Raw genomic sequence first — 70,453 nt, forward strand, 5'->3', positions numbered from 1 at the left:
ATCACATGATCATCTTGTGCTCCCCCTTGATCACACACCTCCTCTTGATGAACCTGTTCATCATCTTGAGTTGGGGGATGCACCATTGTTGAGGAAGAGGGTTGATCTTGCTCCTTTTGTTCCTGTGGCCGTACTTCTCCAATCGCCATGGTGCGTATTGCGGTCGTTGGAACGTCTTCTTCATCTACATCATTAAGATCAACAACTTGCTCTCTTGGAGAGCTATTAGTTTCATCAAATACAACGTCGCTAGAGACTTCAACCAAACCCGATGATTTGTTCAAGACCCTATACGCCTTTGTATTTGAGTCATAACCTAACAAAAATCCTTCTACAGCTTTGGGAGCAAACTTAGAATTTCTACCTTTCTTTACTAGAATATAACATTTGCTCCCAAATACACGAAAGTAAGACACATTGGGTTTGTTACCGGTTAGAAGCTCATATGAAGTCTTCTTGAGGAGGCGATGAAGGTACACCCGGTTTATGGCGTGACAAGCCGTGTTCACGGCTTCCGACCAAAATCGCTCGGGCGTCTTGAATTCTCCAAGCATTGTCCTCGCCATGTCAATGAGCGTCCTGTTCTTCCTCTCTACCACACCGTTTTGCTGTGGTGTGTAGGGAGCGGAGAACTCGTGCTTGATCCCTTCCTCCTCAAGGTACTCCTCCACTTGAAGGTTCTTGAACTCGGACCCGTTGTCGCTCCTTATCTTCTTCACCTTGAGCTCAAACTCATTTTGAGCTCTCCTTAGGAAGCGCTTGAGGGCCCCTTGGGTTTCAGATTTATCCTGCAAGAAGAATACCCAAGTGAAGCGGGAAAAATCATCAACTATAACAAGACCATACTTACTTCCTCCTATGCTTAGATAGGCGACGGGTTCGAAGAGGTCCATATGAAGCAACTCCAGAGGTCTTGATGTGGTCATCATATTTTTGGTATGATGAGAGCTTCCCACCTGTTTACCTGCTTGACAAGCTACACAAGGTCTATCTTTTTCGAAATGCACATTTGTTAGACCTATTACGTGTTCTCCCTTTAGAAGTTTGTGAAGGTTCTTCATCCCTACATGTGCTAAGCGGCGATGCCACAGCCAGCCCATGCTAGTTTTAGCAATTAAGCATGCATCTAGACCGGCCTCCTCTTTTGCAAAATCAACTAAATAGAGTTTGCCGTCTAATACACCCTTAAAAGCTAATGAACCATCACTCTTTCTAAAGACAGACACATCTACATTTGTGAATAAGCAGTTATATCCCATATTACAAAGCTGACTCACAGACAAAAAGTTATATCCAACCGACTCAACTAAAAACACATTGGAAATGGAGTGCTCGGATGAAATAGCTATTTTTCCTAACCCTTTCACCTTGCCTTGATTCCCGTCACCAAATATGATTGAGTCTTGGGAATCTTTGTTCTTGACGTAGGAGGTGAACATCTTCTTCTCCCCCGTCATGTGGTTTGTGCATCCGCTGTCGATAATCCAGCTTGATCCCCCGAATGCATAAACCTGCAAAGCAAATTTAGGCTTGAGTCTTAGGTACCCAACTCTTGTTGGGTCCTACAAGGTTAGTGACAATATCTTTAGGGACCCAAATGCAAGTTTTATCTCCCTTGCATTTTGCCCCTAATTTCGTAGCAATCACCTTTCTATCCTTTCTACAAATTGCAAAGGAAGCATTGCAAGCATGATAAATTGTAGAAGGTTCATTAATTTTCCTAGGAACATTAGCAACATTTCTCCTAGGCACATGATGAATGACATTTCTCCTAGGCATATCTCTACCATGCACATAGGAAGAACTTGAAGCAAACATGGCATTTGAATCATAAGCATTATGACTCCTATCATAATGAACATTTCTAGAATATCTCTTATCACCATAAATGAAAGCATGATTCTTGTGACTACTATTAGTCATAGGAGCCTTCCCTTTCTCCTTGGTGAGAATGGGAGCCTTATGACTTGTTAAGTTCTTGGCTTCTCTCTTAAAGCCAAGCCCATCCTTAATTGAGGGGTGTCTACCAATAGTGTAGGCATCCCTTGCAAATTTTAGTTTGTCAAATTCACTATTGCTAGTCTTAAGTTGGGCATTAAGACTAGCCACTTCATCAGTTAACTTTGCAATAGAAACTAGGTGTTCACTACAAGCATCAACATTAAAATCTTTACACCTATTGCAAATCACAACATGTTCTACACAAGAGTTAGATTTATTTGCTACTTCTAGTTTAGCATCTAAATCATCATTAACACTTTTTAAACTAGAAATTGTCTCATGGCAAGTAGATAGTTCACAAGAAAGCATTTCATTCCGTTTAACTTCTAAAGCAAGAGATTTTTGTGCCTCTACAAATTTATCATGTTCTTCATACAAAAGATCCTCTTGCTTTTCTAACAATCTATTCTTATCATTCAAAGCATCAATTAATTCATTAATCTTATCAATTTTAGTTCTATCTAAGCCCTTGAACAAACTAGAGTAATCTATTTCATCATCATCACTAGATTCATCATCGCTAGAAGAAGCATAAGTAGACTTTCGAGTACATACCTTCTTCTCCTTCGCCATGAGGCATGTGTGACTCTCGTTGGGAAAGAGGGATGATTTGTTGAAGGCTGATGTGGCGAGTCCTTCGTTGTCGGAGTCGGCCGACGAGCAATCCGAGTCCCACTCCTTGCCAAGGTGTGCCTCGCCCTTAGCCTTCTTGTAAGCCTTCTTCTTTTCCCTCTTCTTATCTTGTTCCTGGTCACTATCATTATCGGGACAATTAGCGATAAAATGACCAATCTTACCGCACCTGAAGCAGGAGCGCTTTCCCTTCGTCTTGTTCTTTTTGGGATGCTCCTTGCGTCCCTTTAGCGCCGTCTTGAAGCGCTTGATGATGAGGGCCATCTCTTCCTCATTTAGCCCCGCCGCCTCAACTTGTGCCACCTTGCTAGGTAGCGCCTCCTTGCTACTCGATGCCTTGAGAGCAATGACTTGAGGCTCATGGATTGGGCCATTCAATGCATCGTCGACGTATCTTGCCTCCTTGATCATCATCCGCCCGCTTACAAACTTCCCAAGCACTTCTTCGGGCGACATCTTTGTGTACCTGGGATTCTCACGAATATTGTTTACAAGATGTGGATCAAGGACAGTAAAAGACCTTAGCATTAGGCGGACGACGTCATGGTCCGTCCATTGTGTGCTTCCATAGCTCCTTATTTTGTTGATGAGGGTCTTGAGCCGGTTGTACGTTTGGGTTGGCTCCTCTCCCCTGATGATTGCGAATCTCCCAAGTTTGCCCTCCACCAACTCCATCTTGGTGAGCATGGTGATGTCATTTCCCTCATGTGATATCTTGAGGGTGTCCCAGATCTGCTTGGCATTGTCCAAGCCGCTCACCTTATTGTATTCTTCCCTGCATAGAGATGCTAAAAGGACAGTAGTAGCTTGTGCATTTTTATGGATTTGTTCATTGATAAACAAAGGACTATCCGTGCTATCAAATTGCATTCCATTTTCTACTATCTCCCATATACTCGGATGGAGAGAGAACAAGTGACTACGCATTTTGTGACTCCAAAATCCGTAGTCCTCCCCATCAAAGTGTGGAGGTTTGCCAAGAGGAATGGAAAGCAAATGTGCATTTGAACTATGCGGAATACGAGAATAATCGAAAGAGAAGTTTGAGTTAACCGTCTTCTTTTTTTCGTAGTCGTTGTCGTCGTCCTTTTGGGAAGAGGAAGATTTGTCGCTGTCGTAGTAGACTATCTCCTGGATGCGCCTTGTTTTCTTCTTCTTCCCGTCTTTTCTTTTGTGGCCCGAGCCCGAGTCAGTAGGCTTGTCATCTTTCGGCTCATTGACGAAGGACTCCTTCTCCTTATCATTGACCACCATCCCCTTGCCCTTAGGATCCATCTCTTCGGGCGATTAGTCCCTCACGTGAAGAGAACGACTCTGATACCAATTGAGAGCACCTAGAGGGGGGATGAATAGGTGATCCTGTAAAAACTTGAAACTTAATCCACAAAACTTGATTAAGAGTTAGCACAATAAAGCCAAGTGGCTAGAGAAGAGTTCTTGCACAACACGATAACCACAAGAAGATCAACACAGAGATGGCACAATGGTTTATCCCGTGGTTCGGCCAAGTCCAACACTTGCCTACTCCACGTTGTGGCGTCCCAACGGACGAGGGTTGCACTCAACCCCTTTCAAGCGGTCCAAAGACCCACTTGAATACCATGGTGTTTTGCTTTCACTTTACTATATCCCGCTTGCGAGGAATCTCCACAACTTGGAGCCTCTCGCCCTTACACTTTGATTATCACAAAGAAGCACAGAAGTAAGGATGGGATGAGCAACACACACAAGACACAAAATCGGAGCAACAACGCGCACACAAGTCACAACACGAGCTCTCAATACAACTCAAAGAGTTCTCTACTCAAATGGAGCTCTAGTTGCTATCACAAAGAATCGAATGCGCGGAATTGGAGTCTTGGTGCTTAGGAATGCTTAGAGAATGCCTGGTGTACTCCTCCATGCGCCTAGGGGCCCCTTTTATAGCCCAAGGCAGCTAGGAGCCGTTGAGAGCATTCCAGAAAGGCAATTCTTGCCTTCTGTCGCCTGGCGCACCGGACAGTCCGGTGCACCACCGGACACTGTCCGGTGCGAATTTCTTTCCTTCTGTGGCGCAGCCGACCGTTGAAGATCCAGAGCCGTTGGCGCACCGGACACTGTCCAGTGCACACCGGACAGTCCGGTGCCCCCTTCTGACTGTTAGCTCGGCCACGCGTCGCGCGCGGATTACGCGGCCGACCGTTGGCCCGGCTGACCGTTGGCTCACCGGACAGTCCGGTGCCTCACCGGACAGTCCGGTGAATTATAGCCGTACGCCGTTAATCGCTTCCCGAGAGCGACGACTTCGCCTGTGAATGGCTCACCGGACAGTTCGGTGCACCACCGGACAGTCCGATGATTTATAGCCGTACGCCGTTGATCGCTTCCCGAGAGCAGCCAGTTGACAGTCGCCAGCCTGGCGCACCGGACACTGTCCGGTGCACCCAGACAACGCAGAGTCTTGGCTGCTTAGCCAAGTCTTTTCCAAATTGGTCTTTTCCTGTTTCTAGCACTTGGACACAATACATTAGTCTCCAAAACAATGTACTAAGCCTTAGAAACATACCTTTACTCTTGATTTGCACTTTGTCCATCAATTGGCATAGATTAACAATTAAGCACTTGTGTTGGCACTCAATCACCAAAATACTTAGAAATGGCCCAAGGGCACATTTCCCTTTCACTAACCTTGTAGGACCCAACAAGAGTTGGGTACCTAAAACCCAAGTGTAAATTACCTTGCAGGTTTATGCATCGGGGGGCTCAAGCTGGATTATTGACAACGGATGCACAAACCACATGACGGGGGAGAAGAAGATGTTCACCTCCTACGTCAAGAACAAGGATTCCCAGGATACGATCATCTTTAGAGATGGGAACCAGGGCAAGGTCAAAGGCTTGGGCAAGATAGCCATCACCAACGAGCACTCCATTTCAAACGTATACTTAGTAGAGTCATTAGGGTATAATCTCCTGTCTGTAAGTCAATTGTGCCACATGGGCTACAATTGTTTGTTTACAAATGTTGATGTTTTTGTCTTTAGAAGGAGTGATCACTACAACACTTATGACCTTCTGTGACGTTCTCTTTATGTCACCAAACCTTGAATTTATGTCATTTTTTGAAATTTATGACATCTCCATGACGATAATTACTTCGTCATCTATCATGCGTGGCATAGCATGATCTGTGACGTTTCATGTTTATTTGTCATAAATTTAGTGACATATTATACGTCGTCATAGTTTTGTGACACGCTATTTTCGTCACTAACAATCTCCAAAAAACGCCACAACATGCCTCCACGTAGGATAGAAAACGTCATAAAATTAAACATGCGCATGACATGGCATCTTACGTGGCATATTTCTTATGACAATTTTGTTCGTCACAAAATATTTAGCCCTCAAGTCAATTTCTTTCACCATAATTTTTTTGCCTTTTTAATCTGGTACTGTAGCGCAGAAATCGTACAACCGATTTGTTATAACATTTTTTTTTGCTTTTTTATTTTTAAACCTGCAGTCAAGAGCACAGAACACAACGTAGAAACATAGCTGCTGGAAGCGCTGGGTTCCAGTAGAACCCAGACATTTTGTTTCACAATGTACCATAAGCAAAATCCATTGTAATTAAACACCAATCAACAATCAACACATATACTTAGCAACATATTATCATAGATATCATTTATCAACAACCAAATCCTTCAAAATTTTCAAAATTGTCACCATGTTTCATCACACCAGCATCTAGTAGTGTGCTAAGGACAGTAACAAAAGGACATATCAAAATTAAAACTATCATCATGTTTTATCACCAGCATCAAGTAGAGTGCAAAGCACAGTACAAATAGGACAGCAAAATCAGAGCACAATCGACCAACTACTTATTGAGGCTAAAGAGACGACGAAGGAGAGCATTGGTCTCATCTGCTCCTTTTTGTAGATCATTAATCTTTTCTAACTCCTTAGCCCTTGCTTCTTCTGATTCTTCTACCTTCTTCTTTAGGGCATCTAACTGAGCTCTAACTTCTAATGAGTTTTGCTTCTCTGATTCAAGTTCAGCCTCAAGTTCTGCCACACGTGTAGGATCACCACCATTGCAGCTTTTCTTTGTGGTGGGTACAAGACCAATATTATAAAGAAATTTTGATGAAGACAACACTTGAGCAACTGCTTCTGTAGGGGTCTTAGATTCTTTCCCTTCTACTCCAGGCTCAGCCACAAGTGCTTCCATTGTGTCCTGTGAATGGGAAGGTTTAAAAATAAGACAAGTGGTATGGATAAAATGAAACCAAAACAAGAATTCAATAAACTAGTCACATTTATGTTCGGTTTCTATAGTACTAGCTCCTTCATAGTATTCACTTGGATAAGAACAGGTTACATCGGGGAAAATTCCTCAACCACAACACAGTCAGCGCAAGGTGCACAAGTGAAATATAATGACAAAAATAAGCTAAACACTCAAAAAATGGATAGTTCTGCATGTATATTACTAAACTAAACACCACAAGTTATTAATCACCTTGGGCATCTTCATACACCCATTCAATAACTTTTGCCTAAGGCATGTAATCAATCACATTTGAGACTCTTCTAGTGTACAACTAAATTATTAATCGTAATGTTTATAAAAAAACCTTTTCACTCACATAAATTGGCCATTGATATTCACAACTGAGAATTTCATACCACATAGAGTAGAACTGAAAGTATCAACTAACTGCTAATATAACACAACCAGTACTAGGATTCTGCATACAGCAAAAAAGAGAGAGGATATGGCATAGCCAACCATAGGATAAGCACTACAGAAACTGAATAGGTCTGGTTGTTTATTACTTAACGATGAAGAACATCATACATTGCACATCTACTCTGATTTATGAATGGTACTAAACGATATAGGTATTTGGCCAAAGTTGCTTTCAATGCCAAACGATTATTCAGTTTGAAATCAATAAATAAAATTGCAGTTAAAAATGGAGCATAACTTACAATTGCTTCCTTTACAGGCTCAGCAAAACCAGTCTTCCTACTACAATGGCACTCTTTAAAAAGATCAATCGCACTTGGTGGTGCATCTCCATATTTGGCTTGCTTCTAAAATACATGCAAACAATTTCTAAATGTAAGATTCAAACATAAAGGATAGGTGAGGAACAATTGAACACATATTGTATATGTATATTACCGCGGCATGCATATGTGCAATGTAACTCCGAGATCCTGTCTTTTGCTGGAACCGAACTTTTCCACGAATCACTTTGTTGTTCACACATTTGTCCTATAAAACCATTATATTGTAAAACTAGAAACATAGATTAAAGTATGTTCCAGCTTGTTCCTTTGAAGAAGGTATGTTTTGTTGGAATACTAGGTATGTGTCGGTGTTTCGAAACTCGGGGGGTCCCTGGACCGACGAGTGAATTGTCGCCGCGTGCCCTAGCCTAGATGGGTCGACACGAGGCGGAACGCGAAGGGGGGAAAGGAAGCAGCCGGAGGGAGGCAGGTGTGAGAGAGTGGATCCCGCGGCCTTCGTGTTAGCCCCGCGCCTGAGTCGGGTGCGCTTGCAGTAGGGGGATACAAGCGTCCACACGGGAGTGGGAGCGAGCGGCCTTGCGCGAGCGCCGTCCCGTCCTTCTCCGCGCGGGCCAACCCTCTGTAAGAGGGCCCTGGTCCTCCCTTTTATAGGCGTAAGGAGAGGATCTAGGTGTACAATGGGGAGTGTAGAAGAGTGCTACGTGTCTAGCGGAGGGGAGCTAGCGCCCTAAGTACATGCCGTCGTGGCAGCCGGAGAGGTTTTGGCACCCGGTTCGTGTGGTGTCGTGGCCGTCGGAGGAGTGCTGGAGCCTGGCGAGAGGACAACTGTTGGGGCTGTCGAGTCCTTGCTGACGTCCTCTTGCTTCCGTAAGGGGGCTGAGAGCCGCCGTCGTCACAGGGCATGCGGGACGCCATCATTGCCTATCTGGCGGAGCGAGCTAGATGGGACGCCGGTCTTGTTCCCCGTAGCCTGAGTCAGCTCGGGGTAGGGTAATGATGGCGCCTCCTGTCGACGTGGTCGGTCCGCGCCTTAGGTTGGGCGATGTGGAGGCTCCTCCGAGGTCGAGGTCGAGTCTGTCTTCCGTGGCCGTGGTCGAGTCCGAGCCCCTGGGTCGGGCGACGCGGAGACCGTCGGCTGAGGCCAGGGCTGAGTCCGAGCCCTGGGGTCGGGCGAAGCGGAGTTCGTCGTCTTCCGGGGTTGAGCCCATGTCCGAGCCCTGGGGTCGGGCGAGGCGGAGTTCGTCGTCTTTCGGGGTTGAGCCCATGTCCGAGCCCTGGGTCGGGCGGAGCGGAGTTCGCCGTCTTCCGGGGCTGAGCCCGAGTCCGAGCCCTGGGTCGGGCGGAGCAGAGTTCGCTGTCTTCCGGGGCTGAGCCCGAGTCCGAGCCCTGGGTCAGGCGGAGCGGAGTTCGCCGTCTTCCGGGGCTGAGCCCGAGTCCGAGCCCTGGGTCGGGCGGAGCGGAGTTCACCGTCTTCTGGGGCTGAGCCCGAGTCCGAGCCCTGGGTCGGGCGGAGCGGAGTTCGCCGTCTTCCGGGGCTGAGCCCGAGTCCGAGCCCTGGGTCGGGTGGAGCGGAGTTCGCCGTCTTCCGGGGCTGAGCCCGAGTCCGAGCCCTGGGGTCGGGCGAGGCGGAGTTTCCTATGACGCCCGAGGCCGGCCTTGGCTGCTGTCAGCCTCACTCTATCGGGTGGCTCAGCAGTCGGAGCGGCGCATGCGGCGTTGTCCTCTTGTCAGACCGGTCAGTAGAGCGGCGAAGTGACTGCGGTCACTTCAGCTCTGTCGACTGGAGGGCGTGCGTCAGGATAAAGGTGTCAGGCCACCTTTGCATTAAATGCCCCTGCGATTTGGTCGGTCGGCATGGCGATGTGGCCAAGGTTGCTTCTCGGTGAAGACTGGGCCTCGGGCGAGCCGATAGTGTGCCCGTTGCTGGAGGGGGGTCCTCGGGCGAGACGTAGGTTCTCCAGGGTCGGCTTCCCTTGCCCGAGGCTAGGCTCGGGAGAAGCACGATCATGTCCCTCGAATGGACGGATCCTTGACTTAATCGCACCCATCAGGCCTTTGCAGCTTTGTGCTGATGGGGGTTACCAGCTGAGATTTAGGGGTCTTGAGGGTACCCCTAATTATGGTCCCCGACAGTAGCCCCTGAGCCTCCAAGGGAGTACTAATACTCACTTGGAGGCTTTTGCCGCACTTTTTTGCAAGGGGACCAGCCTTTTTCGGTTGCATTCTGTTCCGGTGGGTGCGCGCGAGCGCACCCGCCGGGTGTAGCCCCCGAGGCCTCGGAGGAGTAGTTTTACTCCTTCGAGGTCTTAGTGCGTTTCGCAACACTTCGGCTGGTCTAGTTGTTCCCTCATGCGAGCTGGCCGTAGCCCGAGTGCACGGTCAGGTCCCAAGTTCTCGGGCTGGTATGTTGACGCTGTCAACGGTTTGGCCGGAGCCAGGTTTGCGAGAGCAGCCCCCGAGCCTCTGCACAGGGCGAGAGGACGGTCAAGGATAGACTCGTCTTTTTTACATACGCCCCTGCATCGCCTTTCCGCAAGGAGGAGGGAGGAAAGCACCATGTTGTCCTCGGAGGGTGCCGAACATGGTGTTTCCGGTGAGCTGCTGGCGGGTAATCCGAGCGGACGCCCGTGCCCAATTTGCTAGGGGTTGGCTAGAGGCCCGGAGGCGCGCTCCAAAAGTACCTGCGGGTGATCTGCCGGACCCGATCCCCTTTGACGGGGTCCGAGGGCTCGATGCCTCCCTCTGATGGGATTCCGTTGCAAGATCGCTCCCACTGGTCTCGGAAATGTCCTAGGGTACCTCGGGAGTGTAGCCCGAGCCTTGGTTGTGTATCGAACGTACCCATGGTCATCTCTCGCTCTGTGACTGAGGCGGCTGTGAACCCTTTGAGGGCCAGCCTACGAACCCCTGATCCGTAGTGGGCGCGGAGCCCGAGTGGCCTGAGGCAGCCGTTGAACCCTTCCGAGGGGCCGGCCTTCGAACCTCTGACCAGTAGTGGGTGTGGAGCCCACGTGCTCTGAGGCGGCTGTTGAACCCCTCCGAGGGGCCAACCTTCGAACCTCTGATCAGTAGGGAGGCTCGGAGCCTGTTTCCTTCACGGAGAAGGGTCCTTCTCGGGGTATCCCCCTTTCCCGGTCCCTGTTGTAAGAGAGAGAAAGAGGAAAAGGAAAAGGACACGAAATCGAATGACGCGGCGTACCTTTTTTGACGCGGTCATTATGGTGAAGGCGAAGCGTCGCTTGCTTCCCCTGCCAGAGACGCCGCCTGTCCCGCCGCGGAGTTAATGCGACGGGGCGAGCGGTTCGCGGGGCGGCCGTTGCGTGTGCGCGAGCCGTTCGAGGAACGGTCGTTTCGCCTTGGGTTTTTGAATCCCGCGGCGGGTCCGGGCGAAACGTTGAACGGGTCTCGCCTTGGTCTTTATATAGTCGGGGGAGGGTCTGGCGACTGTCCTTTGCTCTGCTTCTTGCCTCCTTCTTAGGTTTTCGCAACCTGAGAGATTTAGCCGGAGAAAAGGAAACCGCCCACCCAGTCCTTTCCGCCGCCACCCCTTTTGCTCGGCAATGGCCGACCGGGTGACCATCATCTCGCCGCGCGATCCATGGCCCTTCTCCACAGTCACAGCGGAGGACCTGGAGGATCTTGTTGCCGAGGGTTTACTTTGCCCTCTCTCTGATGAGAGGCAGCCGGAGTGGATTCCTCCCGCGAGCGGAACCGCCCCGTCCCCGCAGTGGGGGTACGTCGTGAGCTTCGTCTCCTTCCACGAGCGGGGGTTCGGTGTGCCGGCAAGCCGCTTTATGCGGACGATCCTGTACAACTATGAGGTGGAGTTGCACAACCTTAGTCCCAACTCCATTTCGCAGGCCGCCATCTTCGTAGCGTTGTGCGAAGGATACTTGGGGATCGCCCCCCACTGGGACTTGTGGACTCATCTCTTCTCCGCGGAGCTTTTTGCTTCACCGACGGGAGAGAGAAGGGTCCGCGCGGCAGTGCGGGCCGGCGGTTGCATTCTCCAGCTGAGGCAGTCGCGAGCGTCGCTGTACATCCCCGCCATCCTCGCGTCCTCGAACAAAGGGTGGCAGCGCCGGTGGTTCTACCTCCGGAATGACAGCGAGATGCTTCCACCGTTTTCTCAACGAGTGGTCACCGCCGCTGCCGATACCTGGCGCTACGGGACCTCGCACGACAGGTAGAAAAACCTCGAGCCCCTTCTCAAGGCCCTGGAGGTGTTGCGGAAAGGAGGACTTACTGCAGCGGGAGTGATTGCCGCCATTCACCGCCGTAGGGTGCTTCCCTTGGCGGAGCGACGGTTGCCGCTTTGGGAGATGACACCGGAGGCTGACTTGGAGGGCTCGCGGATGTCCTCGGATCCTCTTCCCATCGACGTTCTCCACGGGCAGGTGGACGTCGCGTTGGGAAAACCGGACGCCAATGCCTTCTCTCAGCCCTTGATGCGCCCCGACCACGGGTGTGTGACCCTGGTGAGTATCCGCTCCTTCCTTCTCCTTGCGCCAGGTTGCCTTTGGTCCTTATGGTCGGGATTTCCGTCCGCCTCCAGGAGGTCGGGTGGCACAAGCCTTCCCGGCCACGGGTCCCGGAGGACGCGGTGGACCGAGCAGCGCGGCGAGTTGTCGCGGAGGAGAAGAAGAAGAAGGACGCGGAGAAAGCCCGAGCCCGCGAGTGGACACGGGCCCGAGACGCCTTGGAGAAGCTCCATCGTCGGCAGGAGAGGGAGGGGCTCCCGAGGGAGCCGTCGCCGGAGACGCCTGACGACGACGACGATGAAGATGATGACGAGGATGACGACATGGCTGCCCGCCTCGGCCTCAGCCCGGGTTTGAGGCTAGGCCAGGAGTCGTCAAGCCAGCCCCCGAGTGGGCTGGCGCCGTCAGTTCCCGGAGTCGGGACGCCGAGGTCCCGGCCCGACGAGCGGGGGCAGACCGAGGGGGTACTTGACCCCTCGGCCGGGGAAGTCGAGGTGTCCCCGGGGAGTCAGGCCGAGGCGTCTGTTTCTCGGGAACCGTCGGCCACACCGTCAGCGCAGGAGGGTGACCCTCAGGTCGCCGCGGCAACGCCCGGGCAGTCCATCTCCCGGGCGTCCAAGGTGCCCAAGGCGAGGGTGATGCCGAAGCTGGCGGCGAGGCGGACCTCGGTGGTGTCTTCGGGGGTCGAGATCCGAGAGACCTCTCCTCAGGCGCGGTTGATCATGGCCCGGAGCGGGTAAGTATCTTAGAGCGTCTTCGTCCTGGCTTCTCATTCGTATGTCCCGACCGTGACTTTCCTTTCCTCCTCAGCAAGCGAAGCCACGGCCTGACCGATCTGGCTCCCTGGAAGGCCCTTAAGACGGCGTCGGCTTCCGCAGCCAGCGTCGCGCCGGGCCTCGCTGTTCAGCTGGCCTTCTCGCAAGGCGCTCCACAGCGGGGGGCTCTGGCGGCAACAGCCATCGTGGAGCGAGTTCCCGAGGCCGGCTCTTCTGCCGAGGCGGCCATCATGCTGGAGGAGGCGGCTGGCGCAGACGTGGCCCCGGGCCCACCGGACATGCCGCCGGTGCCGGCGCCTACTGCTGCTGAATCCGCTGCTGTCCCAGTCGGGGAGCGACCCATTGCTGCCGACGCTGAGATGGCCGAGGCATCGGCGCTCGGTGCCTCGGAGGAGGGGGGCGTGGAAGCGCGATCCGTCCCACCGAGCGGCGGCCTTGTCGCTGCGCGGCGGAGCTCCGAGGAGCGGCCCTAGTTGCTCCAGTTCCGGACCCATGGGGCTTCGGATCCCTTCTTCGTTCTCGACGACGAGCGGGAGGAGCGGTCTTGGGACGAGCTCCGCAAGTGCGCCGAAGCAACGGTGGGGTCGCTCCGGTCATCGCTGGAGGTCTTCTGCAGGGACATCCCCGAAATCCTCCAGGTAATGGTTTCAGGCGTACCTTTTTGTGACCAAGGCGTCTCTTGTGACGCTCCACTTCCTTCCCTTAGGATCTGACGGATCTGAGCACCGCCAAGTCGTCGTTCATCCGCCACGAGGTCGATATCTGGGGCTCGCTGCGATCCCTGAGGACCTCGCTTGCCGGGGCTACTGCGCGCCTCTCCCAGCAGGGCGCCGAAGTGGCGGACCTTCGGTTGCTCTGCGCCGATCTAAGAGCAGAGGCGGCAGCGGCACGCGCAGAGGTGCAGCGACGGCAGTCGGAGTTCGACCAGGTCGTCGATGAGCGAGACCAATCCCGGGGCCGGGCTGCCGAGGCTGAAAGCCAGGCTGGAGCCCTTGCAGCGGACCTAGCCGTAGCCCAGGCCGTAGCTTCGGAGCAGCGTGCCCGAGCCGGAGGTATGTCCTGGCCATTTCTGGTTTTCGTTTCAGCTTGTTTCCTCCGCTTGTGTTTGAGGCCTTGCGTTCTGGCTGTTCGTAGAGCTTGAGTCCGCCCTTGATGAGTCCACCAGGGCGCTTGTCAGGGCGGCCGAACAGAGGGAGGCCGACCACATGGCCATGTTCGAGGCCATCTCGGACTTCTGCCGGGTCTTTGGCTTCGGTGACGTCCCCTCAGGAAGCTCCCCTCAAAGTCGCCTGCAGGCCTTGGGCGATCATGTGCGCGGCAGACTCCGCGAGGCGCTACACCATGGCGTCAGGCGGGCCTTCGCCGTGCTCGCTTCCCACTACGTCGTGGACCTGGAGCGGGTCAGCGAGGGGTATTGCCTTCCTGACGAAGATGAAGCCGCCCTGGCAGAAGTCCAAAGGCTCGATGTGGCCGCCACGGGTCCGAGCGCAGTGCTGGCGACCACCTTCGAGGCAGAGATCCTCCCGCCTGCGCCGTCGTCCGAAGCCGGGGTGGACTTTGCCGAGGGTGGGGACGAAGCCGAAGGCGCGGCTCCTTCCCCGGGCGACGCCTAACTCTATCAGAGCAGTTTCTGTTGGATGCACGTGTATCTTTTTGCGGCCGCTGAGGCCTGAACACTTTATTATCGTTGCATGAAGTCGTGCCCCTTTTCCTTTCATTTTGTGTGTTCGACCCCGTCCGTCAGTAGCAGGGTGGCTTCCCCAAGTAGGAGTCACTTTTCGTGGTGGGTGACGAGTGAGGTATCCGTAACCCAGAGGCGTAGGAGTCCCTTGGCTCAGTCAGCCTTGCCACTTACATGCACCCGCGTTTGCTCCTTGGGGTCCTGCTTCCGACATAGCCAGGGGAACGCAAGAGCCTTTTTGATTGAAAATTTTGACGCAGAGGGGGTTCCCCCCTTTTAGCCCCCGAGGGAGGGTCGGGCTCTGCCGAGGCAAGGCTGACCCTTCCTTGATGACTAAACCTTGCGTGGGAGCGAGGTATATGAACAACTTGAAAGCATCTTAAGGGTAGAGGCGACGTAGCTGTTAGACGTTCCAAGTGTTGGTGCAGATCTCGCCTTGACTGTCGGCCAGTTTGTTTGTTCCGGGCTTCAGAACTCTGGCGATGACGAGCGGCCCTTCCCAGGGGTGCGTGTAGCCCCCGGGTGTCTTCCGCGAGGGGTGGGTCCGCCTTGCGTAGAACTGACGCCCTTCGCGAGTGTGGACAATTCGGGTGGCGTCGGCCATCGCCGTCGGTCATTAGAGACCTTGTCGGAAGGCGTCTCCAACAAGGGCTCGGGGTGCTGCGCGATGGTCGCAAGCCCCCGAGTGTATCTCTCGTAGGAGTTCCTGACCTTCGGCGATGGAAATGCATTGCTGGGGGATGCCCGAGGGGCTGCGGTGGTAGAGCTCCTTCCCATCTCCCAGCAAGACGAACGACTTGGCGCGCCGCGCCAACCGTCGAGCCTCGGCTCGGTCGAGGGGTAGCTCTCCTCGGTGGAGATATTTCAGGTACGGGGTCTACCAGTTTTGATTAGGCGTGACCCCGCTTCGCTCCTCCTCGACGCGCAGTGCCTCGCCCTCGGGGGCCGAGGGTACCTCGGGCTGAACCGAGGATGCCCCGGGCCGAGCCGAGGGTGCCTCGGGCTGGGCGTGTCGTCGATCTTGACGGAGAGTTGATGCGGGTCTCGGGTGAAAGCGTCCGGGGGAACCATTGTTCGCCCCGAGGCTATTTTAGCCTGCTCCTCCAGCAACGGGGGGGGGGGGGGGGCAGCAAGACGGGCGCGTTCGTGAGGAGCGCCTTCAGGTTCCCGAGGGCTTCTTCGGCCCCAGGGTTCCATGTGAAGCACTCGGCCTTCCTTAAGAGGCGGTACAGAGGCAGGCCTCTTTCGCCGAGGCGTGAGATGAAGCACGAAAACGTCGGCGTTTGCGCGGAGAAAGTCGACGAGCACTGCTTCCTATTTGGGATCGAGCTCGGAGCCGATCTGGATCTGCTTGGAGGCGTCGCTGCAGGGGTCAAGAGGGACGGACTTGACCGTCTCTGCTGGTTCGAAGTTGCCGGCGTGGCGCTTCACGTCGGGCGCCTCCCTAGAGAGGCTCTCCAGGTCAGCGATGAGGGCCTCGGACTCGGTGAGGGCCTCGGCGTACTCCACGCACTCCACATCACATTCGTATGCGTGTCGGTACGTGGGCCCGATGGTGATGACCCCGTTGGGGCCCGGCATCTTGAGCTTGAGGTAGGTGTAGTTGGGGACGGCCATGAACTTGGCGTAGCATGGCCTCCCCAGCACTGCGTGGTAGGTTCCTCGGAACCCGACCACCTCAAACGTGAGGGTTTCCTTTCGAAAGTTGGAGGGCGTCCCGAAGCAGACGGGTAGGTCGAGTTGTCCGAGGGGTTGAACGTGCTTCCCGGGGACGATCCCGTGGAAAGGCGCAGCACCCGTCCGAACCGAGGACAGATCGATCCGCAGGAGCCCGAGGGTCTCGGCGTAGATGATGTTGAGGCTGCTGCCTCCGTCCATGAGGACCTTGGTGAGCCTGACGTTGCCGATGATGGGGTCGACAACGAGTGGGTATCTCCCCGGGCTCGGCACGTAGTCTGGATGGTCGGCCCGGTCAAAGGTGATGGGCTTGTCGGACCAGTCTAGGTAGACTTGCGCCGCCACCTTTACCGAGCAGACCTCCCGACGCTCCTGCTTGCGGTGCCGAGCCAAGGCGTTCACCACTTGCCCGCTGTAGATCATGAAGCAGTCGCGGACCTCGGAGAACCCTCCTGCCTTGTGATCTTCCTCCTTCGCGTCGTCGAGGGCCTTGCCACCCTCCGCGGGTGGCCCGGCCTTGTGGAAGTGTCGTCGAAGCATGGCACACTCCTCAAGGGTGTGCTTGACGGGCCCCTGATGATAGGGGCACGGCTCCTTGAGCATCTTGTCGAAGAGGTTGGCACCTCCGGGAGGCTTCCGAGGGTTCTTGTACTCGGCGGCGGCGACAAGGTCCGCGTCGGCGGCGTCGCGTTTCGCTTGCGACTTCTTCTTGCCCTTCTTCTTGGCGCCACGCTGAGTTGACGCCTCGGGAGCATCTTCCGGTGGGCGGCCTTGGGGCTGCTTGTCCTTCCGGAAAATGGCCTCAACCGCCTCCTGGCCAGAGGCAAACTTGGTGGCGATGTCCATCAGCTCGCTCGCCCTGGTGGGGGTCTTGCGACCCAGCTTGCTCACTAGGTCGCGACAGGTGGTGCCGGCGAGGAACGCGTCGATGACATCTGAATCGGTGACGTTGGGCAGCTCTGTGCGCTGCTTCGAGAATCACCGGATGTAATCCCGGAGAGGCTCTCCCGGCTGCTGGCGGCAGCTTCAGAGATCCCAGGAGTTCCCAGGGCGCATGTACGTGCCCTGGAAATTGCTGGCGAAGGCTTGGACCAGGTCGTCCCAGTTGGAGATCTGCCCCGGGGGCAGGTGCTCCAGCTAGGCTCGAGCGGTGTCGGAGAGGAACAGGGGGAGGTTACGGATGATGAGGTTGTCATCGTCCGTTCCACCCAGTTGGCAGGCCAGCCGATAGTCCATGAGCCACAGTTCCGGTCTCGTCTCCCCCGAGTACTTTGTGATAGTAGTCGGGGTTCGGAACTGGGTCGAGAACGGTGCCCGTCGTATGGCGTGGCTGAAAGCCTGCGGACCGGGTGGTTTGGGCGAAGAACTCCGATCCTCCCCGCTGTCGTAGCGTCCCCCACGCCTGGGGTGGTAGCCTCTGCGCGCCCTGTCGTCGAGGTGGGTCCAACGGCTGTGATGATGACGCTCGTTGCCGAGGCGACCCGGGACTGCAGGCGCTGTGTTGCGCGTGCGCCCGGAGTGGACTGAGGCTTCCCACATGAATCGGGAAGTCGCGGCGCGATGTTCCGAGGGGAACCCCTGCCTTCGGGAGGCAGAACTTTCGGCCCGTCGGACCGCGGCGTCCTCCAGGAGATTCTTGAGCTCTCCCTGGATACATCGCCCCTCGGTGGTTGATGGCTCCGGCATCGCGCGGAGGAGTATTGCCGCTGCAGCCAGGTTCTGGCCGACTCCGCTGGAATCCGGTGGCGGCCTCACCCTGACGCCGTCGGCGATGCAGTGCTGGATGTCCTGGGGGAGATGACACGCTTCTTCGGCCGGGGGTTGGACCGCCCATTCCTGCCCGATGTCCCGGCGGATCGGCACAAGCGTTCCTGCTCCCTCGTCTTGCCTGGCCTGCCTCTCGCGGATTTGCTCGAGCTGTGGGTCAGGACCTCCCGTCGGGACGGGGACCACAGCTAGCTCCCAAAGGATGTCAACGCGAGGCACGGGCCTAGGGGGATCACCGTTTCCCGGCATACCAAGATGGTTGCCTTCGCCGGGACTCCCTAGATCGACGTGGAAACATTCACGCCTTGGGTCGCGGTCCTCATTGTCGAGGCCGCGGCTGCCGTCGGAACAGTCGGAAAGGCAGTAGTCACATGCGGTCATGAAGTCCCGCACGACACTGGGGTTACCAAGTCTGGAGAAATCCCAACAGAGGTCGGGCTCGCCATCTTCCTCAGACCCCGAGGGCTCGTAGGTCGAGTCGGCCGTCAGTCGGTCCCAGGGTGACCGCACACGATACCCCAGAGGGTTTGGACTCGCCTCTAAGAGAGTACTCACCGAAGCGGAGTCGCTTGGTGGGTCGAGGCCAAATCCAAAAGGCACGAGATGCGAATCGGTCGGTACCTTTCGGTCGTCGGTTGGTGACGAGGTCGCGTCTGGGACTGACTGCACCGTTGTCTCAGGTACGAGGGTGACGCCCAGCATGTCCTTCGCGGGCGTGCTAGCGTCGTGCGTTTGCTTGAGATTGGCGTGTTGCGGGGAGGCGGCGCTCGTCTTCGTCTCAGACGCGAGATCGATGCCCGACGCGCCCTCCATTGGGGCGCCGGCGCCATCGACTCGCTCGACAGCCAACGAGGTGCCGCTTCCCGCTTGGCCTTGGTTGCCCCGCCTCCTCCTCCATCGACGGGGGAGGGGATGGGACAAGCCCAAATGTCGTCCTTCCCCCTCGTGGGGAAGGCGTCGTCGATTTCTCCGCCGGCGAGCGGGTCATCGACCGCCATTGTTGCTGTCGCACGGCGGGGGAAGGAGTATCATGTCGTAGCTACCGTCGAGGGACATGAACTCAAGATTCCCGAAATGGAGCACCGTCCTGGGCTGGAAAGGTTGCTGGAGACTGCCCATCTGGAGCTTGACGGGAAGCTGTTCGTCAACACGCAGCAGGCCCCTACCTGGCGCGCCAACTGTCGGTGTTTCGAAACCCGGGGGGTCCCTGGACCGACGAGTGAATTGTCGCCGCATGCCCCAGCCCAGATGGGTCGACGCGAGGCGGAACGCGAAGGGGGGGAAAGGAAGCAGCCGGAGGGAGGCAGGCGTGAGAGAGTGGATACTGCGGCCTTCGTGTTAGCCCCGCGCCTGAGTCGGGTGCGCTTGCAGTAGGGGGATACAAGCGTCCACGCGGGAGTGGGAGCGAGCGGCCTTGCGCGAGCGCCGCCCCGTCCTTCTCCGCGCGGGCCAACCCTCTGTAAGAGGGCCCTGGTCCTCCCTTTTATAGGCGTAAGGAGAGGATCCAGGTGTACAATGGGGAGTGTAGCAGAGTGCTACGTGTCTAGCGGAGGGGAGCTAGCGCCCTAAGTACATGCCGTCGTGGCAGCCGAAGAGGTTTTGGCACCCGGTTCGTGTGGTGTTGTGGCCATCGGAGGAGTGCTGGAGCCTGGCGAGAGGACAGCTGTTGGGGCTGTCGAGTCCTTGCTGACGTCCTCTTGCTTCCGTAAGGGGGCTGAGAGCCGCCGTCATCACAGGGAATGCGGGACGCCATCATTGCCTATCTGGCGGAGCGAGCCAGATGGGACGCCGGTCTTGTTCCCCGTAGCCTGAGTCAGCTCGGGGTAGGGTAATGATGGCGCCTCCTGTCGACGTGGTCGGTCCGCGCCCTAGGTTGGGCGATGTGGAGGCTCCTCCGAGGTCGAGATCGAGTCTGTCTTCCATGGCCGTGGTCGAGTCCGAGCCCCTGGGTCGGGCGAGGCGGAGACCGTCGGCTGAGGCTAGGGCTGAGTCCGAGCCCTGGGGTCGGGCGAAGTGGAGTTCGTCGTCTTCCGGGGTTGAGCCCATGTCCGAGCCCTGGGTTTGGGCGAGGCGGAGTTCGTCGTCTTCCGGGGTTGAGCCCATGTCCGAGCCCTGGGTCGGGCGGAGCGGAGTTCGCCGTCTTCCGGGGCTGAGCCTGAGTCCGAGTCCTGGGTCGGGCGGAGCGGAGTTCGCCGTCTTCCGGGGCTGAGCCCGAGTCCGAGCCCTGGGTCGGGCGGAGCGGAGTTCGCCGTCTTCCGAGGCTGAGCCCGAGTCCGAACCCTGGGTCGGGCGGAGCGAAGTTCGCCGTCTTCTGGGGCTGAGCCTGAGTCCGAGCCCTGGGTCGGGCGGAGCGGAGTTCGCCGTCTTCCGGGGCTGAGCCCGAGTCCGAGCCCTGGGTCGGGCAGAGTGGAGTTCGCCGTCTTCCGGGGCTGAGCCCGAGTCCGAGCCCTGGGGTCGGGCGAGGCGGAGTTTCCTATGACGCCCGAGGCCGGCCTTGGCTGCTGTCAGCCTCACTCTGTCGGGTGGCTCAGCAGTCGGAGCGGCGCAGGCAGCGCTGTCCTCTTGTCAGACCGGTCAGTAGAGCGGCGAAGTGACTGCGGTCACTTCGGCTCTGTCGACTGGAGGGCGTGCGTCAGGATAAAGGTGTCAGGCCACCTTTGCATTAAATGCCCCTGTGATTTGGTCGGTCGGCGTGGCGATGTGGCCAAGTTTGCTTCTCGGTGAAGACTGGGCCTCGGGAGAGCCAATAGTGTGCCCGTTGCTGGAGGGGGGTCCTCGGGCGAGACGTAGGTTCTCCAGGGTCGGCTTCCCTTTCCCGAGGCTAGGCTCGGGAGAGGCACGATCATGTCCCTCGAATGGACCGATCCTTGACTTAATCGCACCCATCAGGCCTTTGCAGCTTTGTGCTGATGGGGGTTACCAGCTGAGATTTAGGGGTCTTGAGGGTACCCCTAATTATGGTCCCCGACAGTATGTTACTGCGTGTTCCTTTCAACAGCACAACAAGGTATGTTCCTGCATATTCCTTTCAACAAAAAATGTAGCTCAAGAAACAATGGCACCACACACGTTTCTAACCTCATATGCCCTGGAATTTTAAGTCTACACCAGAGCAGTCCAAACTTGCTTTCTTTTCAGCTTCGCATATGGAGGTTAAGCTAAGAAGTGAGTCATGAAAATAACCCAAATAGTTGTAAAGGATACACCCTTGTGTTCAAAGAGCAACTAAAAAGCGTTTATATTATTTATTTTGTGTGTGTTTCAGACCAGTTATCTCTTTTTAACTTAAAGACACATAACACTCCTACATGCTTGAGAAAACCAGTTTTTTTAGAAAACAATAGTATCCAACAATTTATCCTTCTAAAGTGGGTATTACAATCAAAATCAAAATCTTTTGATTTAAGTACAAACCATAGGTGGAAATAGCTCCAAGCATAAGATAGTTTATGTCTAATTTCATGTTGACAATAGTAGAAAACACAAATTGCAACTAGTAATTCTATACCTTGTGCTTTGGGGTAGACCACATATTGACTAGTTGCATCCATTGCTCATCTGTCATAGTACTCAACGGTGATGTTGTTCTCACTTTGTCAACTGCCACACCATTAAAGTAAGCCTTCTTGAGCTTATATCTCATTTGTCGCTGATTACACCTCATCAAATCAGCACATGCATATTTGACATCTTGGTTTTTGGTGTCTATGGCAAATTGACCCTAGTAAAAACATGCATATCAGAATAGAGAGATTCATAGTGTCTAATGAAATTGGATACAACAATTTCTAAGCTAAGGTGTCATTTGGAACAGAGAAACATATGCAATTCTTTCTGCCATAGTTCTTTTAGCAATTTACGAGAGAAAGTGCACCTGCTAACTATATACTAATAAATTAGCAATATAGGACATAGGCCCTACCACCCTATTCATTTGATGTTTAGGAAGAAAGATTATTTACTTACACCAATTCTACCGACAAAGTCTTCCAAATAGGATTTGTCATTCTTGTATTCCTTCGAGTGTGTTAGGATCGGCATATGTTGCCTAATTACAATTCCTCCTTCTGATGCAAGCATTGCAGCTTGCATAGGAACCTTAGGACGTCTATTCCCTTCGGTGATGACCAATGGGATCTTAGTGTTTAAGCCTTGACTTATCCTTTCCAATTGTTTGCCCATACTTTTCCCCCTTATCCATTTATCTGTCATGACATCTATTTGACCTGAAAATAATGAACATTCTCACAAAATTAATGTAGATTATAATCAGTTTAATGCAAATTTCTAGAACATATTTGTTTTAGAATAGATCACTGTTTTCTTGCCTTCATCACACATCTGAATCTCGTCATCATGGTGTGCAGGAAAATTGGCAGAAATCAATGTGTGCTCATCTGTATTTGCAGTCGAACCATGTATATCTTTCTCAACTAAGGATAGTTCCTTTGTCTTCTGCCTAGTTACTCTACCAACTTGGTCTTCTACATTAGGTGCTACCACTCTCTTGGATCCTTTTGTTCCTCCAAAACCAGTAGACATGTTGGTGGTCCTTCTTTCAATGTAGAAAGGTTCATCCTGCATGGCCTCGTAGGCATAATAAAAGAATTAAACCCAAATTTATCTTATTGCACATTGAGCAAAAATCAGTAATAACACCAAAGGGGTACAATAAGAAATCTAAGTACCTGATCAGCCACATGATGATCATTGTCCTCACTATGATCAGGTTCATACAATGGATCAAAGTCTTCACGAGCGATAGAGTTCTTCCTTGTACTACTTGATCGAATAAGTGATGTTAATCCAGTTATACCAAGGCTACTCAACATTTTGTTGTTCCTCATCACATTTAAAGCCCTCTCCTTTTCATACTTAGTAATTGGCACCTCTGAACATACATTAAATAGACAAAATATGAGTGTTCACCTGTTAACTAGGACATGACTGCTGAACTAAAAAATGAGTGTTGTATCAAGTGAACTAATTGATGCAAGTTCTGTTAACTAATTGAAGCAAGTGAATAGGACACGACTACTAAACTATTTGGAGCAAGTAAACTAATTGGAATTCTGTTGAACTAGATAAATATCAGAATTGTGCTAACAACACGGCGGTTGGTGGAACATAGTAGTAAACAGCCGTAAAGTAATTATTGGTGCTCAGTTCAGAATAAGTGATGTTAACGATTCACCAACTTCGTCCGTTATTTTCTTGTAAACAAAAAGAAGTAACTAGTGGCCATGCATATATGTTGCCTTTGCTAGAAAAAGAGGAGATAACGTACTATCCTACACTCCTACTATCAAAATCATATAGAAAATCATAACTTATGACATAATCTCTTTAGATAATCACTATATGCCATTAGCGACAACAATCTCTGCAGAAAAAGAAGCATATAACTAAATCATGCATCTCTATTTACCACTGTGATAGAGAACCTATAGAATCCATCTATAAAAAAGGAGAATAGGGGATCCGATCTGAGCACCTCAAACCTCTCTGCTGCAAAAAAATACACATGTGTTTGCAAGGATAGAAGACATCCCTCTGCAGCGATGGACCATGCTGGGCAATGGCAGCGGTGGCCCGTGCTAGGCGACGGCATCGGCGACCCGTGCTGGGCAACGATAGCAAAGCAGTAAATGAGAGAAGAACTTGAAGTCACTTACCACCAAGGTCTTTGCGTGTCCTTGCCCCATCCATCCTTCCTAGAGATGGCAACGGGTACAAACCCGCTGGGTTTTACCGTCCCAAACCCGTACCCGTGAAAAATATCTATGCCCATTAAAAAACCCGTACCCATGACGGGTTTGAGATTTTGCCCAAACCCGTACCCATCGGGTTAACGGGTACCCATGGGTTACCCGCGGGTTTCATCTCCAATATACTTGTTCTTCTCATAATCAATAAGTATCATAATGATTAATGATATCATGATCCAAAATCTATGTAATGAACAACGAGTTCATGATTTAGTATAAAAATTATTAGTAGAGAGAATGAAATACAAATAATAAGTTGTATAATTAAGTGACCTTGCACTAAGTTATCCATCCACCACATATATAACGCTAGTAAAAACTATAATATCAAGCAAGCAACACTCTCACCGACTATTGATACATTCACCAATTGATAAAAAATATGAAGTAAATAAGGAATAACAAGTTTGTTGTTCGTTTATAAAATAAATGACAATATGCACTAGGTTTGGTCGGGTTTAAAAAACCCACGGGTTCACGGGTTTGGGTACTATAGGAACAAACCCGTACCCATAAACCCGCTGGGTACAGATTTATGCCCGTTAACAAACCCATGGGTATGAAAATTGACCCAAACCCGTACCCTAATGGGGTAAAAACCCATCGGGTTTTGGGTTTCGGGTACCCATTGCCATCTCTAATCCTTCCAGGGGGCATCTTGAACACGGCCAGGTAGTGAGGAGCAGACACCGAGACAGTTGGATGGATGGCGGCGTTGAGGCAGTTGGATGGAGCGGCGGCGCCGAGGTGGGGCGGGGCGGTGGCGTCCAGGCGGTTGGATTTGGTGGCGGCGTTGAGGCGAGGAAGACGGGCGTGGGTGGGGGTGTTGAGGCGAGGAAGACGGGCGTGGGTGGGGTCGTGGTGTAGCGCCTGCGAAGATTTGTTCACATGTGCTTTTAAATCTGGAATTAATGAAAAACCACGAGCACGTCTCCTATTAGCAAAAAAATGCAAAAAAGAAAAGAATAAAGTTCATACATGGGAATCAAACCACCACCTAATAAAGTGCTAGTAAACCAAGACAAACCACTACACTACGTGCTTGTTACTATCTAATGGACAAAGCTAATTTATTTGAGCAATTCAGTTTCGGTTTCAGTTTTATGGACATAGCAACACATGTTTAGTTTTCTGGACACAGTCATTCAGCAATTCAGTGCCTGTGCAATTCTAGATACAGCCATGCAACAAGTGCAATTTCAGTTTACAAGCAAATTCAGTTACACGCAAGACAAACCACTACACTACGTGCTTGTTACTATCTAATGGACAAAGCTAATTTAATTGAGCAATTCAGTTTTGCTTTCAGTTTTATGGACATAGCAACACATGTTTAGTTTTCTGGACACAGTCATTCAGTAATTCAATGCCTGTGCAATTCTAGATACAGCCATGCAACAAGTGCAATTTCAGTTTACAAGCAAATTCAGTTGCACGCCATGTTCAGTTTACACACCATGTGCAGTTTCAGTTACACGCCATGTTCAGTTTACTAGTTGAAAGACATGGATCACAAGGTTGGTGTTGTGTACGACAAGGTGTTAGAAGCGGATCACAAAATTTGCATGCTCGATCAGGCCTTCGACATAAGCAGAGGCATCAGACATTTCGTCGCTGAACTGGTAGAAAGTACCCCATGCCATTGCCACCATCCCTAAGTCTGATCTAGAACTACTTGGATGTCAAGGTGGATGACAACAAGGACCACTTGGCTTACAAGCTATGTGACATGAAAAGGAAGCCATCTATGGAATGTTGCAGGAATTGGTTCATAACCAGAAGAAGAAAAAGCGAGATGTCATTGGGTAGAAAAATGTAGGGGTCTTGTAAACAGGCTGTGCACTACTGATGCATGGCTGGATCTATGTTCTGAAACCTGAAATGTATTCTACAATCTGAAATGTGAAATATGTGGTGCACACAAATGTGTTCTGAAATGTGTGTTTTCTGAAATCTGAGTTGCATAGAAATGCGTTATGAAATGTGTATGTTCTGAAATCTGAAATGTGTATTCTGTGTAGCAGTAGTATTACATCAGTTAGAGTTCACTTCTTAAAAATCAAACAAATTGCAGCATACAGTTCACTTCTCTCAAATAACAGTAGCTAGTTCACTTCTTAAAAATCAAACAAATTGCAGCATACAGTTCACTTCTCTCAAATAACAGTAGCTAGTTCACTTCTTAAAAATCAAACAAAATACAACATAGAGTTCACTTCTCTCAGATCAAACAAAAAACATGCTACTCGTTATCGCTGAAATCATCATCGTCATTGACAATAGTTATTGATTCTTCGTTGTCACTAGCATATTGCCATCCAGTTTCATCTTCATTATCGCTTGTCTCATACTCTTCCACTTCCTCTTCTCGTTGCACTCGAAATTCATCAACCACACTTGCACTGACATTAATAGATTCGTCAGCATCCTGATGTCCAGTTATCTCCATATCTCCTTCATTAACTTGCACTTCAGAACCAACACATGTATCATCTTGGTATGATAGTCCTGAGGAACTAGGTCTTTCATCAATGTCATTTTCAGCCACACACCACAAGTGCCTATGTGTAAATTTTTGAACAATCTTCCAGCTTCCAGAATTCTTCATGTCTTGCAAATAAAATACCTTAGTTGCTTGTGCTGCTAAAATAAAAGTATCATTTTTGTACCAACAACTACTATGGTTTATGCTTCTAAAATATCCATCATATTTCATACTGACTTTCTTGCTATGAGTGTCGAACCAATCACACCAGAAAAGAATAACTGTCCGATGCTCCATCAAATCTGAGTTATACTACAACTCGATAATTTCTTTTAAGCAGCCATAAAAATCAATGCATTCATTATTATGGGTGCCCTCAACCATGACTCCACTGTTTTGGGTTCTTCTATTTCTCTCACGGTCAATGATGTGGTACCGGACACCATCAACAAGACATGCAGAAAAAATTCGAACTCGCAAATCCGGTTCGCATGCCAATGCATATAGGTCATCATCAATGTCTTCTCCCTCGACAAAACACAAACTTGCAATCTGAAGACATAAAAATCCATGGTGAAAACAAGTCAATTATTGATGCTGAGGATATGAACTTGAAACTCACATGCTTCTTAAACCAGGAGGAAAAGTGCTTCTGAATGGTTTTTTCCACATTAACAATCCCTTCATTCTCTAACTCTTCCTTATACATCCTGATATGGTATATATTAGAGGCGATAATAAAAATTCATATATAAATGACAAACGTATAAGGAAATGCGTACTTTATATATGGCTCGACCTCTGAACAATTGTTTAGGACATACCAAACCATCTTATCATAATCATCTTGGAGGTATGTAATTCTTGGTGCTCCAAGAAGTTCAACTCCATGCTGAACAACATAAAATTTGCCTCTGCTCAAATCAACACGCTCTTTGTTCCTACCCTCCCGATTGTGTCGTGTGTCAACATCATCGAAGTACCTCGAGCAAGCTGTCAAGCACTCATTAGCAACATATGCTTCTGCAATGGACCCTTCAGGTCTAGCCATATTTCTTACAAAACGTTTCAATGTATACAACCTTCTTTCCACTGGATACATCCACCCATATTGCACTGGTCCTCTTAGGATTGCCTCATCAGGTAAATGAATAGCCAAGTGTAGCATCACATCAAAGAAAGAAGGAGGAAATATTTTCTCAAGCTTGCACAAAATGTTGGGATTTCAACTTTCATTCTTTGTAAAACATCCAACTTCAATGTCTTAGCACATAAGTGCTGAAAGAAAATACCTAATTCAGCAAGTGCTTCATATATGTCCTTACTCATGATTCCTCTAATTACAGCAGGTAAAATTCTTTGAAGAAGGATATGACAATCATGAGTTTTCAATGCTTGGAGGTTGCATCCATCAATACTAAAACATGTTGCTAAGTTAGAAACATAGCCATCGGGGAATTTCACACTTCTCAAAAAGTCACAAAAATCAACCTTCTGCATTTTATTCATTGTGTATGGTGCATGAGGAAAATTGTATGAGTCCCCATTATGCTTTAAGTATAAATGTCTCCTTATGCCCATGTCCTCCAAATCAAGCCTAGCATTAATGGTGTCCTTTGTCTTTCCAACAATGCCAAGAAATGTACCAAGAAAGTACTCACATATATTTTTTTCAATGTGCATTACATCAAGATTGTGGCGCAACTTCAAACTTGACCAATATGGCAAATCCCATAGACATGATCTTCGCTTCCAACATTGACCTTCTACTTCCCTCTTTCTCTTTTTGTTTTTAGTATGTTTTCCTGGTCTTACATCTTTTACCCTCTCCAATTGTTGCATCAACTCATCTATGCTAAATTCCTCTGGTTTCTCACGTTGTTCACTATGACCATCAAAAGTTTTATTTCTCCTCCAAATATGATCTTTTGGAAGGAAACGTCGATGATAAACATAGCATATCTTGTTCCTTATTCTTTTGGAGCAAGGATTTTTGTCACAATGCACACAAGTGTAATAGCCTTTTGTGACCCGACCTGACAATGTGCTCAAAGCTGGATAGTCGTGAATGCACCATATAACTGCAGCATGTAGTTCAAAATTGTTTCCACTCAATGCATCCCAAGTAGTGACACCTTTCCAAAGCTCCAACAACTCTTCAATGAGTGGTTCCATAAAGACATCAAAATCCTTTCCTGGGCATTCTGGGCCAGGAATGAGTAGGCCCATAATGAAGTTGGATTGTTCCATACATTCCCATGGAGGAAAGTTGTATGGTATAAGAAATATTGGCCACATGTTGTATGATGAGCTCATTTTGCCAAAAGGATTGAAACCATCTTCTGCAAACCGACCATATTTTCTATGTGAAAGGGAATTAGGCTTGCACCTACTTCCTAATTGATTTTGGTGGTTGAATTGCCCAACACAAATAATTGGACTAACTAGTTTGCTCTAGTCTACAAGTTCTACAGGTGCCAAAGGTTCACAATAAATCAATAAAAGACCATGAATGGGTTCAAACAAAGAGAGCAAGGGACAACCGAAGGCTGCCCTGGTCGGGCGCACCGGACTGTCCGGTGTGCCACCGGACAGTGTCCGGTGCACCAGGGAACTCGACGCCCAACTCTTCACCTTCGGGAACTTTCAGAGGAGCTCCGCTATAATTTACCGGACTGTCCGGTGCACCACCGGACAGTGTCCGGTGCCCCAAGGGAGAGCAACTCTGAACTCGCCAGCTTCGGGAATCTGCTCTGCTATAATTCACCGGACTGTCCGGTGTGACAGCGGGGCAACGGCTACTTCGAGCGCAACGGTCGTCTGCAGCACATTAAATGCGCGCCAGCGCGCGCAGAGGAGCAGAGCACGCGCGGGTGGCACACTGGACAGCCTACAGGGCCTGTCCGGTGCACCACCGGACAGCCAGGCGGGCCCACAAGACAGAGCTCCAACGGTCGGAACCCTTCGGCCTGGTGACGTGGCTGGCACACCGGACAGTGTCCGGTGGTGCACCGGGCTGTCTGGTGCGCCATGCGACAAAAGCCTCCACCAACGGTCAAGTTTGGTGGTTGGGGATATAAATACCCCAACCACCCCCACATTCAAGTCATCCAAGTTTTCCACCTTCCAACTACTTACAAGAGCTCTAGCATTCAATTCTAGACACACCAAAGAGATCAAATCCTCTCACAATTCCACTCAAAGCTTTAGTGATTAGAGAGAGTGATTGTTGTGTTCATTTGAGCTCTTGCGCTTGGATTGCTTCTTCTTTCTCATTCTTCTTGTGATCAATCTCAATTGTAATCAAGGCAAGAGACACCAATTGTGTGGTGATCCTTGCGGGGACTTTGTGTCCCGTGTGATTGAGAAGAGAAGCTCACTCGGTCCGAGGGACCGTTTGAGAGAGGGAAAGGGTTGAAAGAGACCCGGTCTTTGTGACCACCTCAACGGGGAGTAGGTTTGAGAGAACCAAACCTCGGTAAAACAAATCCTTGTGTCTCACTTCTTTATTCGCTTGCGATTTGTTTTTTACGCCCTCTCTCGGACTCGTTTATATTTCTAACGCTAACCCGACTTATAGTTGTGATTAACTTTGTAAATTTCAGTTTCGCCCTATTCACCCCCCTCTAGGCGACTTTCAATTGGTATCAGAGCCCGGTGCTTCATTAGAGCCTAACCGCTCGAAGTGATGTCGGGAGATCACGCCAAGAGGGAGATGGAGACCGGCGACAAGCCCACTACAAGCCACGGGAAGACTTCATCGGAAGAGTCCTGCAACAAGGGGAAGGGGAAGGAGAAGAAATCCTCTTCCCACAAGTCGCATCTGAGAGACGACAAGCACAAGAAGATGAGAAAAGTGGTCTACTACGAGACCGAATCTTCATCACCATCGACCTCCGGCTCCGATGTGCCGTTCGTAACTTCTAAGCGCCATGAGTGCAAGAAGTATAGTAAGATTCCCCTACGCTATCCTCGTATTTCAAAACGTACTCCTTTACTCTCCGTTCCATTGGGCAAACCACCGGTTTTTGACGGTGAAGATTATAATATGTGGAGTGACAAAATGAGGCATCATCTAACCTCACTCCACACAAGCATTTGGAATGTTGTTGAGTTTGGTGTACAGGTACCATCCGTAGGGGATGAAGACTACGACTCGGACGAAGTGGCCCAAATTCACCACTTTAACTCCCAAGCCACCACTATACTCCTCGCCTCTCTAAGTCAAGAGGAGTATAATAAGGTGCAAGGGTTAAAGAGTGCGAAGGAAATTTGGGACATACTCAAGACCGCGCACGAAGGAGACGAGGTGACAAAGATCACCAAGCGAAAGATGATCGAGGGGGAGCTCGGTCGCTTCATGCTTCACCAAGGGGAGGATCCACAAGCTATGTACAACCGCTTGAAGACCTTGGTGAACCAAGTGCGCAACCTCGGGAGCGAAAAATGGGATGACCATGAGATGGTCAAGGTTATTCTTAGATCCCTCGTCTTTCTTAACCCTACGCAAGTTCAATTAATTCGAGGTGATCCTAGATACAAGCTAATGTCTCCCGAGGAGGTTATAGGAAAATTTGTGAGCTTTGAGCTAATGATTAAAGGCTCAAAGAAAATCATCGAGCAAGGCACCTCCTCCACACCCGAAGCACAACCGGTGGCATTCAAGGCGACGGAAGAGAAGAAGGAGGAGTCTACATCAAGTAGACAACCAATCGACGCCTCCAAGCTCGACAATGAGGAAATGGCGCTTATCATCAAAAGCTTCCACCAAATCCTCAAGCAAAGGAGGGGAAAGATTACAAGCCCCGCTCCAAGAAAGTGTGCTACAAATGTGGTAAGCCCGGTCACTTCATTGCTAAATGTCCATTATCTAGTGATAGTGACAGGGGCGACGACAAGAAGGGGAGAAGAAAGGAGAAGAAGAGGCACTACAAGAAGAGGGGCGGTGATGCCCATGTGTGCCGCGAGTGGGACTCCAAGGAGAGCTCCTCCGACTCCTCCTCCGACGAGGACGCCGCCAACATCGCCATCACCAAGGGACTTCTCTTCCCCAACGTCGGCCACAAGTGCCTCATGGCAAAGGACGGCAAAAAGAAGAAGGTTAAATCCAAATCCTCCACTAAATATGAGTCCTCTAGTGATGATAATGCTAGTGATGAGGAGGATAATTTGCGTACTCTTTTTGCTAACCTCAACATGCAACAAAAAGAAAAACTAAATGAACTAATCAGTGCCATCCATGAGAAGGATGAACTCTTGGACTCCCAAGAGGACTTCCTAATCAAGGAAAACAAAAAGCATGTTAAGGTTAAAAATGCTTATGCTCTGGAAGTTGAAAAATGTGAGAAATTAACTAGTGAGCTAAGCACATGCCATGATTTGATTGCCAACCTTAGAAATGAAAATGCTAGATTAATTGCTAAGGTTGATTCTAATGTTTGTGATGATTCAATTTCTAATCTTAGAGATGATAATGCTAATTTGCTTGCTAAGATTGATAAATTGAATGATTCTCTTGCTAGCCTTAGAAATTAAAATGAAAAATTAATTGCTAAGGCTAAAGATTTTGATATTTGCAATATTACTATTTCTAACCTTAGAAGTGAAAATGATATATTACATGCTAAGGTTGTAGAATTAAAATCTTGCAAATCCTCTACATCTACCGTTGAGCATGTTTCTATTTGCACTAGATGTAGAGATGTTGATATTGATGATATTCATGATCATATGGCTTTAATTAAACAACAAAATGATCATATAGCAAAATTAGATGCTAAAATTGCTGATCATGAACTCGAAAATGAAAAATTTAAATTTGCTCGTAGTATGCTTTATAGTGGGAGACGCCCTGTCATCAAGGATGGCATTGGCTTCAAAAAGGGAGACAATGTCAAACTTAATACCCCTCCTAAGAAATTGTCTAACTTTGTTAAGGGCAAGGCTCCCATGCCTCAGGATAACGAGGGTTACATTTTGTACCCTGCCGGTTATCCCGAGAGCAAGATTAGGAGAATTCATTCTAGGAAGTCTCACTCTGGCCCTAATCATGCTTTCATGTATAAGGGTGAGACATCTAGCTCTAGGCAACCAACCCGTGCTAAGTTGCCTAAGAAGAAAACTCCTACTGCATCAAATGATCATAGCATTTCATTTAAAACTTTTGATGCTTCTTATGTTTTGACTAACAAATCCGGCAAGGTAGTTGCCAAGTTTGTTGGGGGCAAACATAAGGGATCAAAGACTTGTGTTTGGGTACCCAAAGTTCTTGTTTCTAATGCTAAAGGACCCAAAACCATTTGGGTACCTAAAGTCAAGAACTAAAATTGTTTTGTAGGTTTATGCATCCGGGGGCTCAAGTTGGATCATCGATAGCGGGTGCACAAACCACATGACAGGGGAGAAGAAAATGTTCTCCTCCTATGAGAAAAATCAAGATCCCCAACGAGCTATCACATTCAGGGATGGAAATCAAGGTTTGGTCAAAGGTTTGGGTAAAATTGCTATTTCACCTGATCATTCCATTTCCAATGTTTTTCTTGTAGATTCTTTAGATTATAATTTGCTTTTCGTTTCCCAACTATGTCAAATGGGCTACAACTGTCTATTTACTAATGTAGGTATCACTGTCTTTAGAAGAAGTGATGATTCAATAGCATTTAAGGGAGTGTTAGAGGGTCAGCTATACTTGGTAGATTTTGATAGAGCTGAACTCGACACTTGCTTAATTGCTAAGACTAACATGGGTTGGCTCTGGCACCGTCGACTAGCCCATGTTGGAATGAAGAATCTTCATAAGCTTCTAAAGGGAGAGCACATTTTAGGATTAACAAATGTTCATTTTGAGAAAGACAGGATTTGTAGCGCATGCCAAGCAGGGAAGCAAGTTGGTGTTCATCATCCACATAAGAACATCATGACGACTGACAGGCCACTGGAGCTCCTACACATGGATCTATTTGACCCGATTGCTTACATAAGCATCGACGGGAGTAAGTACTGTCTAGTTATTGTGGATGATTATTCTCGCTTCACTTGGGTATTCTTTTTGCAGGAAAAATCACAAACCCAAGAGACTTTAAAGGGATTCTTGAGACGGGCTCAAAATGAGTTCGGCTTAAGGATCAAGAAAAATAGAAGCGACAACGGGACGGAGTTCAAGAATTCACAAATTGAAGGCTTCCTTGAGGAGGAGGGCATCAAGCATGAGTTCTCTTCTCCCTACACGCCACAACAAAATGGTGTAGTGGAGAGGAAGAATAGAACTCTATTGGACATGGCAAGAACCATGCTTGATGAGTACAAAACGTCTGATCGGTTTTGGGCAGAGGCGGTCAACACCGCCTGCTACGCCATCAACTGGTTGTATCTACACCGAATCCTCAAGAAGACATCATACGAACTCATAACCGGTAAAAGCCCAACATTTCATATTTTAGAGTCTTTGGTAGCAAATGCTTTATTCTTATTAAAAGAGGTAGAAAATATAAATTTGCTCCTAAGACAGTAGAAGGCTTTTTACTAGGATATGATTCAAACACAAGGGCATATAGAGTCTTTAACAAGTCCTCAGGACTAGTTGAAGTTTCTTGTGACGTTGTGTTTGATGAAACTAACGGCTCTCAAGTAGAGCAAGTTGATCTTGATGAGATAGGTAATGAAGAGGCTCCGTGCATCGCGCTAAGGAACATGTCCATTGGGGATGTGTGTCCTAAGGAATCCGAAGAGCCCATTCAAGCACAAGATCAACCATCCTCCTCCATGCAAGCATCTCCACCAACCCAAGATGAGAATGAGGCTCAAGATGATGAAGAGAAAGATCAAGAAGATGAGCCACCTCAAGAAGACGACAATGATCAAGGGGGAGATGCAAATGATCAAGACAAGGATGATGAGCAAGTTGCAAGACCGCCACACCCAAGAGTCCACCAAGCAATCCAACGAGATCACCCCGTCGACACCATCCTCGGCGACATTCATAAGGGGGTAACCACTAGATCTCGTGTTGCACATTTTTGTGAGCATTACTCTTTTGTTTCCTCTATTGAGCCACATAGGGTAGAGGAAGCACTCCAAGATTCGAATTGGGTGATGGCAATGCAAGAGGAGCTCAACAATTTCACTAGGAACGAGGTATGGCATTTAGTTCCACGTCCTAATCAAAATGTTGTAGGAACCAAATGAGTCTTCCGCAACAAGCAAGATGAGCATGGTGTGGTGACAAGGAACAAAGATCGACTTGTGGCCAAAGGATGCTCCCAAGTTGAAGGTTTGGATTTTGGTGAAACCTATGCACTCGTAGCTAGGCTTGAGTCTATTCGTATATTATTAGCCTATGCTACTTACCATGGCTTCAAGCTTTACCAAATGGACGTGAAGAGTGCCTTCCTCAATGGACCAATCAAGGAAGAGGTCTATGTTGAGCACCTCCCGGCTTTGAAGACAGTGAGTACCCTAACCATGTCTATAGGCTCTCTAAGGCGCTTTATGGGCTCAAGCAAGCCCCAAGAGCATGGTATGAATGCCTAAGAGATTTCCTTATTGCTAATGGCTTCAAAGTCGGAAAGGCCGATCCTACTTTATTCACTAAAACTCTTGACAATGATTTGTTTGTATGCCAAATTTATGTTGATGATATTATATTTGGGTCTACTAACGAATCTACATGTGAAGAATTTAGTAGGATCATGACACAGAAATTCGAGATGTCAATGATGGGGGAGTTGAAGTATTTCTTAGGATTTCAAGTGAAGCAACTCCAAGAGGGCACCTTCATTAGCCAAACGAAGTATACTCAAGACATTCTAAACAAGTTTGGGATGAAGGATGCCAAGCCCATCAATACACCCATGGGAACTAATGGGCATCTCGACCTCGACACGGAAGGTAAATCCGTAGATCAAAAGGTATACCGGTCGATGATAGGTTCATTACTCTATTTATGTGCATCTCGACCGGACATTATGCTTTCCGTATGCATGTGAGCAAGATTCCAAGCCGACCCTAAGGAAGCTCACCTTACGGCCGTAAAACGAATCTTGAGATATTTGGCTTATACTCCTAAGTTTGGGCTTTGGTACCCTCGGGGATCCACTTTTGATTTAATTGGTTATTCGTATGCCGATTGGGCGGGGTGTAAGATTAATAGGAAGAGCACATCGGGGACTTGCCAGTTCTTAGGAAGGTCCTTGGTGTCTTGGGCTTCAAAGAAGCAAAATTCTGTCGCTCTTTCTACCGCCGAAGCCGAGTACATTGCCGCAGGTCATTGTTGCGCGCAATTGCTTTGGATGAGGCAAACCCTTAGGGACTATGGTTACAAATTAACCAAAGTTCCTCTTCTATGTGATAATGAGAGTGCAATCCGCATGGCGGATAATCCCGTTGAGCATAGCCGCACTAAACACATAGCCATTCGGTATCATTTTCTAAGGGATCACCAACAAAAGGGGGATATCGAGATTGCATATATTAACACTAAAGATCAATTAGCCGATATCTTTACCAAGCCACTGGATGAACAAACCTTTACCAAACTTAGGCATGAGCTAAATATTTTTGATTCTAGGAATTTCTTTTGATGTCTTGCACACAAAGCTCATATATATACCTTTGATCATGTCTCTTTTATATATGCTATGACTAATGTGTTTTCAAGTGAATTTCAAACCAAGTCATAGGTGTATTGAAAGGGAATTGGAGTCTTCGGCGAATACAAAGGCTTCCACTCCATAACTCATCCTTCACCGTCGCTCCGAGCAATTCTCCATCTTTGGTATAATCTTCACTCATATGTTTTATTTGCCAAAGGAGAGAAAGTAGTTAGAAAAGGGCTTATATTTCACTCAAACATCCGTTTTTGGCGATTCATGCCAAAGGAGGAGAGTATTAAGCCCAAAGCAAAAGGACCGCACCACCACCAAATTTTAAAACTTATGATTTTCAAATTGGTATCTCATTGTGTTCAAAAGGGGGAGAGAGTAGTATTTTTCAAAATTGATATCTTAAAACCCTCTTGAACTCTAAGAGGAAGATTTTATTAAGGGGGAAGTTTTGTTTAGTCAAAGGAAAAGCATTTGAAACAAGGGGAGAAAATTTCAAATCTTGAAAATGTTTCGCAAAATCTTATTCATTTACCTTTGACTATTTGCAAAAGGACTTTGAAAAGGATTTACAAAAAGAATTTGCAAAAACAAAACATGTGGTGCTAGCGTGGTCCAAAATATTGAGAATATAAAGAAACAATCCATGCATATCTTATGAAAATATTTATTGGTTCAATTCTTAGTAACCTTTGCACTTACATTTTGCAAACTAGTTCAATTATGCACTTCTATATTTGCTTTGGTTTGTGTTGGCATCAATCACCAAAAAGGGGGAGATTGAAAGGGAATTAGACTTGCACCTACTTCCTAATTGATTTTGGTGGTTGAATTGCCCAACACAAATAATTGGACTAACTAGTTTGCTCTAGTCTACAAGTTCTACATGTGCCAAAGGTTCACAATAAGTCAATAAAAAGACCATGAATGGGTTCAAACAAAGAGAGCAAGGGACAACCGAAGGCTGCCCTGGTCGGGCGCACCGGACTGTCCGGTGTGCCACCGGACAGTGTCCGGTGCACCAGGGAACTCGACGCCCAACTCTTCACCTTCGGGAATTTTCAGAGGAGCTCCGCTATAATTCACCGTACTGTCCGGTGCACCACCGGACAGTGTTCGGTGCCCCAAGGGAGAGCGACTCTGAACTCGCCAGCTTCGGGAATCCGCTTCGCTATAATTCACCGGACTGTCCGGTGAGTCACCGGACAGTGTCCGGTGCACATCAGACTGTCCGGTGTGACAGCGGGGCAACAACTACTTTGAGCGCAACGGTCGTCTGCAACGCATTAAATGTGCGTCAGCGCGCGCAGAGGAGTAGAGCACGCGCGGGTGGCACACCGGACAGCCTACAGGGCCTGTCCGGTGCACCACCGGACAGCCAGGCGGGCCCACAAGACAGAGCTCCAACGGTCGGAACCCTTCGGCCAGGTGACGTGGCTGGCGCACCGGACAGTGTCCGGTGGCGCACCGGACTGTCCGATGCGCCATGCGACAGAAGCCTCCACCAACGGTCAAGTTTGGTGGTTGGGGCTATAAATACCCCAACCACCCCCACATTCAAGTCATCCAAGTTTTCCACCTTCCAACTACTTACAAGAGCTCTAGCATTCAATTCTAGACACACCAAAGAGATCAAATCCTCTCACAATTCCACTCAAAGCTTTAGTGATTAGAGAGAGTGATTGTTGTGTTCATTTGAGCTCTTGCGCTTCGATTGCTTCTTCTTTCTCATTCTTCTTGTGATCAATCTCAATTGTAATCAAGGCAAGAGACACCAATTGTGTGGTGATCCATGCGGGGACTTTGTGTCCCGTGTGATTGAGAAGAGAAGCTCACTCGGTCCGAGGGACCGTTTGAGAGAGGGAAAGGGTTGAAAGAGACCCGGTCTTTGTGACCACCTCAACAGGGAGTAGGTTTGAGAGAACCGAACCTCGATAAAACAAATCCTTGTGTCTCACTTCTTTATTCGCTTGCGATTTGTTTTTTACGCCCTCTCTCGGACCCGTTTATATTTCTAACGCTAACCCGGCTTGTAGTTGTGATTAACTTTGTAAATTTCAGTTTCGCCCTATTCAGCCCCTCTAGGCGACTTTCACTATCAAAATCTTTCCATGCCTCTCCATCAGCTGGATGACTGAGCTCATTCTCCACATGTTTCCTCTTGAACTTATGCCATTGTGCCTGTTTTGCTATTTCTTTGGAAGAAAACATTCTCTTTAGCCTAGGGATCAATGGAAAATGGCGCAATACCTTCTGAGGGATCCGTTTATTTATATCTTTCCATCTTGATTCACCGAAATTGGACATTGATCGTGCTTTGCATAGTTCCGAAACAAAACACAGTTATTCACGCATACATGGATTGAAACATACCCAAGTCCTAGTGCACGAATAAGTTTCTTTGCTTCTCCAAAAGATGAAGGAAGGGAACAATTAGGAAATCCTGATTTCAACAACTTCAATATTGCAGTGAAGCCAACATTGCTGATACGATAAAACGACTTAATATGAAGCAACTTCACCACAAAAGAAAATCTTGTATAAGTTGCACCAGGATAAAGTTCTTGTTTCATCTCCTCTAGTATATCTCCAAACATAGATTTCCTTTTATCTTAATCTTCGGCTGTGTATAACTCCTCTACCATACCATTAATCCTATCATCAGGATCTTCTTCATCTTGATTCATACCAACATCATCATTGAAACTCACATGTTCATCCTCGTGGTCACCATTTTCATTAATTATGTCATCCATGGCTTCTCCATGATACATCCACCTAGTGTATGTACTAGCCATCCCATGAAGATATAAGTGGTCCTCCACCTGTCCTCTGTGTCCACTAAGCCGATTCAAACACTTGCGGCATGGACAAAGTATCTCTTCATTCACATTAAATCGCTCTGTTACAAGCTTCATGAACTCACTAACTCCTTCTAGGTGTGGCTTGCTAAATAGTGTTGCATTGATCCAAGATTTGTCCATCTGAGGAAAGCAAAATTATTTTTGTGCCCAAAATAAATCAATGTTGCAGCAAGGTAATATAAGTGAAAAACTTGGTAAATAATAATCATATTATTGTTATGCCACACTTACCACTATCAAATAATCTGTCTTTTCTATCTATGGAGTACCCAGAATACAACAACTGCATAGAACAGCAAGCGTCATTATCCTCATAAGCAAGAAGAACAAGTTATGCAGGAAGAAGCACCACTGGCCCCTCCAACTCAAGTCTGAGCGACGATCCAACAACATCACCCCGTCGATCAGATACTAGGTGACATAAGCAAGGGAGTAACAACTCGCTCACGTCTAGCTAATTTTTGTGAGCATTACTCGTTTGTCTCCTCTATTGAGCCTTTTAGGGTAGAAGAGGCCTTGCAGGATCCGGACTAGGTGTTGGCCATGCAGGAAGAGCTCAACAACTTCAAGAGGAATGAAGTTTGGAGCCTGGTGCCACGTCCAAAGCAAAACGTTGTGGGAACCAAGTGGATGTTCCACAATAAGCAAGACGAGCACGGTGTGGTGACAAGAAACAAGGCTCGACTTGTGGCAAAAGGTTATGCCCAAGTCGCAGGTTTGGATTTCGAGGAAACTTTTGCTCCTGTGGCTAGGCTAGAGTCTATTCGCATTCTATTAGCCTATGCCGCTCACCATTCCTTCAGGTTGTTTCAAATGGACGTGAAGAGCGCTTTCCTCAACGGGCCAATCAAGGAGGAGGTATACGTGGAACAACCCCCTGGCTTTGAGGATGACAGGTATCCCGACCACGTTTTTAAGCTCTCTAAGGCGCTCTATGGACTTAAGCAAGCCCCAAGAGCATGGTATGAATGCCTTAGAGATTTCTTAATTGCAAATGCTTTCAAGGTTGGGAAAGCCGATCCCACTCTTTTCACTAAGACTTGTGACGGTGACCTTTTTGTGTGCCAAATTTATGTCGATGACATAATATTTGGTTCTACTAATCAAAAGTCTTGTGAGGAGTTTAGCAGGGTGATGACTCAAAAGTTTGAGATGTCTATGATGGGCGAGTTGACCTACTTCCTTGGGTTCCAAGTGAAGCAACTCAAGGATGACACTTTCCTCTCCCAAACGAAGTACACTCAAGATCTTCTCAAGAGGTTTGAGATGAATGACGCCAAACCCGCGAAGACACCGATAGGAACCGACGGACATGTCGACCTCAACAAAAGAGGTAAGTTCGTTGATCAAAAGGCATACCGGTCTATGATAGGTTCCTTGCTTTATTTATGTGCTAGTAGACCGGACATTATGCTTAGTGTATGCATGTGTGCTAGATTTCAATCCAACCCCAAGGAATGTCACCTTGTGGCCGTTAAGCGAATTCTTAGATATTTAGTTGCTACGCCTTGCTTCGGGATCTGGTATCCAAAGAGGTCTACCTTTGACTTAATTGGATATTCAGGCTCCGATTATGCCGGGTGCAAGGTTGATAGGAAGAGTACATCAGGGACGTGCCAATTCCTAGGAAGGTCCCTGGTGTCTTAGAGTTCAAAGAAACAAACATCTGTTGCCCTATCCACCGCTAAGGCCAAGTATGTTGCCGCAGGACAGTATACGCGCAACTACTTTGGATGAGGCAAACCCTCAGGGACTTTGGCTACAATCTGAGCAAAGTCCCACTCCTATGTGACAATGAGAGTGCAATCCGCATGGCGGATTATCCTGTTGAACACAGCCGCACTAAGCACATAGACATCTGGCATCACTTCCTGAGAGACCACCATCAAAAGGGAGATATCGAGGTGTACCATATTAACACCAAGAACCAGCTAGCCGATATCTTCACCAAGCCTTTAGATGAGAAAAGGTTTTGCAGGTTGCGTAGTGAGCTAAATGTCTTAGATTCACGTAACTTGGATTAATCTAAAGCATACATGTGTTCTATGCCTTTGATCATGTTACTTCATGCATTTATGTGATTCTTTGCTTATTTATGGTGCTCAAGTTGTACAAGGGATCCCCGGACCTCACAAGTCCATGTGTGAATGATGCACATATTTAGGGGGAGATGTGGTATAACTTGACCCTTTGAGACTAACCTTTGTGTTTGAGTATTCTTGATGTAGTCTCAAAGGTGCATTGAAAGGGAAAATAGACTTGGACGTTGCAAAGACTTCCACTGCACTCCAGTATTAGTGTATTTACTTCCAAGTTTATATCTATGCTCTTATTGCCTTTTTGCTCTTAATTGACATTTTTGGTGAGGCAATAGGGTTAAAGGGCCAAGAATAATCCCGTTTTGGTGCTTAATGCCAAAGGGGGAGAAATTAAGGCCAAAGCAAGCAAATGGATTAGCTACCACTTGTGAATTTTGAAAACAATAGAGTTAAAACTTTTGATTTGCCAAAATACTCTAATTGCAAAATTTGGTCTCTTATGGGGGAGAATTTTGATTATGGGAAAAAGGGGGAGTTTTTGGCTCTTGATCATTTTCACTCTTGGATTATCTCTCTTGATGCCCAAACAAGTGAGTTTGAATTAGAAATAGGAAAATGAATTTGATTTGCAAAAACAAACCAAGTGGTGGTAAAGATTGATCCAAATATGTCAAAACTTGTGTAAAAACAATTTTGTTCTCAATTGCATTGATGTTGCACTTCTTTTGGTTGCTTTTTGATGTGTTGGCATAAATCACCAAAAAGGGGGAGATTGAAAGGGAAATGTGCCCTTGGGCCATTTCTATCATATTTTGGTGATTAAGTGTCCAACACATATTAAGTGAGTTGATTATGTGCCAAACAAGCAAGAAGTGCAAATCATGTAACAAGGTATGTTTCTAGACTTAGTACATTGTTTTGAGTACTAACATATATTGTCTAAGTGCTAGAAACAGAGAAAAGAAGAGAAGAAAAGAAATGCAAAAGACTTGGCTTGGTACAACCGAAGTCCAGCTCGGTCTGGCACACCGGACTGTCTGGTGGTGCACCGGACAGTGTCCGGTGCGCTAGGCTGAACTCCGGTGAACAGGCCGCTCTCGGGAAATGTTTGGCGGCGTACGACTATAATTCACCGGACTGTCCGGTGGTGCACCGGACTGTCCGGTGAGCCAACGGTCGCCAGCGCAACGGTCGGCCGCACAATCCGCAGGCGACGCGTGGCCCACGCCAACGGTCGACAGGGGGCATCGGACTGTCCGGTGTGCATCGGACACGCCAACTGCCACGAATCTGCAACGGTCGTCTGCACTAGAATAGGAAGAAGATCGGCACCGGACCGTCTACAGTGACTGTCCGGTGGCGCACCGGACTATCCGGTGCGCCACCCGATAGAAGGCAAGGATAACCTTCCTTGTTGGCCTCCAATGGCTCCTAGCTGCCTTGGAGCTATAAAAGGGACCCCTAGGCGCATGGAGGAGTACACCCAAGCTTACAAGAAACATTCTAAGACTCCAACTTCGCGCATTTGATTCTTTGAGATAGTGACTTGAGCTTCATTTGAGTTGAGAACTCAGTGGGTTGTGTTTTGAGCTCAAGTTGTGACTTGTGTGCGTGATTGTGCTGTGATTTGAGTTTTGTGTGTGTTGCTCTCCCTCCCTTACTTCTATGCTTCTTTTGTGATCATCATTGTAAGGGCGAGAGGCTCCAAGTTGTGGAGATTCCTCGCAAACGGGAGAAAGAAAAAGAAAGAAAAAACCGTGGTATTCAAGTTGATCATCGGATCACTTGAAAGGGGTTGAGTGCAACCCTCATCCATTGGGATGCCACAACGTAGAAGTAGGCAAGTATTACTTGGCCGAACCACGGGTTAAAAATCGCGTGTCTCTTTTGTGCTTTCTCTTTGATTGTCTGTGTTCACAAGAGCTCGTTTCAAGCTACTTAGCCATTCTAACTTTAATAACTAAGTTTTATGGCTATTAGTGTTGAATTTTACAGGATCACCTATTCACCCCCTCTAGGTTCTCTCAAGTTTGAGACCACGACTAGGTTTACTAACAACAGAATGATCGACGTGACTAATGTTCATTCCTACTCCATTAACAGTGTGGATTTGATCATGCCTCTTTTATTTGTTCTACACTGTTAGTTTATCAAGTTCGCCTGAGATGTGATCTATAGCACTCGTGTATGTGTACCAATTAGAGTTTACATCATAGAATATGGTAACCACCCTTACATATTTGTCATATGGAACATAATTTTTATCGTGTGTCTATTTTTTGGTGGTGGAACCCTGCACGGGCAGAGAGGATGCTATGCATGAAGATTTTTCCTCTTAAATATAGTAGAGATAGGGATATCAATTTCATGTATTGCTCAAAGCCGAGCAGTTATAAATACACCTCACCGATGGTGAGCTCATCCTTTGCGATGAGGGTGGTGATGATTGAGTTGTTCTATAGTCAAAGCTAGTGAAGACATAGGAGATTAATTCATTGTTGTCGATCGACTTGTCAGCAGATGGCAGCTCATTTCCCAAGGAGTGCTTCTTGCCGATGTATTCGGTGATAGAGAGATTACATTCTTAGTACGTAGTAGTGAGGACAATCTTTGAATTGATGGAGCACACCCTTTTTTGTCGTGGTGTAGTTTCCTTCTACAACCTTCTAGGTTTCTGTGATAATCTAACACACCGTGACCTGGGAGATGACATTTTGGTCTAGATGAAAGCAGAAACTTGAGAACCTAGTCTGTTGTAGACCACACCTAGAATGCTGAGTTAGGGACATCTATCTTCTTGCCATTGTCTCCTTTGACCTTGGCGACGGGCACCAAGGTTGCTGCGCTATTGGTGAGGTAGTCTTTAGCTAACTTCTTGCATGACTATATGCACTTGCATTTTGAGAGCAGGATTGCTTTTGTTTAGCTTCTCAGAAATAACTTGGCTAGTGAGAGGATTGATGGTGGGTGTAGAGACTTATTATAGAAGAGGTGGATGAGATAAATCAGAGGATAAATTGATTGAAGTGTTGTGCTTAAGCCATTGTCTATTATTTATAGAATAAACTATTGCCCCGATTTACAAATATAAAAACATGAAAGACTTGATTTAGTTGTTACACCTTTCTATCTTTATATAAACCAAATCAAGTCTATCTTTGCAACTAATTATGTGTAAATCTAAATTATAGTGCCATAATTCTAGACTAGCAAAGTGCCCATACGTTGCTACAATTTTCATTTATAAGTATAGAATATAAAACAAAGACATGCACATTTTGTTGGCTAGGTATGTGTGAATGTAGGTTTAGAGTCAACAACCACGGTTCAAATTTCTATTTGTACATAATTTTATCAATTTTATTAGTTTTAAAGCTATATGCTTCTTAAGCAGAGACCACAATAAATTTTAAGGGCTTGTATCTCCTCGATGCAATATGCTTAAAGTTATTAATAAATTATTCCTTTATAAAAAACATGTGCAACCAACCTGATCTCTTGTATACGTAATCAACCACGAGCGCTTATATTAACCCAAAACTTCACATCTATTTTCCCGTCCCTGTCTCGCTCACCCAAATTCTTCTGCACTGTCATAAAGGACATCTAGAAGGTAAACGTGACAGTCGTGGCACCACTTTTACCTTCTCTATAGACAAGCGCCGCTGGTGATGTGTGGTTGAATAGCTGAGAGAGAGAGAGAGATGAGGCGTTCTAGATTACGAGTTTAGTTTTGTATTGATTGTTGGCAAAAAGTTTGTTAGATTTGTTTTTATATAATTATTGTGCGTTAACATTTAATTGAATATTTATGTGTTTGGCTAGTGGGAGTATGAGAGAGCGAGGACTCCTTTGAAGTAAAGGAAAATTTCTTGAATTCTATATTTTCTCTATATTTATAAACTAATTCATGTGAAATTCCTATAACATTCTTCCTGCGAAATTAATGCGTTCTAACTTAGAAAGGAGCCTGAGAGGTGGATGAGAAATCAGAGGATAAATTGATTGAAGTGTTGTGCTTAAGCCGGCACTGGTGGGTCCGACGGTCATTGGCTCCAGAACTCCCACGAGGCCACGACTGGTCGACTCCTCCGAGGCTGAGGCTCCCATGGGCCACTGTTCGAGTTCTACGGCGAGCGACGGCCGCCTGCTGGATCCATCGCCGCCAGCAGACGAGCCCCGCTAGGAGGAGGCAACGGAGGCGCGTCGCACAGTGCATTGTAACAGTGGAAAGTGGGAAACGATACGTACGTCTCCGTTTATTCTTGCCCCCACCTCATCTTGATACAAATGCCATCAGCAGCGGTGAAAATTGTGATGCAGTTTTCTTACCAAATAGCTAAAAAGTTCCCGAGGAAATCTCCAGCAGCAAGAGTAATTTGGGTGCGTTTCGTGTACATTCATAACTCGGAAGCAGTACTGTATTTTTTTTAAATGACAAATTGTTGAAAGTCTTGCAATAGATCAGAAATTACATTGCTGCAAGCACTGGCCATCTCTCTTTAGCAAGTTCTCTTATTACAGAAGTTAGAAGAATGAACACCTAGCCCTCTAGGGCTCTAGAGTCTAGACTATAGTAGGGGTTAGTATGAACGTAGTATTTTGAATTCTTATAAATTATTAAAATTCCAAATAACGACATTGTGTCCTTAAAACTCTGAGCACCATTTGTCATACAAGGAGTTTGCAAAGTCAAACTTCAAGTGGACTTTCTATTTATCATAGGGAAATCTCCCCTCTGAGACAAGTCAAAGTTTCAGCTATAATACATACAAATCTGCGGTCAGAATCAGTCCATTCAGCAACGGAGTACTGCAAGTAGCTATTGTAAAATGCAAAGGTGGCTGTGCTGTCTACATCTGATCTAACTATTGGCATACTTTGATGCTTACCATTGACTTCTCTTTCGGGGAAATCAACCTTGAAGTTTCCACGAAAGTGTTGTATTTAGTTCAGTCACCATCATGACAACTTAAGAACGTAGCAGATAGAACATGTGCCATTGCTCCAAGTATCCAGACTGTGCACCCTGCCAGATCTACCTTGTTTCGAAGTTTGCGCATCTGAGTTTCAGTGAGCAGGTAAATCCTTGAAGCCACCCGTCAAATAGGTGAAGATTATCTCTGTCATTCTGGTGTTTAACAATTTCTTCATCAAACAATGGGGTTGAGTCTCACATCTGCAGTGCTTCTTCTGGACATGCAAAACTCTCATATGCTTTGATCTCTCCTCAGATATCTTCCCTCACAAAAGCACAAAGTCATGGCCGCCGCCGCCACAATCATGTTCGCTGGGAAGTTGGCCGGGAGCTCGGTGGCAAATGCAACCATCTCCTTTTGGATCAACAAAGCTTTCACCTGCCTGACTGACTACTGGAAGGCTGATGGCTTGGAAGATGTCAAGGGTAGGGTGCTGCAGTCAGTGAAGAAGGTCCAGGTTGTATTTGATATCGTTGACCCTGAATACATCAAGGAACAAAGCTCTGCCCTTGATCTTTGGCTGTGGCAGTTCAGGGATGCAGTTGAGGAGGCAGAGGATGTTATAGATGAGCTTCACTACGATGAGCTTAGAGAGAAGGCAAAGGATCATAAGGTCAGTGACTGGGGCTCCTCTTCTGCTAAACTGAAGCATAAGTTTGTCAAGTCCGTTAAACATGCTGGTGTCATGGGTAAGACTGTGAAAGAATTTACTCACCGTGGCACACTCAAGAGGCTGAGGAAAGTCTTGGAGGGATTAGAAAAGGCAGCCACCGAAATTGTGGCTATCCTCACAGTCACACAACATCTCAAAGACATTGGTTCAGGTAGTAAAAGGCAGGTGAATTTTGTGATCAAGGATCATGACACTGGTTCAACATTAACTGAACCTTACTTTGTTGGACGAGAAGAGGAGAAACAAAAGATTGTGCAATGGCTGATTGAGGCGCCAGTGGAAGCATCTGAAATTGTGAGGAGTACTCACCATGTTCCTATTCTCTCGTTAGTTGGCCATGGTGGAATGGGGAAGACTACATTAGCTCAATATGTATGTGAAGAGGCTGAAGTTGTCAATGATTTCAAGGTTATATGGGTCCATGTTTCTACTAGATTTAGTGCAACTTCCGTGACAAGTAAACTGCTGGAATCCGTCACAGGGGTAAAACCTTGTGCAGATCATTTAGAGACGCTTCAGCAGATGCTCAAACAAGAACTCAGGTCTGTAAAGTTTTTCCTTATTTTGGATGATGTCTGGGAAGATGAGAATAAAAAGGAATGGGAAAATGTATTCGCTCCACTAAGGAAAGCAAAGAGTGGGAGCAAAATTTTAGTAACAACCAGAATGCAGTCAGTAGCAGATATGGCTGCAAATGCCATGGGGGTTGAAAGAGAATACCTGGAATTAGAAGGGCTGCAAGAAGATGAAAATCTTAAATTATTCAATCATCATGTATATTCTGGTAGGAATCCACAAGATTTTGAAAATTTAAAACCCATAGGTGAACATCTTGTAAAACAACTTGGAGGATGTCCCTTGGTAACAAAGGTTGTCAGCGGTTATTTGCAGTGCAATATGGATCCTGACAGCTGGACCGATTTCTTACAAGAAGGCCTTGTACATTTTAATGGAAGTGAAGATTATGTAATGGAAACTTTGAGATTAAGCTATTATTGCCTACCGGCACAGGTCCAGATTTGCTTTCGATATTGCAGCATATTTCCGCAGAACTATGAATTTAAAAAGAAAGATTTAGTGTTGATGTGGATGGGTTCAGGATTGATATCACAACATGGAAACAAACCAAGAAGGATTGAGAATATTGGGTATCAGATCTTGGCTGAGTTAACTAGGAAGTCATTCTTTGAAATGAAATTCAAGGTACTTCAGTATAGTCAGAGAAGAGAAGAATATTACGTCATGCATGACCTGATGCATGAACTGGCACAATATGTTTCTGCTGGCGAATGCTCAACATTAATTGATCCCGTCATGTTGGAAAATGAGAGTGAAAATATTCGACACTTGCGTATTGCTTGTGTTGACAAGTTTTCTGCTGAAGAGGTCAAGAAAATCACACGTTTTAAGAATCTGCGCACTGCTATTATTGATGGTCCAGGTTTGATTGACAACGATATGGCAGTCATGGTTGAGAATGTTATACAAAAATCAAAATCCTTGCGTCTACTGCGATCAAATCTGGAGAACACATTCCATCTTCCTAAACTTGCTGATTTAAAGCATCTTCGTTATGTCTATCTGCATAGGATATCACTTGAGGGAATGCGTGGGCTTGTTAAACTTCATCACTTACAGCTAGTTGATTGTTTGAATGATTGTGGGGAGGAACTAAGGCAAGTGATGTGTTTGGGGAACATTGATCATCTGCGATATGTAAATTATGGGTCGCGTAGAATTGGTGAGTTTCCAATTGGTAGACTCACTTCACTTCAGGAGCTGCACAACTATCGGGTACAGGGAGGTGAAGGTAACAAAATAAGTGATATCAAGAACCTGGGTGCTCTTCGCGAACTAGATGTTTTCAGCATTGAGAATGTTGAAAGTCTTGAAGAAGCTGATAATGCCAAGTTAAAAGAAAAACCATATCTCAACTCTCTATCTCTCATGTGGTCAGCACGTGCTGATGCGAAAAATGGGAAAGATGATTTGATTCTTGATCATCTTGAGCCACATGCCCACATTCGAAACCTGAATATTTCTGGTTATTGTGGTGCAAGGCCTCCTATTTGGATTGAAAATCTCCATGTGAAGAACCTGGTGTCACTTGAGTTAGCAAGATGCATGTATTGGGAACAGCTGCCTTCACTCGGAGAATTAGAATGTCTTAAGAAACTTTTGTTGGAGTGCCTTCCTAGCCTACAACAGATTGGTCAACCATCTCAACTTTCCAACATTAGCTGTATTGGTTCATACCTTCCTCCACATCTTGACACATTGATTATAAGACATTGCAAAGAACTGAAGCAGATCCCTATCCTACCACCCTGCTTGGTTCATTTGGAAATATGTAGGGTTGGGTTGACCGAATTCCCAAGTATAGGCAATATACATGGTGAGAGTATCGAAAGCAGGCCATCTAAAATGCAGTTTGTCAGTGTTGAAGAATGTGAAAGTCTGACCTTACCTAAAGGAAGCCCTCTGTTGCAAATACACTACATCAGAACAATCCATGTCCTACACATTAGTGACTGTAAAGAACTGGAATCTGCTCCCCTGTTCGATGAAATGAGAAACCTTAGAGAGCTCAGCATCATAAATTGCCCTAAGCTGAGGGCATCAAGCGAAACTGAAGGCAAGAACCTGTCACCATCACTAAAGAATCTTATAATCAAGCAGTGTGGTGATCTAGTGCATTTTCTTATTAAGTCACTACATGGTCTCGTTAACCTTTCAGAGCTGGTACTAGAAAATTGCCCCGGCCTTCTATCCCTTCCGTCAGCTGATGTGTTCAAGAGTCTCAAGTCGCTGAAGTTCTTGGAGGTAATTGGGTGTGAGAATCTTTCGTCATTTGGTGGACTCAGTTCCCTTTGTTCCCTTGTTACACTGAAGATTAGCTCCTGCAGTAAGCTTGCAGCTCCACCTGTACTGGGTGGTGCTGCGTCTGGTCCTGCTAATTATGATGATGATGTTATAGAAGAAGAGAATATGGTGTTGCCTGTTAATTCCTTGCAGATCGACTATCTTGAAGTTGATCTCCCATGTGTATTGAACATTGAACCTCTCAGTAGACTTTGCCACACCAAAGGATTGGTAATTGGAGGCGGGACACAGATGGTGAGCTTGCCAGAGCAATGGCTTCTACAGAACCACAAAGAACTGCAGTCACTAAAGGTGTTATGTGCCAGTTCATTGGAGTCTCTGCCACCAAGTATGCGAGCCCTGAGAGCGCTCAACTTCTTCTTGTTGTCAGGAGCTGGGAAACTTACATCACTTCCAGACATGCCCTCCTCCCTACAATGGCTCCATGTCATAGGCTGCTGTCCAGAGCTGGTGACCCAGATTAGAGTGAAGGACAACCCTGAATGGAGAAAGATCTCCACAGTTCCCAAGGTGCACATAGCTGCTGCCAAGACTGTCCACTCTTCTCCTCATACTTTTCATGGTATTTATGCACCTCTCTGACCCGCATACACAATTGCTTTACCAATAGAATGCTGAGTTTTCAATTATCCGTTGTTCTATGCCATGTATGTAGAGAGATTTAAAACTAAAAAAAGGCCTGTGATTTACCTATGCTTTAGAATGGTATCTAAGCTTCGTTTGTCTTTCTGAAGGATAAACAAATATCTTGGAAGGTAATATTATCTGGCTGTGATTTACCTATGCTTTAGAGTGGACTCGTGAGGAATTTCCTAGGCTGCAGTTTTTACCTTAAGTACTCTATTTTCCATTGCTTATTTTACTACCTATTATCTAATGCCTGAACATAAACTTATATAGGTGGTTATTGCTTCATGTATGGAAAAGAGTGCAGTGAAGAGACAATATATGAAGTAACCAATAACCATTGAATTATAAGCTTGATCCACTCCGTGTAATTCAAATATGGGGTAACTATTGTTGTTCTTGCTAATGTGTTTACTAGATTCTTCTTATACGATAGCTCTGGTACTTTACACTCTTTACTATATTCTTCTTGCTAATGTGTTTACTAGATTGTGCACGATAGCATATTGAGGTTGTAGCTATTCCTTTGTTTTATTTAAATAAATGTCTGGTCTGTGTAACAAGGTATTTACACATAGCTATTGCAATAAGAAAAAGTTGCGAAAGAAGAATGAGACCTAGGATGCTCAAAGCCGTCTATCAACCTGCAATCCATCTATGTTCAAATAACTTGACACAATTGCCTATATTCTATTGTACCATGAAGGCATGGAGATATAGCCAAAGCCTTTAAAACTCCATCGCCGTCTTACAAAACAAGCTAAAGCATCTCATATGTCTCAAAAGTCGAAAATTTGCATGAAACCAACCAGTCATCTAGTAACATGACCCAATAATAAGGACATGTTTGGCAGCCAGGCAACAGGCACACCAGTCAGCCACCAACAGTGGGGCCAATTCCTATGATGCTTGTTCCCTGTGCAGCAGATGCCCAGCGGGGATCAGGTGCCCTATGGTCATTTGGATCAGGTGCCCCATGGGGATCAGTTGTAGAAACAGAAAACAAAAACTCTGTGGCTCTTGTGATTTAGAATCAGTTTGCAAACTGAACATGGAATTTTTCTCATATTCAGAATGGAGTTTCTATCAGCATAAAAAATTCATCAGGCCACACAGCTTAGAGAAGACAACCCAAAACCAAAGATTTCATAAGCATCAACATCAAAAGTTTCTAACTTGGCAAAATCGAACATCCAAAAAAATATGGTTCTGTATTAGCCAGTGCACTCTTACAAGCTACAAAAGTGTGGCTTCCACCTAAATCATCAACTATAAACCTGATCATATATGTACATAACTGAGATTTTTGCAAACAAGAAAAAAATGGAATTCCAACCTCTCTTTCAACTACCCTTGCTAGCAGGGGGGGGGGCAACAAGTAGAACACCCCTGGGCAATTTCGCTCCAAGCTTCTTATAGTTCAGTGAACCATGCAGACAGCTCACTATCTACATTGGAAAATTCACATTTTTAGTAAGGTTCTTAATGATCATCATCCAGATTCAGTAAACACTAATACAAAACTAATTCTTCCAATGGAAAAGGAAAAACTTCAAGCTAACGTAATTCCTAGTTACTAAAGAAAAAAACAACATTCAATAGTTAGGGTCTGTTTGGAAGCCCCCAGTTTTTAAGAAACTGGTTTATAGAAATTAAGGTGGTTCCAAACATATCAGTTTATGCTTCGGTTTATAGAAATCAGATTATCAGTTTCTTAAAAACCAAGAAGCTGGTCTCTTATAGCTAAAAGATAAAAACTGGTTTCTTAAAAACTGGGTTGTTTCCAAACAGGACCTTAGTCACTTGCTAAAGGACATTTTAGGCCAATATGATTGCAAGATATAAGTTCACATTAATCACCCAACAGTTTATATCAGTCCTGTAGTCCCAGACTTCCAGGAGCTATCACATTCTGTTCATTTTCAAAGTGCTCCCAGCATTGTTCGATTTTCGGCAATGAACTTTACACACAAAATAGTGCAAAGGCATGATTTACTACAAGTGGCACATTGTAAACTACAAGGCAAACAGGCTTAATTCACCTCAATGAAACTTAAAAGATCATATACAAAGCTTTGCTTCTTCTGATGTGACAACAAAATACTTCAAAGTGATCACTGATCTGAATGATGCATGGAGTCTTTAAAAATTGTATCATAATGGACGACCTAGGCTCTTATAGAAGTCTAACAAATGTGAAACAAATGTCGAACTGCAGCGTTGTCTCGGTTGGACAACACTGTTGGACACTTCAACAGTTAGACCCGGCTAAGTGTCCATCAACAGTTTTTGAGACATGGCCAACAAAAATTAGCTAACTAGCCAAGGTACTTGAACATTATGTCTACCAACTTGATAAAGTTTGACTTATTTACCACTACTAGTTTGAACAAACACAATTCTGGAGACAAGTTAACTCATAGTATCATCTTCACTGGTCAAAATAGAATTAAATGAATAATTTTTTGGTTTATAATAGAAAATCATTTCACAAGCAGCAGCAATTAATACTACACAATCAATAGACGAACTAAAAAGGTTTAATGAACTCAAGTGTAGTTACCTAAAACACTGTTTGCACTGTAGACCGCACTGCTCATAGAATGAAGTTTGAATATGAGTATGAGTAAACTGCTAGAGATGGCTTCCCTATCTCACTTCATGTTACAAACTCTTTACTCTATAGACAGCAGTCTATAGAGATGGCTTAGAGGGCAAAATCGAAGCTGTGGTTTGACCCCATATGCCATCACAGCCTCACAGGCAATACGCTCAGTGTTCAGATGCTCGAACCACACAGTACGATCATATAACGCGGTGTTGGTCATGTCATGTCTCCATATCACGCACACTACCACAACAGACACCATGTTTTAGCAACATCTATTGAATATCTCGCTGAAGCCTATTCACGAGCTGGAGGCCTCAAAAGTATCTGGCTTATGCTTCTCCATCAGGGCCGTCAGGGCTGCGTCGTGATCCCTCTCCAGCTCCAGCTCCTTCTCCATGTATTGTTTCTTGAGCTTCATCTTCTTCTCCTCGTGGCCTTTGATCAGCTCATCCCGCTCAGCTTCAAACTCTGCCACATTCTTGACCTGGCAATCAATGAACTTCTGTACATGTTCCTTCCTGCACAAGATACACGACATGGTTGAAGCAGGAAACAAAAAGCAACAGCTCATTATTATTTTTTTGTTCCAGTTCTAGGTGAATTAGCGACACACCTTAGCTTACGATCTTCTTCGGTAGTTCCAGAATCAACATCAAAGCGTCTAGCCTTTGAGCGCTCCTCCTGCAGCAACTTCTCAAATCGTTTTTCTTTATCCTCTGTGGCCTTGTGAATACCCTCAATTTGACTATGAAAAAATTCCTCCTGGTGCTTCATCTGCAAAGCGCGGAATCAAGGCCCTAAGTATCGATCTTTATCATTTGTTACTTAAGCCATTGACACAAACTTAGATGAAAAGAACATGTTCATTGGTTGAAAATGTAACCACTTGTGTAACCTTATTACCTCTTCCTCATACTCCAAGTGCTTCTCTTTTGCTTTCCTCTTGACAAATACGTTCTCTTCCATAGTCTCACGTAGCTTCTGGGTAATAATACCCAATGTTTCTTCTACTGCTTTAGATCTCTGCTCTGTCTTAACCATCTTGTTCTTTAGGTAATTCAGTTGTTGGTTATCTTCACTCATCTGTTTCATCTGAATCACCACCATCTCATTGTAAGACCTCATCTCATACTTCTGGCGGCTTTTACCTGAAATTATAAGTCAAAAATATAGTTAGCAATGTAGAAAGAGTGAAGTCGTTGATGTATTGATAATAGATGGAGTACAATATATATATAGACTCAACCCTAACCCTAATGGGCCGGCAGCCCAACAGTGGTGCCGGCCCACACACACTCACACACACAGTCTAACACCCCCGCAGTCGTAACGGGCGCACCACACACGATGAGACTGGAGTAGAGGCCGAAGGTAGGAGCCGATGGGTTGAAATCCCCTCGCAGCCGCAACGTCGTGATGGTGCGAATGTTGTGACTGGAGTAGAGACCAGTGTGTGCTCCAAGAAGACGATAGCCCTAGATGCCGAGGTAGCCGAAGTCGAGGTGGTCGCGGTCGGGAGACACGCAGCAGAAACCTGTTCTTCGGGAGGGGTCGACGTTTGAGCGTCAACGATCGGCAGGGCGACACAACAAAAGGACACCAGCAGACCGACCTTCCCGCTTCTTCGATCGTCCGGGCGTCAAGGAGCCCCGCAAGGGAGGCCGACAGCAGCGCACGCGTCTGCGTCGGTCATGGTGTCCGCGCCTGCAACAGAATAGAAGGGGAAACGGCAGATCGGTCGGGAAGGCCACGACAGGGATAGATCCAGTCGGGAAGACGCGATCCAGTCAAAGGGACGGCGAATCGAGCTGGGAAGGTCGCAGCAACGTGGATCCGGCCAGGAACAACGACGGATCCAACGAAGGCGATGAAGGGGGGTGGGTGGCGGGGTGGTTCCAGCCAGGCAGGGGCCTGCGTCGGACCTGGCAGGGGATGGGCGACGCCAGTGACAAGAGAAGCGTGAAGAGGAGGTACTGCTCGATGACGACGCAGTCAGAGGACGCGGCGGCGGCACGGATCCGGGCGACGCTGTAGAGCCTCAAGAGGGAGGGGTGAGCAGCGCAGGGGCCTGCTCAGCCATGGACGGGGAGTCGACAACGTAGGAGACCGAGCCGCTGCCGGGGGCGCCTGCTACGACGGTAGATCAAGTGGCCAGCAGCGCAGCAGAGCCGGCGGCGGGGACTGGACCTGGCAGGGTCGGCCCGGGGCTGCGAGGAAGGCGAGAAAGCGAGGTGGCCTGCGGTGAGGGGCTGTCGAGCCGTGGCCGGAGAAGCGCGCTAGCGCCGAGGAGGATCGGGGCCGGCCACGACGGACAGAGGGAGGGCTACAAGGGCGGTGGCTGCCGGATGGTGCCGGAGAGCATCGTCGCCACCGCACCGAGCTTCTCCGGCCTACTGCGCGAGCTCCGCGAGCTGGAGCAGAGCGTTGCGTCGTGGGGCGCGCGGAAGGGACACCGCCACGACCGCTAGGGCAAGCTCTCGCCGCCGGTGCCGGCGCTGCGGCATGATCAGCAAAGGAGGGCCAAGGGTGAGCCCAGGGACTCAGAAGAGAACCGCTTCGTCGACACGGGCGAGGGGGCGCGTGGTGGTCGTCGGCGAGGAGCGCGTCCAGCCCCATGCTGCCGGCGGGGAAGTGGCGGGACGACGCGGAAATCGGCCTCCCGAGGCTGGCGGTCGGGAACGGCGAGGAGGCCGCGAAGGACGAGGAGGTCGCGCTGGAGGACCAGACGACGTCGAGCTCCAGCGCCTAGATGCCGTGGGACTGGGAGCTGGCGTCGTCGGGTTGCTTGAGCAGGCCGAGGAAGCGGAGCGACGAGGAGGCAGTGGCCATGCGGCGACTGGAGAGAGAGGGGAGGATGCGGCGGCTGCTGGGGAGCGGCGACTGGGGTGTGGCTGCCCCCGGGAGGGAAGGTTGAGCCTCCCGGGGGGCAACGACGGTGGTGTCCGACGGTTCTAGCGGCTGCTGTTGGGGGTGGGTGGTGGCTGTGGGTGGATAGGAAGGAAACCCTAATCTGGTACCATGTAGAAAGAGTGAAGTCGTTGATATATTGATAATAGATGGGGAACAATATATATAGACTCAATCCTAACCCTAATGGGCCGCTAGCCCAACAGTGGTGCCGGCCCACACACTCACACACAGTCTAACAAGCAATTCTCCAATTTAGTTAGTAAAATGCTCGACATCCTGTTCGGTGGATGCAACATAACCACACTACTACAGCTTGATGTCTGTTTTTCAAAGACACAACACTACTTGTTCAACTTGAAGGTTACAGATTACAATTCTTTGATTTATCTGTTGTAATGTTCAAAAAGTCATACTACAAATGGTCAAAATTTCTTGACTATTCATAATGGGCAATGGTTTATCACAAACAATACAACAATGGCAACACAAAGCTGCACTTTGTTTTAAAGATTCGTAAGTTATCACTAAGCGATCTAATGGACACATGATTTTGATTTAGTACAAAAAGTCACATTCCAAAAGTTCATAGAGAAATCCTCCCCAAACAGGCCCTTGAAGAAGGGAGCTGCACTAAACTGAATGTCCACAATTGATTGGCGTATAAAAAGCAGGAATTCACGAAGAAGTCCACTAAATAATGTTGTTTACAAGAACAAAAATAACATATACATAGAATAGAAAGCATTTAGTTTGTAAGAAAACGTACCCTGGCAATGTTTGTTAAACACCTCCATATCCTCTTTGCTCGCTAAGAAGCCGTGTAGTTGCCTTTTCCCACCAGGTACAAATCGATCCTTGCGGAGGTTCCATGCATTCCTGTCTGTACCTTGAGCAACAAAGTGCCTATGCAGACGTTCAGCTTCTATGTAGCCCACCGCTGAGCTTTCAAATAATAGCAAGCCCATACCACGGTGCCCAGAGGGACCATAGGCATGACGTGCTTTAGTTACTGCATAATCTTTAAAATAATCAAGGAGCTCTTGGTTCCCCATGCCCTTCCACTAGATTAGGTCAACAAAGAAACAGAAATCAGAATGCAATACAACTTAATTGTATAGCTCTTTAAGTGATATAAAAAGGTCTTTTTTCTATAAGATCTAAGAAAGAAGCGATCCACACTCAGCTCAAACAACCGTCGGATAAAGCCAATTAGAAGAATGATATTAGGTATCAGATAATAAAGAGAATCAATGTGGTCAACTGAGAATGCACAAGACAAGAAATATAACAGCTAGGTAATAAACTTGTCGGCTTAGGGAGATCAAACGCTCTAAGAAGATGCATAAGTGTCAAGTTATGCTTAAAAGGGGTGAGGGAACCCAACTGCAAAATCTGTACTTACCATTTCAAAAGGGGGAGGGGATACTACAAATGTGAAATCATATATAAAAAAAATCAGTCACCTTATCATCGTCATCTTTTTCCAATAAAGTGTTCATAACAATAACCATTGGTGGCCATACTATCTCCCGATCGGTGCTTTCTCGTAGTCCTTTCCATTTCCCAAATTGTTCACCCGCTGGTACCGCTGAAGTTCCCCTGCGAGATAGCTCCTCTTCCAGCAATGCAGCAAATTCTCTGTGAAGCCTAACCCTTCTAGTACCCTTAGTTCTAGCATGAGTCACTAAAGGTTGCAGCCCTTTGTACCTGTCAATTGCCCCAGGTCCATTTTGGCATGCCGGGCAATGCCATGACTTAGTTTGTTCATTAATCTGTTCCACACTCAATTTATTCAAGTCTTCAAAGAACTTTTTGAACCACTTGTTCATTTTTCGAGTCTCAAAACTTTTCTCACTTGCATCAGAATCATAGTCATCACTGGTATCATCACCCAAATCATCATCGTCATGTGATGTGGTGTTGTCATCAACATTCTCCACCTCACGGTCAGAACCAGTTGGAGGAGCATCATCCTTCTCGACTTCAGAACCAGATGGGCGAGGCCCGGATGGCCACTGCCTACCATTTGCCAGAGATGGAGTAGGAACAGGGCGTGGTGCTTGTGGTGGCGGTCTAGGATTGCCTCTGTTAGCAGCACCATTGCCACCCCATGCTGTCCTTGCTGTGTTAGGTGTCGCATTTGTGGAACTCTGTGGTGCCCGCTGTCTCCCAGCTACTCGGCCTGATCTCTTCTTCTTCCCCACGATTTCCCAGCCATCATCTGTATGCAGGGTAGGATTATGCAGTGGACATAGCCAGAGTTTACCATATCGGCAATGTCAAAACAATGTGCAGTAACATAATTTCCCCAACAACCATTCAGTTATTCAGTATGTTATCAGGCTCCATGAAAGAATGAAACGAAGTGGAACAGAAGCTAAAAAGACAGCGAAAAAATAACTACCAGCAACCATGCAAGTAACCTTATGAGGAGACAACTGAATGAGTACCAGACTTGACTAAGGACAACCAAAAAAAAGAATTAATTGTATACATGCAACTCAACTCTTATAAAATTAGATGATTAGTTCATTTTGATTCCATAGAGTGGCATGAAAATGAACTAGTTTCCAAATTTTTAAAAATTGAGCACCATGTTTCCAACTGACCCAAAAAAGTTATAAAATTCGCAACATGCATAACTTACTCCTATTCAAGGCGTAATCCGAACTCACGGATAGAAATCGAACCCCTATTACGAACCGACCACATAGAATAAACACCAAGAGTACATACCGATTACATAAGGATAGTGAACTCAAAGAGCCGTTAAAACGTCAAGCAACTACTAACATTGTAATACAAAAAACAACTACCACGGATGAGAACATTAATCCTTTGTTTATTTTAGGAAAACTGAAGAAATGCAAAGTATTACAATGGTTTCTAACAAAATAAGCAACAAATTATTAACTCATAGACCACCGGTTTCTTAATCTTGACCCAAAAAAGGAGCAGGCCTAACAAAATATGATTTGCACGGAGCACACGATTGACGATCCCCCAACAAATGATTAAATCTTCCCGTCAAGAAATGACTATCCTACCAAGAACAAACGCGACAAAATCCAAGAGCAATCTGCCAATCTCCAAATCCATCCAAGAAGACTAAACTCAAATCAAACGACAAAATAGAGTTAAACTACACAAGCAGCACCATGCATCCGCGCAAAGCGCTGATGACCCACTGCAGCGCCCAAAACAAACCCACCGATTCCGCACCCACGCCATGCAGCATTCGCCCCTCGTTCTCCAAAACCCCAGTCTTACCGAAAGAAACCGCCCAAAAACCGAGCGACACACGCGACCAACCCGCAAGCAAGAGACAAATCAAATCCACAAAACAAAACTCCCCGCAAGTCCACCCTGAACCCTACCCGACCACCTCAAATGATCCGGCATTGCACGACCCGTCCACCCACGAACCACGGGAGGAAGAGGGCGAGAGGTGCTCACCGGAACCCGGAGGCCCGCCGCCGCGATGATCGCCGGAGCCCGACATCGATCGCGCGCTCCTTTCTTCTCTCCGCTACGGCGTGGTGGTGGGTGAGGGTTTACGTAGGGGCGCGCTATATACCGGGGAGATGCTAGACGCAATGGAGACGCCTTTGACAATGAGCGGAGCAAGCATATATATACGGGGGAGATGCTAGGTGCGCGCGGCATGTTTGGTTTAATGTGAGTAGGTGACTCTAATTACTTTTACTCACTAAAATATCAAACAGAAAGTCTTATTCTAAAGTTTAGTTCTCTAGTTAGCAAAGGAATGACTAAAGGTGATTAAAGTGACATTTTCACTATATATAAATCAAATTATTAAGTCCTCCCAATTAAGCGAGATTATAAAGGTACAAACCAATTAATCTAATATTGATTTAATGGATTCAAATACCGAGCATCAATATTAGATTCACACAAAGATCCGGATGTTGGATCTAGTAACTAACTACTAGATCAAGACAAGGTAAAGACACATCATTAGTATCATTACTATAAAGTTGATACTCTTATATGATTGGAATATCCACCATCGGATGATATGAGAAGTTTGAAGAAAAGAAAATCAAAATTCAAATGCTAATGAAAGGCTCTTATTTATTTAAAACTAATATGATAATTTCATGGTGTTATTCAAATAAAACAACTAGAGCAGAAAAAGCTAAAGCTTTCTCTAAAACACCAACTAGAGCAGCAAAAGCTAAAGCTAGAGAAGAAATTGCTCAAGCTAGAGAAGAAGAAATTGCTAAAGCTGAAGAATACGTAGACAATGTTGTGAAACAACTATCCGAGGAAAAACCTAAACCCTGTACTGGATCCTTTTAGGGAAAACAACGCTCCTGTCATCGAGCTTGATAATACAATAAGAGAACGCGACGATCAAGAGATCAGTAAAAAATGATAGAATCTCAAAACCAAACTGTATTTGAGGAGTGGGAATCAAAAACTAGGAGGTGTAACTCAAAAATTTGGGTGCCCAAAGAAAAGAATGGTAAGTACACTACTGAGATGTTAGATCTACTTTATCGGTTCTGGGATACCCTCATGAAGTCCTACGAAACAGAAACATAATCAATTGATCACTTATAAAGTTTTTGAGTTTATCAAAAACTCATGGAGAGAAGATCTATCAGATTTAGAATTAAGGAATATACACCTCAAAGTTGAAGATATGACTCTTCACTGTAAAGAAAATAATATATATAATAATATACCACAGTTGAAGGTATTATTCTTCAATAAAGATTTGATATCTGCTAGAGATTATCTTCTTGATAAATTAAAAAATGAGTCAAATAAGGTTATAGTCAAAGCAATGGGGACATATTTAATGTTTTTGCACTCGAACAAAAAAAATTTACGTATGTCTACTTTAGTAGCTGAATTAGACATAAACGTAAGAAATTACATGAATAATGAGAGCATAATTAGAGAATCCTCTATCAACAACCTAAATAATGTTGTTGAGACTATGGCTGAGGTGACAGATGATAGTCTTAATTAGACGTCAACTGATATTCTGAAAGAAGAAGCTAATAATAAAAGCAATAAATCAGATAGCTCAACCCAAACAGAGTAACAACTAAACTGAGGGATCTAACGGGTGGATACTTGGTCATTATACCAATACCTCAACCCTGTTATCTACACACGATGAAGAGCGTTTTAACATATATATGGTGGGTGATTCGTAAACACGGATTGGCCTCATGCATCTCTCACTGATCTGGATGAACAGTAGCTTTTGACCTTCAATCAATAGTTCGATTTATCATTAAACTATCAGTTGTTATATTGCTTTCCGGTAATGTACATCCGGAGATAAATTGTGTGTCGAGGGTTGACGGCTAAGCAAGTATGTTAGGACTTAGGAGTATTATTTTATTGATACACAACCTGTTGTTCAAGTTCAACGTTGATGTCTTCCGCACCGTTAGCGTCCCATCCTCGTGAAGGATAATCGCTTTTTCTGCGTAGAAGCTTTAAGTACTTAAAAGTATAAGTATTTTTATTTGTATGCAATGAAAATCTTCCTTATCCATTTTTTATTTGTATATCTATCTCTATATAGATAATCTATATATGCACCATCTATTAGATGGAGGGCAACGACTGCTATGCAATCAGTCTTTCTGTGCAAGCAAACCATATAATCCATTAAATCATGATCCAACCGTAAGTTACATTTAACATTTAAACCCTTCTATCGTCAACTCAATAATCTTTATAAAAAACTCTAACAAACCATGGTTGTATCTGTGGTTGGATCATAATCTAATGGATCAGATGATTTGCTTGCACGTAGCACGCTTGCACAGAAGCACTGCTTGCATAGCAGTCGTTGCCTAGATGGAGATCCAATAATAGAAGATAAATATCAGAATCAGTGATTGTGAATGAATCGGCCGGTGTCTTTGCCAACAATAAATACTTCAGTACCCCAACCACTAAATGTTACTCCTGGATAATGATTTGAGCCCCTCAGGACATGTACAGTAGATAGACACTAAAATAGTTCTTCAAACACAAGAGGCAATTAAGAGACTTTATTGTACAATGCGGTGTCTATAAATATAGCCCACTAATAAATACAGAAGTAAATATATTTGTATAGCATCGGATCGATAGCCAAATAAGCCAATAAGCACGAGACCCATTAGCCCGGCACGCAGCCCGCTATTTGGGCATGAGCCTGGCACGACCTGGTTCTATACGGGCCCGGGCCTAGCCCGGCATGCCAGGCTCGTTCCGAGTTTTTGGTCCGCCGAGCTAGCCCGAACACGACCTGTTTCTAAACAGACTAGGACTCGGCCTGTTTAATAAGGCAAACATTGCAAAAATAGCTCTATTTTTTATTTAAAGTCTATCATTTTTTTTTGAAATGTGTATTATTTGTAATATATGTTATTGTATTTAGTTATATCCTTCAATTATAATTTATAAACGTGTTCAATTTTTTATGATGATCTAATTTTAAGCTTGATTTATATGTTAGCGGGCTCGAGCCACGGTGTTCATTTTTGGACCGGCCCGACCCGGTTGGGCCCATCTTGTACCGGGCTTGTTTGGCAAGTTGAGCCTGTTGGATAGCCCAGCCCGGTCTGGATAATTAATCGGGCTTAATCCTGCCGTGCTAAACTGGTCGTGCTTCAACGGCCCCGGGCCGGGCCGGGCGGCCCGTTTGGACATCTCTACATATATTGGTATATAGAGAATCTCTCTAATTAGATTAAACAAAAGCCATCTACTTGTGAATAAATCAATATTGTCCAAGACACGTGTGTTATCTATGTAGTTCATACACCTCCTTAAGGGCTAGTTTAGGAGCCACAAAACCGGAGGGGATTGGAGGGGTTAAAATCCACTGCTTATTCAATTTTGAATAAGAAGAAGATTTTAGACCCTCTAATCCCATCCGATATTTGGACTCCCAAACTAGCCCTAAGTTTATACTGATTACTTGCTCCACATTTTCTTGTGCATTCAAGAAATCATAATGCTGTGCCTTCATATCAGTGGATTTCGAAAGGTTACGCGGTGCATCATATACAATCATGGTGTTTAATATAACCTTAGATAAAGCCTTTAATAGAAGAAAATTCACTTGACTTCGACACTGATACACGCCTATCATCACACAATTATCATAAAGCCATTCATTCAACCATAAATTTTCATGTGATTCTTCCATAATAAGCATATTATAGATGAAATCGGGAATATCTGATATCGAAATTGGTCCAAAGATGTAGTTATCTAATACGAGCAATTCACTTTGCAAAGCATCCTTCATGAAAGGAAGGACACTTCTTACCCTCCATTCATCGTTGTTATAGATAGAATCTATAGCGGTTAACAGCATAACTCTAATTTTCTTTTCTATAAATGTCGAATAACGATGATTTATCATTTCATTGACGGGGCGTTTGGATCCCTTCATTTTAAAGAAATTGGAAGTCACTCAATAAATTAACTTATTTAGTTTAGAATTTGACATTCCACCACTTTCCAAAGTTCAGATATAAGACTATCTCAAATTCATAGGGTGGAGGATAGGAAATGATTTTATATATTACTAGAATTTGTTTCTACTCTATAACTTATATGACACTCTTCGTTCCACTCATCTATAGTAAAAATGTAGCACATAAATATCTCCGATATCTTGCTAATAATAATATACAAATATATTTTGCATAAAAGCGAATTAGCTTAATTGATATATGTCTAAATTACTATTATTAGAATGAAATTCAATTCTAATGATCCAAACGAGGCGTGAGTGATATCGTTTTCATTTTCTTTTCTTCAAACTTCTCATATCATCCAGTGATTGGAATGACTTAATGTAGCTAGGAAATGAGTCGTGCAGGAGTTGAACCGCGCGGGGCCGAAGCCACACGGGGGCGCGGAGCCGCGGGGAGGGGGGCGCGCGGTCGGGCGAGCGCAGGTGATGGACCGTAGGCGATGAATAGAGTATATATATGACTCATTTGGCAGAACTCCACTCCATGATTCTCTAGCTCCGGTAGTTGATTATCTACTAGAGTGATTTCAAGTGATTCTCTAGCAGAAGTGAATCTATTTGACGAAAACCGTTTGACAAATAGGTTGTAAGATGATTCTTGAGGGAAGAGTAGGGAGCGGGTTGGGAGCGATGGGAAGCTGGCTTTTTTGGCTCCCTCTTTCTAGCATAAAATAGAAAATGGATTCACTCCATTCTCACCATGGAGCAATTCATATTTTTACCGTTTGGCTCTGCAGGAGTGATTCTCGCTGGGAGTGGGAGCTGTGCCAAACACCCCCCATATATACATTTCCGCTTCTTCCCTGTACCCTATTAAATAGAGGTAATACAGTCTTTATGTATATTATCTTTAATCAGATTTAATCACTAAAACTAAATAAAATATTTTAGTAACTAAATTTTAGTCGGGAACACTAACGGTAACGGCATGAGCTATGATACTGGGTCCCTGGTTGCAGTTCGTAGATAGCTTCCGTCGAAGGTGATGAATGAAGATCCACGTGGCCACCGTCGTGATAGGATATCATACATTCATGCGTGATCAATAATGAGTGACGCTGTCAATGGACTCTTGTCCTTCCAACTGTCCGGGTGGATTCTGTCTATCATGTAATTTGGTTCTATCTATTTAGATTTTAAAACTCCGGGATCTGAAAAATAAGGATTTAAATTTTTTCAAAATAATATTAGAAATTGGATCCGAATAAAGCGACAATTTCTGTTTGGTCTAAATAATAGACGAACTATTGCCTTTTGTTAAATATATATATATAATGAATAATTAAATAGAAGTACTATTATAACAATAAATAGCTATAAAAATAGCATATAGACATATATACTAACATTAAGATGCTATCATAATTTTTGGCTAATAAAATCATAAATCACATGATAATATCACCATATACCAGGAGTTTTTTATATTTCGATTTATTCAGTCTATTTGGGTTTTAAGGACTAGGAATCAAACCCTAACCTGTACCACAAAATATAACACATGTAGAAACCAAATCCGAACCAAACCCGAATAGAACAAATTGTCAGTCCCCTCTTTTTCAACCCACCGAGTGTTGGGGGAAATATAGCTTATAGGATGAGTGTTAACCATTAAGAGATGAAGAGTGAGCAACTTTCTTCTACAATCGCACCCTAGACTATTTGTTGGTCACTTGTTCTCAATTGCTGTGAATCAAGAGCAAGGCAACACATTTGTTATATGTTAAAGACATTCGTCTTTCGAAGCATCATTTTCTCTCGGGTTTAATGAATCTTAGACGAAGGTCATGAATCTACGCCTCGGAATCAGGAGTCAGCCAGAGTATGATGGTCATGATTTTATCGAGCATGGCACAAAGAAGTGTGCCATGACTGTATACATTGGATCCAGTCCGCACCATGTGGAATGGAGTGTCCTGCTATGGGTCGCAGATTCGGAGACACCTACCAAGTCATCGCTCGCAAGGCATTGAGGGCCATGTGTAAAATCTATGAATAAGAATTGGCTGACACCTCGCTCAGATCCTTTCTGCCCTTTCAGAGAGACCGCCCTGTTTGGATGGTCAGGATGCATGCCTTCGAAAGGCAGCAACACTGGAGGATGACCCTGTAAGGAAAATGGACCTCGACCCATTTTGCTAAGTGATTTTTGTGTTTGATGACCTTGTGGACTAATATTTCCCAAGTGTTTATGTGTTGTAGTTCACATGATGCGAAGTGGATTGGACTGAGACTCTGAGGATGCAACACCGCAAAGAAGACATTATAATACCCATAGAAGACATTACAAAAGTCATATTGAAGACAATTTATATATGCTATGAGTCCAACATATAGAAGTAGAAGTAGGATGCAAAGCCACAAAACAAAAGTGAAGTTGACAAAGTTGAGAGGAAGGGCTGACTGAGTTGGAAGTGTTTCACAAAATCAAATCTACTCAAACTGGTATGGCTTCAATTCTGAGATGTAGATAATTTTATAAGCTTTCCAAAAAGTCCAAGATCATCAAAATCGGAGTTCGGAGCTAAAGGTTATGCCCACAATACAAAGTCGGGATTGCTGGGAAAAAACTGCAGCAGTATAGGAGCTGGTTCACCGGGCTGTCCGATATACCAAATTTACTCAAAATGGTATGGCTTCAACTCTAGGATGTATATAATTTTATAAGCTTTCCAAAAAGTACAAGATCATCAAAATCGAAGTTCGGAGCTAAAAGTTATGGCCAAAATACGACAAGCAAGCATTGGGTGTCCGGTGCACACCGGACTGTCCAGTGCGCCATGTCTGGTGAGCCATCTGCCATCTTCGAAAGCTCTAACGGATACCTTTAACAGCTAGTACACATAGCATGTTCGGCGCACCACCGCACAGTCCGGTGCACCTGTGGGTGTGCCACAGAAAGTTGCGGAACTGTTTTCCAACAGCTATATTTGAGTTGGGGCCTATATATACTTCAGCCAACCAGTCATTTGGAGGTGTGGGAGCTCAAGCAATATAACAAGACATATTCTAGACATTTCCAAATGCTCATACAACCAAGTTCTTAATAGAATCACTCGGTGATTAGTGTAGGTGCTTTGCGAAGTGCTTAGGTTAGTTAAACCGCTTATGCGCCGCTCTAGGTGAATCCTAGTTAGTTGAGTGAGTTTACAAAAACCACACAACCCCTCGGCTCTTGCGCGAGTCGTTGTAATTTTACTGAGTGGGGCGAGAGTCTTACGAGATCGTGAAAATCGAGTTTATGTCACGGCCACCACCGTGTATCGAAGCGAACGAGGCCCACGATGTTTCGACCGGAAGCTCCATAGTGGAGACGGCGGGCAGCGTCCGATAGGAGCCGGAAGCGAAGCACCACTTACGCATGGAGATGGCCCGCGACTCTACAAAGTTACTCGACTGAGGTGCTTGGCCCTCGCATGAGCTACCCTTTGCATAGGGGCACCAAAGAAGATTAGCCGAAACCTTGTGTGGTTCCGGATACCTCGGTAAAAATACCGGCGTCATCCACGAGAGTTTGCATCTCTACCTTGCTCTTTACCTTCTTCATTTATATTAAGTATTTAAATTTCAATCTTGCCTTTGTAGTTAGATTATTTATGATTGAAACTTAGGCTTTGCGGTAGAGATAGCAACACTTAGACAAAACCTAGTTTGCACATTATAGATTGTTTATTTGCATAGGTTTTGCTCTAGTGATTTAATTGTGGCCTAATTTAGAGATAGTTTTTAGAAGTCCTAATTCACACCCCCTCTTAGGCGTCATTGTTTCCTACAAACCCTACAGTCGTGTACCTCATAGCATACCTGCTTACCCTGGATGCACAATATGATCTCTTGGCTCGGTACCACCGTCAGATGATCACCCGAGCAGAAGATGTAGAAAGGCGCAACCGTCAGCTCCATGTGGATCTCACCACAGCTCAAGCCCATGCAATTTCCTTGGAAAGTCATGAAGTTATTACTGTTGAAGCCTTGAAGGAAGGCAAGGATGAGCACGTCTAGAAGTTGATTGATACCTACTTGGTCACCCATAATCAACGTAGAGCCCTGCGGATCCAAGAGCCAGCCTCATCCAAACCAGTTCAACCCATGAGAGCTAGAGAGAGGAAGACTTGAGAACCATCAGAAGGAGCCATAGTCCTAGAAGGAATACTAGTCTTCGCTTAGGCTATGGATGAGCAAGAGCACCCTGAGCCCTCCTAAGATCCACCGCCAGAGTTGTTTGAGCCCCTCACCATGAATAAGATTCTAGCACCCTCACTTGAGATCAAGGAAGAAGCTACAAGCACCCCACCAACACCACCGCCCTCCGAGGTCACCTTGGAGATACAAGAGCTAGTCCCGCTTAGAGAAGAGTACGACACCATCCTGCAATCTTTGTCGTCGCTAGAAGAAGTCATCAACATCAGCTATCTCTTGACCCATCCAGAAGATGTCTCAGAATGAAGTCGTGCACCGGCCTCATAAGAAGATAAACTGCCTAGTCCGAAATTAGTTATGCCTAGTCCTCTGCATGCATTGGTGAAAGGGAATTAGGCTTACACCTAGTTCCTATATAATTTTGGTGGTTGAATTTCCCAACACAAATAATTGAACTAACTAGTTTGCTCTAGTGTATAAGTCATACAGGTGTAACAGGTTCACACTTAGCCAATAAAATGATGAAGTGTTGGATTCAACAAAAGAGCACAGGGCCAACCGAAGGCACCTCTGGTCTGGCGCACCGGACTGTCCGGTGTGCCACCGGACATTGTCCGGTGCACCACCGGACATGTCCGGTGCACCAGAGGACTCCAACACAAACTCGCCACCTTCGAGAATTTCCGGAGGCGACTCCGCTATAATTCACCGGACTGTCCGGTGTACACCGGACAGTGTCCGGTGCGCCAAGGGAGGTCGGCCTCAGGAACTCGCCAGCTTCGGGAAACTCCATCAGCTAGTCCGCTATAATTCACCGGACTGTCCGGTGTGCACCGGACTGTCCGGTGCGACTCCGGAGCAACGGCTATCTCCGCGCCAATGGCTCTCTGCCGCGCATTTAATGCGCGCTCTGCGCGCGCAGATGTCAGGCGCGCCCATTCCGGCACACCGGACAAGGAACAGTAGATGTCCGGTGTGCACCGGACACCCAGGCGGGCCCACAAGTCAGAAGCTTCAACGGCTAGAATCCAACGGCAGTGATGACGTGGCGGGGGCACCGGACTGTCCGGTGTGCACCGGACTGTCCGGTGCGCCATCGAGCAGACAGACTCCCAACGGCCACTTTTGGTGGTTGGGGCTATAAATACCCCAACCACCCCACCATTCATTGCATCCAAGTTTTCCACTTCCCAACTACTACAAGAGCTCTAGCATTCAATTCTAGACACACCAAAGAGATTTGCCGTGTTCTTTTGAGCTCTTGCGCTTGGATCGCTTTCTTTCTTTCTCACTTGTTCTTGTGATCAAAGCTCAATTGTAACCAAGGCAAGAGGCACCAATTGTGTGGTGGCCCTTGCGGGGAAGTTTTGTTCCCGTTTGATTGAGAAGAAGAAAAGCTCACTCGATCCGTGGATCGTTTGAGAGAGGGAAGGGTTGAAAGAGACCCGGCCTTTGTGGCCTCCTCAACGGGGAGTAGGTTTGCAAGAACCGAACCTCGGTAAAACAAATCTCCGTGTCTCACTTGCTTATTCGCTTGGGATTTGTTTTGCGCCCTCTCTCGCGGACTCGTTTTTATTTCTAACGCTAACCCGGCTTGTAGTTGTGTTTATATTTGTAAATTTCAGTTTCGCCCTATTCACCCCCCCTCTAGGCGACTATCAATTGGTATCAGAGGCCGGTGCTTCATTAGAGCCTAACCGCTCGAAGTGATGTCGGGAGATCACGCCAAGAAGGAGATGGAGACCGGCGAAAAGCCCACTACAAGCCAAGGGAGCACTTCATCGGAAGAGTCCCGCACCAAAAGGAGGGAGAAGAAGAAGATCTCCTCCAACAAAGGGAAGGAGAAGAAATCTTCTTCTCACCACAAAGAGAAGAAGGAAAAATCTTCTTCCCACAAGCCGCATCGAAGCAGAGACAAGCAAAAGAGGATGAGGAAAGTGGTCTACTACGAGACCGACACTTCATCAACATCAACCTCCGGCTCCGATGCGCCCTTCGTAACTTCTAAGCGCCAAGAGCGTAAGAAGTTTAGTAAGACCCCCCTACACTATCCTCGCATTTCTAAACATGCACCTCTACTTTCCGTCCCATTAGGCAAACCACCAACTTTTGATGGTGAAGATTATGCTAGGTGGAGTGATTTAATGCGATTTCATCTAACCTCACTCCACAAAAGTATATGGGATGTTGTTGAGTTTGGTGCACAGGTACCGTCCGTAGGGGACAAGAATTATGATGAGGATGAGGTGGCCCAAATCGAGCACTTCAACTCTCAAGCGACAACAATACTCCTCGCCTCTTTAAGTAGAGAGGAGTATAACAAAGTTCAAGGGTTGAAGAGCGCCAAAGAGGTTTGGGATGTGCTCAAAACCACGCACGAGGGAGACGAGCTCACAAAGATCACCAAGCGGGAAACGATCGAGGGGGAGCTCGGTCGGTTCCGGCTTCGCAAAGGGGAGGAGCCACAACACATGTACAACCGGCTCAAGACCTTGGTGAACCAAGTGCGCAACCTCGGGAGCATAAAATGGGACGACCACGAAATGGTTAAGGTTATTCTAAGATCTCTCATTTTTCTTAACCCCACTCAAGTTCAATTAATTCGTGGTAATCCTAGATATACCAAAATGACCCCCGAGGAAGTTATCGGGAATTTTGTAAGTTTTGAGTGCATGATCGAAGGCTCGAGGAAGATCAACGAGCTTGATGATCCATCCACATCCGAAGCTCAACCCGTCGCATTCAAGGCGACGGAGGAAAAGAAGGAGGAGGCTACACCAACTCGACAACCAATAGACGCCTCCAAGCTCGACAATGAGGAAATGGCGCTCGTCATCAAGAGCTTCCGCCAAATCCTCAAACAAAGGAGAGGGAAAGACTACAAGTCCCACTCCAAAAAGGTTTGCTACAAATGTGGTAAGCCCGGTCATTTTATTGCTAAATGTCCTATATCTAGTGACAGTGACCGAGGTGACGACAAGAAGGGGAGAAGAAAGGAGAAGAAGAGATATTACAAGAAGAAGGGCGGCGATGCCCATGTTTGTCGGGAGTGGGATTCCGACGAAAGCTCAAGCGACTCCTCCGACGACGAGGACGCCGCCAACATCGCCGTCACCAAGGGACTTCTCTTCCCCAACGTCGGCCACAAGTGTCTCATGGCAAAGGACGGCAAACGGAAGAAGGTTAAATCTAACTCCTCCACTAAATATGAATCTTCTAGTGACGATAATGCTAGTGATGAGGAGGATAATTTGCGTGTTCTCTTTGCCAACCTTAACATGGAGCAAAAAGAAAAATTAAATGAAT

General features: G+C 46.6%; 4 protein-coding genes and 1 long non-coding RNA gene across 6 annotated transcripts; 1 reads left to right on the forward strand and 4 right to left on the reverse strand.

Annotated features, from left to right (window-relative positions):
* Positions 1–6,261: 6,261 nt before the first annotated feature.
* On the reverse strand, positions 6,262–7,744 carry LOC111591183 (uncharacterized). Its single transcript, XR_002750352.1, has 2 exons — positions 7,618–7,744; positions 6,262–6,859 (listed from the first exon to the last, which is right to left on the reverse strand). It is a non-coding gene; the product is annotated as an uncharacterized lncRNA (long non-coding RNA).
* Positions 7,745–26,420, reverse strand: LOC103652211 (uncharacterized). Its single transcript, XM_020550912.2, has 7 exons — positions 26,059–26,420; positions 24,445–24,746; positions 22,733–22,935; positions 22,373–22,622; positions 22,011–22,270; positions 21,553–21,765; positions 7,745–7,906 (listed from the first exon to the last, which is right to left on the reverse strand). The coding sequence occupies exons 1-7, from the start codon at positions 26,418–26,420 to the stop codon at positions 7,745–7,747; spliced, it is 1,752 nt and encodes a 583-aa protein (XP_020406501.2).
* Positions 26,421–26,609: 189 nt separating this feature from the next.
* On the reverse strand, positions 26,610–27,493 carry LOC103650616 (uncharacterized). The gene is made up of 3 exons (XM_008676184.3): positions 27,080–27,493; positions 26,920–27,007; positions 26,610–26,849 (listed from the first exon to the last, which is right to left on the reverse strand). Exons 1-3 carry the CDS (start codon positions 27,463–27,465, stop codon positions 26,610–26,612), a joined length of 714 nt encoding a protein of 237 aa, XP_008674406.2. The 5' UTR covers positions 27,466–27,493.
* Positions 27,494–44,831: 17,338 nt separating this feature from the next.
* Positions 44,832–50,536, forward strand: LOC103652212 (putative disease resistance RPP13-like protein 1). 2 transcript variants are annotated; one of them, XM_020550317.1, is made up of 3 exons: positions 44,832–45,880; positions 46,034–49,896; positions 50,235–50,536. In XM_020550317.1, the coding sequence occupies exons 2-3, from the start codon at positions 46,062–46,064 to the stop codon at positions 50,303–50,305; spliced, it is 3,906 nt and encodes a 1,301-aa protein (XP_020405906.1). In that variant the 5' UTR covers positions 44,832–45,880; positions 46,034–46,061; the 3' UTR covers positions 50,306–50,536. The 2 variants fall into 2 exon arrangements, with proteins under 2 accessions (XP_020405906.1, XP_020405907.1); XM_020550318.1 differs by having other exon boundaries at positions 46,034–49,844.
* A 2,048-nt stretch (positions 50,537–52,584) lies between these two features.
* On the reverse strand, positions 52,585–59,135 carry LOC103650615 (protein SUPPRESSOR OF GENE SILENCING 3 homolog). Its single transcript, XM_020551132.2, has 6 exons — positions 58,939–59,135; positions 56,946–57,703; positions 56,249–56,543; positions 53,476–53,720; positions 53,186–53,346; positions 52,585–53,090 (listed from the first exon to the last, which is right to left on the reverse strand). The coding sequence occupies exons 1-6, from the start codon at positions 58,982–58,984 to the stop codon at positions 52,871–52,873; spliced, it is 1,725 nt and encodes a 574-aa protein (XP_020406721.1). The 5' UTR covers positions 58,985–59,135; the 3' UTR covers positions 52,585–52,870.
* Positions 59,136–70,453: the final 11,318 nt, after the last annotated feature.

The sequence above is a fragment of the Zea mays genome, chromosome 3 (assembly GCF_902167145.1).
Source record: "Zea mays cultivar B73 chromosome 3, Zm-B73-REFERENCE-NAM-5.0, whole genome shotgun sequence".
Lineage (NCBI taxonomy): Eukaryota > Viridiplantae > Streptophyta > Magnoliopsida > Poales > Poaceae > Zea > Zea mays.

What these genes read in the sequence shown, in the direction of transcription:
- LOC103652211 (XM_020550912.2), bottom strand. Translation starts at nt 26,420, where the DNA reads ATGAAGAATTCTGGAAGCTGGAAGATTGTTCAAAAATTTACACATAGG. An exon ending in GATTCAGATGTGTGATGAAG is followed by an intron (nt 22,271 to 22,372) that starts GCAAGAAAACAG and finishes CATTATTTTCAG; the next exon opens with GTCAAATAGATGTCATGACA. An exon ending in GGTCTACCCCAAAGCACAAG is followed by an intron (nt 7,907 to 21,552) that starts GTATAGAATTAC and finishes ATGGTTTTATAG; the next exon opens with GACAAATGTGTGAACAACAA.
- LOC103650616 (XM_008676184.3), bottom strand. Translation starts at nt 27,465, where the DNA reads ATGCTACACTTGGCTATTCATTTACCTGATGAGGCAATCCTAAGAGGA. An exon ending in GAGGTCGAGCCATATATAAA is followed by an intron (nt 27,008 to 27,079) that starts GTACGCATTTCC and finishes ATACCATATCAG; the next exon opens with GATGTATAAGGAAGAGTTAG. An exon ending in CCTCCTGGTTTAAGAAGCAT is followed by an intron (nt 26,850 to 26,919) that starts GTGAGTTTCAAG and finishes TTATGTCTTCAG; the next exon opens with ATTGCAAGTTTGTGTTTTGT.
- LOC103652212 (XM_020550317.1), top strand. Translation starts at nt 46,062, where the DNA reads ATGGCCGCCGCCGCCACAATCATGTTCGCTGGGAAGTTGGCCGGGAGC. An exon ending in TTCTCCTCATACTTTTCATG is followed by an intron (nt 49,897 to 50,234) that starts GTATTTATGCAC and finishes AAACTTATATAG; the next exon opens with GTGGTTATTGCTTCATGTAT.
- LOC103650615 (XM_020551132.2), bottom strand. Translation starts at nt 58,984, where the DNA reads ATGTCGGGCTCCGGCGATCATCGCGGCGGCGGGCCTCCGGGTTCCG. An exon ending in GTTTAACAAACATTGCCAGG is followed by an intron (nt 53,721 to 56,248) that starts GTACGTTTTCTT and finishes TTATAATTTCAG; the next exon opens with GTAAAAGCCGCCAGAAGTAT. An exon ending in GAAGAAGATCGTAAGCTAAG is followed by an intron (nt 53,091 to 53,185) that starts GTGTGTCGCTAA and finishes TATCTTGTGCAG; the next exon opens with GAAGGAACATGTACAGAAGT.